Source organism: Sciurus vulgaris (genome assembly GCF_902686455.1).
Source record: "Sciurus vulgaris genome assembly, chromosome: 10".
Lineage (NCBI taxonomy): Eukaryota > Metazoa > Chordata > Mammalia > Rodentia > Sciuridae > Sciurus > Sciurus vulgaris.
Window position 1 is genome coordinate 37,253,581 of NC_136470.1, and position 72,089 is coordinate 37,325,669.

The window sequence follows — 72,089 nt, forward strand, 5'->3', positions numbered from 1 at the left end:
ATTCACATTATACAAAAATTCAATTGAATTTTCTTGCATACCAATATTCTTTTGGTATTTATTGGGAAACTTTTACTGGAGGATTTTTGAAAAAGAGAAATCATGCTATGTGTTGCTTATGATATCTTCAACTCTCAGAAGACTAATAATGCATGGCTGTGACTGACAACAAATCTCTATGTAATTCTGCTAACCCACGGAGGCAGGGGTATTTGCACGCATCAGGGAAATGTGTTCACAGCTTTTGTGTCTATATCCTTTGGTACAGAAATTGTGTGTGAGAGTAGTTGCCCTATTGTACTAGAGTCTGATGTTCTCCTCTTCAGTCAACAAGAAGTAACAGGTAGGATGCCAGTTCCTACTGCCTTTAGGCTTTCACTCAATGGAAATATAGATATGTGCCTAGTAGAATCTTAAGGAGAGGTGAAAATTGACAAATACTCTTACTCAAAGCAAATCGAAAACACAGGAAAAAAACTACAGGGAGAGGAAATATTTATCAAGGAAGATTTGTATCTAAATTAAAGAATTATCCAATTATTTAAGGTTTAGAGGATAGAGGAACATGTTTTCTGTGCAATGTTTCCTCTCTCTGAATGCAGGTATTGAAAAATTGATTGAAATATGCCTAGGAAAGACAGTTTAAAAGTTCATTCAGCTATAACAGCACACACCATCAAGTGACCTAATAATATTACACTACAAATTTTAGATATAGCCAAAATTTGACCTTAAACAAATTACATATTATTTTTAATAATCTATTTAATAGTCTATTTTTCACCCATAGAACATATGTACTGGGTATATCTCACTGGATTATGAGAATTACATAATAATTAAAACACATAAAAACCATAAGAATGACAGATTCACAGTAAGTTGTATGTGTTTCCTATCATTAGTAGTTTCATCATTATTACTAAAAATAAATAGTTGAAAAATATTCAAGACTGCTTGCCTTAACAGGGACACCAATTTTTCCTGTGAATCTTACAATAATTGTTCAGTTAATTCTCTTCCCCTAATTGCTTTATCAGGATTTGTTATCTCCTGAAAATTACTATCTCTCCACACTACTTTCCCACATTTTAGCAGATGAGCTCACTTTATAAAGCATCAGTTAAAAATAAATTATTGAGCTGGAACTTGTTCAAATTCTATCCATTCATTTTTTTTCCTCCATGACTTCTATTTTCATAATGAAGTATATCATCAAAGGTCAGTATTTCCATCTATGCTTTGGGTCTGTAACTCACATTCTTAGGCACATTAGATGGCCAATTAACCACTTTTTAATCCAATTTCTTCCTATTTTTGTCAGCTTTCTTCACTGCTGTGACTAAATTACCTGACCAGCACAGCTGCAGAGAAGAAAAGGTTTATTTAGGAGCTCAGGATTTCAGAGGTCGCCACCCATAGACAGCAGGCTCCATTCCTCTGGGCTGGAGGTGAGGCAGAAGCAAAGAGAGACTCTACTATCTAGATACAAAATATGTACCCCATAGCCACACCCCCAATGAACCACTTTCTTCAGACACACCCCACCTGCCTCCAGTTACCACTCAGTTAATCCCATCAGGGATTAATTCACTGATTATGTTAAGGCAATAACCCGATCATTTCTCCTCCAAACATTCATGCATTGTCTCACATGTGAGCTTTTGGGGGACCCCTCATACCCAAATCATAACACTTCCTTTCAATGTTTTTCACCATTTATTTTAACATTCTTTTTACAACTCTCATAAAATAGCTCCTGAATTCACTACTTCCTCAGATTTTTTGTTTTTAATAATCATTCTACTTTAAAGAACAACAGAATATGATTACTTTCCATGTTTGCATTCTCTACTCATTTGTGTAAGTTGCTGATTTATGGAACAGCATCTACCTTTCAAGGCAACATAACAATTATACTTTTCTTTAGTATAGATTCCAAGAAGGTGTACTTAAAAAAAAAAAATGTTTTGCTAAAAATTCCAGTGACTCCACAACAAAGCTTACTTCTTTATACAAACTGAGTTCTTGCTAGGTTAAATGAAAACTTTATTGCTTGAAAATTTTACCCCATATATATAGGGGTAGAATCATATTTTTCTAATGTAGCCTGTTAAGGAGAAGTGCTTCACCTTCTTTCTGTCTTCTTTTTTTTTTTTCTTACTGCATTTGAAACCAAAGGAGTGGTATCACAGAAACAAGTAAAATTAGTGACAGTATTTGTAGGCCCAGTGTAATATCAGTGTATATAAAACTTTACTTTGCAGAGTGCCATTTAGTTTTCCAGTGGATTAATTCTGCCATGAAAATGCCAAATTTACTTGATATTGATATATTTATAATTAATACCAATGGTATTCCCCCAAATAATAAGTGTTACAGACTAAATGAAACTGAGGGAAAGTTCCAGATAAGAGAAATTACAAAGAATATTTTAAATGGACACAAGTAGAATTAAAGGTCAGCATTACTACCACAATATTAGCTAAATGAGAATTTTTCAAATCTCAGATTTTTCAAACCTCAGTTATTGGTACAGTTCCCAAAACAAGAACTAAGCACAGTTTGATAGTCAAAGAGATTACACAAGCTAATGTTTAAAAAAAAAATCCATCTTTACATTTTACATCAGAAAGTCAATATTATCTACATATATTATTTGAATATACCTCATATGTTTGTTAGTGCCTTCCACACAAAAGATCTAAAAAAGGTATTGATGTCACAATAGTATAGTTATTACTGCATGATTTCAATTGCATTTATCAGTATTAGAAACAACATACCCATTGACAAAATGTAGTTGCTTAGTACAGCTTTACTGCCTAATATGTGAAATGTGTTCATATGACTGTTGATGCCAAAGAATCATTAAAAGGAGGCCAAGATTAAAGCATAAGCCCTAGAAAGTGAGGCAGAACTTAGGATAGAGTAGGTCATCACTAACCCCTGTTGACTCTTTATTACATGCAAAAAAAATGCTGTTTTACTCGTGATTCTGTAAGGAAAGCCTGTTCACAAGAAGGAGAGTGAGCAATGGTGGGAAAAGTGAAGAAATGAGTTTAGGACTTGTTTGGGGACACCTCCCTTTAGGTTTTAAAAACATTTGGTGAAACTATAGAAAAACTTCACTAACTGCCTCCACAGTAAAAATAATTACTGAATAGTTAATATAATTATAGTTGCTTTGTTAAGAGACTGAAATATGATGGACAATAAGAGACACTTGATTCCTTTCCTAATGAATCATGTGACAGGCAAGCCATGTAACAGCTAAAACACTTTACAAATCAGCAAAGCAGTTAGATAGAATTTACTTATATTTGATATAGTCACGAAGTTTATAACTATGGTTAGTTATCCCAAATGAAACTGCTAAAATGTTAGATAAACAAAAAAGATACTTTTGTAAACATCTATTCAAGTTCCTGAATGAAACTCACATGTGAATTGGGAATAAGAATTTGGTATTAAAAAACAGTGAATGCAGAAGGTAGGTTTCATCTGATTTTTGTTTATGTGTTTGTTTTTTGTTTTGTTTTGGTTTTTCTGGACCAAGAACTTCTAAATTAATAGCTGAATGCAGGGGAGCAGAGATAAGGTAAAATACTGCATAAAATTTTTATAAAGATCCCTTTTATAAAACTTAGTATTGAAAACTTAGAATCTTATACCCTCAGGGTAAGATTCAACAAGAAATAAAGTGCGTTGAGGTGGAATAGAAAGAAAGTTTAGCTACCTTAACTTTGGCAAAATAAATACAAATCTCTTTTGAAAATTTAAAATCCTTAAATGGCTCCAACTCTGAACTTTCATTCTTTTATTTTTTTTTTTTATTTTTATCACAATATACTACTTGTGTTCTCTGAAAAACAAGAGCCATCAATGTAATAATTAAATTTAAATGGTACTGGTTATTAATGACTCTAGGTAGGAGACAGAAGTAAATGCAAATCCTATCTATAGAATCTCAAATCAGGGCACACTTAAAAATGACCATTAACATCAATTAGTTCACAGGTAGGAAAACAAGTAAATGACTCATTACTAACAGAGAAGCAAAATAAATGATAAGCAGTGGATAAGGTCCTAATTAGCTTAAGAATTGGAACTTTTACCTCCTAATATTCCACTGGTTTCACACAATTTATCAGAGATATTTTCCTTCTGCTTCCTGCAAGGGAAGGTAATACATCCCAAAGTGTTTCATCTTTCTTAACAAGGACTGCCCTGAGGGAAAACTTTTTATTCTCAGAATATAAACTACTGGGGTTTTATCAGATCCTAATTGTCCTAGGGAAAGGGAAATACTGAATTCCACTCTCTTCTATCCTTCCATGTGTGAGAATGAAAATACACAATCCCAGCCCATCCCGGCTACCCTGTCCTATGTCAAGGGGAAGAAGTCAGAGAAGCACATACAAATTTCACAGTCCAGGAGCACAGGCTCATTAAAAGACTAAGACATAACCATGGAACTCTAGGTCACTTCCTGTCCTGCCACACTTACTACCAGATTACTAAGGTTCTACTTACAGCAATATCTTTTATCCAATATATCAGGCCAAGCTACCAAGGGAAAAAAATTACAAGATGTAGTAAAAGGAATAAGAACAAACTTTAAAGAGGCAAAGCAAGCAACAGACACAGGCAGTGATTTCCAATTGCCTGATTGGGAATTGGAAAAAAATGTAATATGCTAATAACTCTAATAGAGTACCTAGCATTCAAAAACAAGGATAATACCAGAGAGAAATTCCAAGAACCAAAAAGAAATGTTACAGATTTAAAAAAAAAATGAAAATGAATTATGCTTTCCATGGACTTATGACAAAGCTGTGGGGAATATGTATGAACTTGAGAATTATCATATAAAACCCTCCACAACTGAAATGTAATCACAAAAGGTTGAACAACAAAAAAAGGATAATAGCATATCCAATGACTTTGGGAGAACTACAAAAGGTGTGACAGTTATATAATGGAAACACTAGAAGAAGAAAGGAAGAAAAGAATGGCATAAATATTTGAGACGATAATTAGATTAAGAATTTGCCAAATTAAGGTGAGATACCATACCACAGATCTAGGAGGTTCACAGAACACACTCAAACACACATAGGCATATAATTTTCAAACAGAAAATTAAAGGTAGAGAAAAATCTTGAAAATAACCTGATGCAAGAGAGAGGGAAAAAACTCATCATCAACAGAGATAATGATAAAGATTATATCTGATTTATTCTTAGAAATCATGCAAGAGAAAGACGACAAAAATATTTAGCAGTTTGAAACAAAAAGAAAAAAGAAAAAAAAATCAAACTAGAATTTCGTATCATGAAAAATTACCATTCAGAATTGAATAAGAAATAGACTTAGACTAAACAAACGAACAAACAAGAAAAAGACAAGAACATTTTCTTTTACTAGACCTGCCTTGTATAACATGTTTAAAGAAGTTCTTCACTGATGTAGAAAATAATATAGATGGGAAACATGCACCATGTAATGGAAAGAATATTAGTAAAGAAATAAAAGAGGGTGAAATAAAACTTTTTTTTTTATTTTTCCTAATTTCTCATATAGCAATTAGTTTAAAATCATACTAGTGACAATATAGTCCATAATGTATTCTTATGCAAAAGTGAAATGAATTATAATGATGCAAAGGATATGAGGGAGTGGTTAGGATTGTTGTGCTATTATAAACTACTTGCCTTACAAACAGGACGGTTATTTATAAGTATATTTGTAAAAACATGGACATAGATTAGTTGTAAGTGTTTACAGTAAACTTTAGAATAATATCAATAAATTATGAAAAGAAAAAGAAATTAAGCATGTGTTAAGAAAAAGAGAGGAAAGACAATCACTGAATACTCAATCAACACCACAAAAAAACAGAAAAGCGTACAAAACAAATATAGAAATAGAGAATTAGGTCAAAAAATGGAAGATGTGAATAAATATTTGTAGATAATAATCTAATTGTGTAAATATTCAGTTTTATCATCACTTGTCTAAATGTAACAATTGAAAGATTGATAATACAATGGACCAAAAACTACACTCAACTGTATAGTGTCTATGAGAAACACATTTGAAATATGAAAACAAATATGGATTAAAAATAAATGTTTTGGGCTGGTTAATGTAGTTCAGTGGTAAACTACTCCTGGCAAAGCACCAGTTCAATCACAGCACTATAATAAAAAGTAAATGAATCAGTAAATAAAATGCTTTGAGAAAGATATGCTATCATAACACTGATTTTAAGACCAATAACTACATTAATTTCAGACAAAGCAAATTTCAGAGCTAAAAATATTATTAGAATTAAAGGTGAACATCATTCAATAATAAAGGGGTAAATTGCCAAAGAAAATATACCAATGAAGAGCATGCTAAGACCTATAAGCAGAGCCTCAAAATACTTGAGGTGAAAAATTGGTATAACTGTGAAGAGAAGTAGATTAATCCAGTGGTATGGTTGTGACTTGAACATCCTTTCTCTCAGAAATGGATAGATCCAACAAGCAAAAATCACTAAGGATTAGTCAAAAATATTAATGATCACTTAGATATACTTGACATTTATAGACTTATTTCATTCAACAATAGCAGAATTCCTACTCTTCTCAAGTTCATGAGAAACATTCATCAAAATAAAACACATTCCATGCCATAAAACATGCCCAAACAAACTTAAAGTAGAAATAATACATCTTTTCTGCAACTGTGTAGAATTAAATTAGAAATTGATAACAGAGAGATAATTGGAAAATCTTAATTCTTGAAGATTTAAAAAAGATGACCAACTAATGCAAGAGCCATATTAGAAATACTGAGAGAAATAAAAAAGAATTTTTAGCTGAATGAAAATAAAAATGCAAGTTGTGAATTATTATGGGGAGGGAACTCAGGAACTTGGGGATACTTATTGCACACACTACCATTTAGTCATATCTCTAGCCCAAGTTATCAAAATATATTTGATGCAACAAAAGATTACTTAGAGGAAAAATTAAGGTATTGAAAGCAAATATTAGAAAGTAAGAAACCTATAAAACAATTATGGAAGTATCCAACTTAGGAAACAAGTATAAGTGGAAAAAAATTAAATCCAAAATAACAGAATAAAAATCACTTAATTGAGAACAAAAATCAATAAAGGTGAAGACAGGAAATTCATAAAGAAATGAATGAAACCAAAAAGTTATTTTTTGAAAAAAAATGTGTTAAATTTTATATAGGATAATTTTTTAAAAATTGGAAAAAAGAGGAGAAAAGATAAAAACTATTAAGAGCAAAACTAAAAGAGATGGCATCACTACAGAGCTGATGAACATTAAAATGACAACAAGAGACTGCTAGTGGCAGTTCTATTTCCCCAAATTTGATAACTTGGATGAAATTAGTTAATTCATGAAAAGACACTGTGCTTGTCAGCTTTCCATCACCATAACTTATTACCTGAAATAATCAACTTATAAGAGAATAGATTTGTTTTTGTTCATAATTTTGTGTGTTACCATCCATGATCAGTTGATTCTGTGCTGTGGGCCTATGGCAAGGCAGCACAATATGACAGTAGCATGTGGCAAAACCACTTACTTTATGTCCAGGAAGTAACAAAGAGAAGGGAAGGGACAATCTTCTTTGAGGGCACACCCTAGTGACCTCAGGCCCTCCCACTAGGTTCCACATATCAAAGGTTCCATCATCTCCAAATAGGGCCAGTCTGGGAACAAAGTCTGTAACACATGTGTCTTTCAGAGACATTCAAGATCCAAACTATAGCAGATATAATCAGCCAAAACTAGCACAAGAAGAAACAGACAATCTGAATAGGGCTGTATGTACTAAATATGTTGAATAACTAAGTAATGACCTTCCATACCAGAAAGCAGCACACCCTGGTGAGTTCCTGGTGAATTGCAACACACATTTTTGGCAGAATGTCACTTATTCTTCACAGTAACTTTCAGGATATAGACACATTAGGAATACTTTCTCACACATTCTATGATGTCAACATTATTCAAATAAAAGGCCAGAAGAAGGCATTGCAAGAACTAAAAGTACAGGCTAATATCTCTCATGATATAAGTGTGACTATCATTAAAATAATTGCTAAATTAATCTAACAATATATGAAAGAAATTGTACCCCACAAACAGGTAGTGTTTGTACCAGGTAAGCAAGACTGGCTTAACTTCAGAAAAATAGTTTGAGGAATACATCACATTAACAAACTGAAGAAGACAAATATATTCTTATCAATGGATACAAAAAGATATTTAATAAAATCCAAACCCACTCATGATAAAAACTCTCAGTAATCTAGGAACACAAAAATTCCACAACTTCGTCAATATCTGCAAAACCTCTATAGACAACATCATGTTCGGAAACTGAAAGCTTTCTCACTAACATCAGAAACTTGGTGAGAAGGTTCCCTTTCATTATGAGTTTTAACCCAACATTGGAAATTTTGGATAATGCAAAATGAAAAGGAAAGAAAATGTACATAGAGTAGGAAATGAGAAAATCAACTATCTATAGTCACTATGGAAAGTGAGAAAAGTGACTTGTCTCAAATATGTAGGAAATCTGAAAATATAAACCAAGCTAAACCAAACCAAATAGAAACCACAACTCCTGAAACTAAACCAATTATAAGAGGTTGAAGAACAAATAGTTGATGAAGACAATCATTTCCCTGTGTACCAGCAAAAAGCAACTAGAATTTGAAATTAATAACATAATACTACTTACATTAGTACTCTAACATGATGTACTTTGGTATAAATCTAACAAAACATGTAAAGTCCATACGGGGAAAAGTAGAAAACTTTGAAGAAACTGAAGGACTAAATAAATGGAGAGATATTCTAAGTTCAAGGAAGAAATCACTATAAAAAACTCAGTTCATCCCAAACATTGTGTAATTTCAATGAAATATCAATCAAAATCCCAGAGAGTTGTTTTTTTTGTTGTTGTTTGTTTGTTTGTTTCTTTGTTTTTTTTTTACAGGCTGTATTTTGATTCATTGTACACATCATTTCATTTCTATGGTTGTACATGATATAGATTCATACCATTCGTGTAATTATACATGTACATAAAGTAATGATGTCTGTCTCATTCCACCATTCTTCATACTCCCCTCCCTCTCATTTCTCTCTACATAATCTAAAGTTCCTCCATTCTTCTCTCACCCCCACCCCCATTATATATCATCATCCACTTATCAGGGAATACTTTTGGCCTTTGGTTTTTTGGGATTGGTTTATTTCACTTAGCATGATATTCTCCAGTTGCATCCATTTATCTGCAAATGTCATAATATTATTCTTCATTATGACTGAATAATATTCCATTGTGTACATATACCACAGTTTCCTTATCCATTCATTTGTTGAAGGGCATCTAGGTTAGTTCCACAATCTAGCTATTGTGAAGTGAGTTGCTATAAACATTGATGTGGCTGTATTACTATAGTATGCTAATTTTAATTTCTTTCAGTATAAACTGAGTCTTTTTTATGAACATGAATAAGATTATTCTAAAGTTTATGGAGAGAGAACAAATCAAGAATGAAAAACAAAATATTAAAAAGCACCAACTTGGAAGACTTGCATTATCTAATTTCAAGATTTAATATAATGCTTTAGTAATCCTGACAGCATATTTTTCATGAAAGAGAACAAATAGGTAAAACACAATGCTAGAAACCAGAAAGACACTAACATAAAAGTACTGAACTGATCTTTGACTAAGAAGCAAAGATAATAGGATGGGGCAATAAATAGTAGTATCTTCTGGAAGTTGTGCTAGAATAACTGGATAATCCCAAGTCAAAAAAAAAAAAAAAAAAAAAAAAAAACCTGGATACTGATATATCTTTCACAAAAGTTGACTCTGAATGGAAAACAGACATAAATATAAAATCCAAAAGTATAAAATACATAGAAAATCACAAAAGAGAAAATCTCTATGACCTCAGTTTGATGATGATTTTTTTTAGATACACCATCAAATGCAAGATCCATTAAAGAACAAATTGATAAGCTGAACTTTATGGATAATTAAAAGCACTACTCTATAATAAACAATGCCACAAGAAGGAAAAAAGAAAAAACTGATCAGAAAATAATTGCAAGTTAGGTATTATGAAAGTAACTATTACCAAAATATACAAAAAAATGTTTAAACTCAACAAAAAACAAAATAAATACAGAAACTAATAAATGGGTGGAAGATCTTAAGAGACACCTTACCATGGATGACATATAGATGAAAAGTACAATATAAAAAGTTATTCCCCATCATATGTCAACACATAAATAAAAATTAAAAGATAAACTACCATTAAATACCTATTAGAATGTTAAGAATCCAAAACACGGATAAAACCAAATGCTATTGAACATGTAAGAAAACAGAAACTTTCATTCATTGCTCGTGGGAATACGAAATGGTATAACTACTTTGAAAACAGTGTGTCAGTTTCACACAAAACTAAGCATGCTATTAAAATCCTCTTTAGCTTTTGTGGTCTTCAATATTTACTCAGAGTAAAAAAATTAATGGACACAAAAAATTCCATTTGTATGCTTACTGCAGATTTATTCAGAATTACCAAAACTTGGAAACAAACATGTCTTTCAACAGGTTTATTAGTCAGGGCTAGGTAGAAGAATAGAACCAACAGGATATGTAGGGATATGTTTATGAAAGGATATCTATTAGACTGACTTACAGCATCAAACACTGGATAGACCCACAGTGACCATTGGCATAGTGGAGATTTAGAGGAACCACTAATTTCTCAGACCAAGAAACTAGAACTTCAGAACAAGAGGAACTAATATCCAGCCTTAGTCCAAGCCTGAAGGGATCATTGTTCTGAGTCCAAGTTGGAGAGTAAAGGACCAGAGTCCAATATCCTCAGGCAATGGCTGGATCAATTGTGTTAAGCTTGCATCAACCTTATTTCCTCCTTCTTCCACCATTTGTCATCCAGGCTTCTGCCTATCCAACTGTGTCATCCACACTCAGAGTAGGTCTCTCTCCAAAGTTTGCTGTCCCACATGCCAATCATCTCTGAAAGCACCATCATTGACACATCCAGAAGTCTCTATTTATTGGGAGAGGGTACTATAGATTGAATCCTGGGACTCTTTACCACTCAACTATATCCCCAGACCTTTTTATTATTTTTTTTAGTTAGTTGCTGAGGGTGGGTCTCTAAATCTCAGCCTCCTAAATCACTGGAATTATAGACTTGTACTTCCATTGCCATGCCAGGCTCAAAAGACTTTTTTGTTGTTGTTGTTAATGGGGATCGAACCCAGATGTGCTAACCACTGAGCCGCATCCTCAGTCATTTTTATTTTTTATTTTGAGACAGTGTCTTCCTAAATTGCTTAGTTCCTCACTAAACTGCTGAGGTTGGCTTTGAACTCATGATCCTCCTGCCTCAGCCTCCTCAGCCTCTGGGATTATGGGTGTGCACCAATCAGTCCAGCAGAAGACTCTTAATTCTAGATCTCTCTCAATACAGTGAAGCTGACCATCCAGATTAATCATCACGATAGCTAGGTAGATAAATAAAATGGGCTAAATCCAGACAAGACAGTATCATTCAGTAATAAAAAAAGAAATGAAATATCAATTGAGAAAAAGATGTGAAAGAAAAGTAATTGCATATTACTAAGTAAAAGAAGGCATTCTAAAAAGTGCTGTATACTGCATGATTCCAACTGTATGAGATTCTGAAAAGGTAAAATTGTGGAGTTAGCACCTAGATTTGTAGTTGACAGGGAATAGGGATGAGGGAAGAATGAAACAGTGGAGAAGAAATGTTTAAGGTGATCTCAATATGACCTATGATTCTATATTGATAGATACATGTCATTATATATTTGTCTAAAACCATGGAATGTATAACTTTAAGAATCAACCCTATTGTAGAATAAGGTCTTTGGGTGATAATGGAGGGTCAATGTAGTTTCTTCATTTATAACAAATGTAACATTCTTGTGGAGTGTGTTAACAATAGGGGAGACTATTCACATATGAGAAAGGTATGAAAAACTTCTGTAACTTCTGCTCATAATCAGAAAACTGCTCTGAAAATAAAAGTCTACTTTAAAAAAAAAAGACAAATGCATTTTAAAAATAGTAATTGATCTTACAATCATTTTATGAGTATGTAGGTGTTGCAATTAAAATTCAATAGGGTTTAAAGATTAAGAAAGTTTAGAAGTAATTTTCCAGACCTGAGCTTGGAAAGTCAGGAGAAACAAAACTTGAAAGACAATCAAAGACACGAGTGATACTATAAGATCCTACATTTCTTCGTGATTGTTTTGGAGAGAAGAACGAGAATTGACAGAGGAAAAGATCTTTTCTTTATTCTGTTCAGTGACAATAGACAGCAACCAAAAGATCTAAGAAAAACAACAAACCCCAATTATACTAAAATAGACAAAAATTATCATACAGGCATTATCATGGAGAATGCCAAAGGTATTACAAATCTAAACAAGAGACTGAAATAAAAGAGAAATTGCCTTCCAAGGTGAAACTATATATTTATAAAAATAACTACAATACCAATCAATAAAATAAAATTACAATGAGATGACTATCAAGTCTCCAAGGAGTTATATTTGTCAACTTTATATGTCAGCCAGGATAGAGTAGATCATGTTGTAGAACCTAAGTTAGAACTTCTGTCCTCATGAGTAATGTATAAATTTAATATCAAATATAATTTATAAGTGTAATATAAAATGTCATAATAGGAAAAATAAATTTTCCCATTCAAAAAAGAAATATGAAAGACATGCATAACCACATGCACAAATCTATTCTGGAATATCCTTTAACAGGTTTGGATCTCCTATCCTGAGTAATTACCAGATCCTCATTTGGGAGTAATCACTTACACAATTATTTCCCATGACTCATAGTTCAACTCCTAGAGAAGTCAGCAAACCACAGTCTTAGATTTCAAATCTGGCCTTTGACCATTTATATTTTTAAATAATTTTGTTAGAACATAGCCACAAACTTTGGCTTAAATATTGATTATAGTTCTCTCTCTCTCTCTCTCTGTCTCTCTGTGTGAGAGAGAGGAAGAGGAGGATTGAGTACTTATGATAGAGGATTTATGGTACATGAATACTGAAATATTTATCAGGTCTTTAGTAAGAAAGTTCATGAACACTTGTTCTGAAACAGTACTGTTACCTTTGCTTTAGTAATAGTTATTGGGTAATTTTCTTTCTCCACTGGATCCTACACAGCACCCAGCCCATTCTCACTTATAGGAGACTAAGATCCAAGATTTGTTAGATGACTAAGACATTCACAGGATTTGCCATTCTAGACTCAATGTATATTTAGCAGGATAAGGAAGTATTAAAATATTAGAAGAGGATTTTCACACATGGAAGGAAGTCCAATAACTATCTACAAATACATATATTTATATATGTATATATATGTATTACTTACACATATACACATACATATGTATATATACATATCTATATGTGTGTATATATTTATATATGTATGTATATATATGTATATGTGTATATATATTATATATATTTTTTTAATTTATGGAACTAATAGAAGAAATAAGACCAAAATAATATCAGAATATATAATCAAAATTGTTGACATAGAGCATAGAAATTTTAATCATATAATCAATAAACTACCTAATATACAAAATTAAAATGCTATCACAAAAAAATTATAATATATGTTGTCTTTAAAACCAAAAGGAAATTTTAAAATATTGACAATATTTTCAACCATGAAGAAAAACCAAATAACATCAACAGTAGAATCATGAAGAATATCATTTCTCATTGATTGTTATTTATTAGTAAACATATCAAACAGTAAAATAAAAATTCTATATTTAGAAATAATAAATTGCATGGCCAAGTGACTATTTTGTGAAAGATATATCAAATAAATTATCATATATCAGTTTAAGAATTTTTTAAAGTAAATTTTATTGTGTATAGTACAGGCATACAGCATAATGTTTTATAATATGTGTATCATTTTGTATGTCACCTTATATGCAATATATATATATATAATGGTAATTTATGATTATACATGTATGTGATGTGTATGCGTGTGTGTGCATGTGTGTGTGTGTATGGTTACTGAAGTGGAACACATGGACATATTCATCATCTCACAGTTACTCAGTTTTCCTACCTTTGACAAAAGTGTCTATAACCTACTCATTTAACATCGATTCTGAATATGGTATGCTAAGCTTCTAAGAATTTGAAACATCATTCCTGGCCTAACAGACAGATAGCTGTAAAGAGAATGAAGCTTTTCTCATAAAGAAACATGGATTCTACTATTTTTAAATACTGACACACTCAACTAAGATGCAAAGGAAATTCATGCTAATTTTAAGGCAGTTGTACTAATAAAGGAAACACCTATGTGCACTAAAAGGAGCAAATAATGTATTAACACAAAAGAAGTCTCTGGACCTTGAGGTGCTATAGAAGAAAGATGTAAATGGCACACTACTAAAAACAGGAATAATTTCATATTTAAAAAAAAAAAAAACCCAGAACTGGATTACAAAGCCCAAAATGCATTTCCATGAATCAGTAAGGAAAGAATCACAAGAATACATTTATTACATCTCTCTCTGCAGAGAGAGTCAAAAAATGCTTTGAGTACAGAATAGAAGGGGTTATACATTTGTGTGTGTGTAGATTTAAAAGTTTCTATGGACTAGTTATTACTAGGCATATTTTGATTGTTTTTCAATTTGATTGGTACTGTCTTAGGATACAGGCCTGCATATCTTTTGCTTGTCTATTCAATGAGAGGGAGAATGATAAATCTATATTTTTAAGTTGCCAATCTCCTAATTAAGAAAAACTGTCTCAAAAGCCTCACCCACATCAAGACCTGATGCTAATAAAGAGAACATGAATTTTAAGCTTGTTACTATTGGAGAATACTTTGGGGGAACAGGGTTAAGGATATGTTAATGCAGTAAGTAATGTGAGTACCTTGTGATTTACAAACCTTTGCATCTCCTCCTATCAAAATATGGAGTCTATTTCTTTACCATTGAAAACCAGTTTGGGTGTTTGATTTATGTTACTAATAAAACTCGTGATGCTCTGTATGATGTAAGATGAGGTCTTTAGAATTCTTACAGCTTTTGGCCTTGCCCTTTTAAAGGTCACTTTCACATGAACAAGTCTGAACATTTTGTTCAGTGGATGTGAGACCACATGGAAGAAAAGTTCTAGCCATTTCAGCCATCCCAAATAATGCCCCAAATGTCGGTCTAATTCTACCGAACACTACAAGAGACAAAGATGGATAATTTTCCTAGGAAAAGACACAAACCAAAATTTCAAGCCCAAAATATCATAAATAAATAATTGCTTTTGTTTCTAAATACTAACATCTCAGCAGCAGATATTGATGTTTTAATAGCATTGTTCATAATACGAAAGAAATTTTTAAAAGACCTAATATTCTCTGTATAAAACTCATGATCAAGAGACAATCAAAGGGAGTGGAGAATATCTCTCCTAAGGTTCAAAGATCTCCCGGGGAACCCCTTGGTATCATGCTGCCCTGTAATTAGCAAAGGAAAATTACCATAATCAAATACAGGGAGATCATCTATTGTTCCACATACTTCAGCCAAAATTTTTGCTGGGGATGAAAAGAATATATAATAAATAGGAGAAAATAATTTAAAACACTAGATGTAACCATGTGATCACCTACTACATATTTCTTTCTGCTTTTATGTATATACATAGTTTCTTCTCTTACAGCACTAATAAAAGCAAAAATAGCATACTATAAACAGTGTTTTCTATGGGTCAGGACTGTTGCAAGGTCTTTATATACTATAATCATTTGTCTTATTGATTCCATGAGTAAGGTACTAACATGTTAATTCTAACTTCTATTCTAGTACCCACATTTTACTTATTATTATCATATTATCCACATGTGATAAAACAAATTCAATCATAAAGTTTTGATCAAACAAGTAGAACCACTAGCAGCCTCTCAGGGACTTACTTCTTAATCAGTTTCTGTAATGGATAAGTTCAAATAATCACTTGAAGGGATATTTGGTACAGAGTAACTTCTCTGTTTTAAAATTTCCTTAGCAAAGTGTTATTCTAAATGAAGTCAGTAATGTTAAATGACACAAAGACTCTTAATTTTTTTTTTTTTTTAATTTGGTGGTGGTGTTGGAAATTGAACCCAGGGCCTTGTGTATGGGAGGCAAGCATTCTATCAGCTAAGCTATATCCCCAGTCCTTATTTAAACTTTATCAAGCAGACTTACCTTCTTTCAAAATGGCATAAAAGTGCTTCTATATTAATACATTAAAATTATATATAATGCGTTACTATATAACACTGCACATTAATATGCAAATGTATTATAATTTAAGAGCTATAATGTAGGAAAGAAAATATCATTTTTCTCTTTATTTTTGAATTTTACTTATTTTAATTGATATATAAAAACAAAAACTATGCCTATTAATAGTGTAACACAATGGTTGATATATATCTATTTATATATTACACAAAATTTAAAACAGATTAAAGATATTTATTTCCTCAATCATTTAACATTATTTATGGTATTAACTTTCAAAATCCTCAAACATTTAATATTTATTTATGGGAAAAGCTTTCAAAATACTTTCTTCAACCTTTTAAAAAAATGTATAATATTTTATCATTACTATAGTCACTCCACTGTAAAATAGCCCTTCAGAGCTTCTTCTAATTGTAACTTAGAACCCATTGAGAAACCGGAGAGAACTTTTTCCCCTCTCCTCTCCCATACACTCCCTAGCCTCTGGTAAACCTCCATTTGATTCTCACCTTTAGTGAGATTAAAAATTTGAGTTTCCACGTGTGACTGAGGTCATGCTGTGCTTGTCTGTATATGCCTGGCTTATTTCACTTAACATAACAATCTCCAGTTCCATCCATATCATCAAAAATGACAGACTTTCATTATTTATTTATAAGAAGATAGAATTCCACTGTGTATATGCATCACATTTTCTTTATTCATCAGTTGATAGTTTATTTTTTAAAAAATTTCTTGGTATTGTAAATACTTTGACAATAAACATCTGAATATAGATGCTTCTTAAATTGATTTTCTTAAATTAATTTTCTTTGGATGTATACCCACAGTGGGATTGCTGGGTCATATGGCAGTTCTGCTTTCATTTTTTTGAGAAACTTTCACAGTGGTCTTCCATAAGGTTGTGCTCATTTACATTCCTACCAATAGTGTGCAAGCATTTCCTTACTCCACATCTTCATCATAATTTGTCTTTTGTCTTTTTGATAAGAGGCATTCTTACTGGACAGTATCCTATTACAATTTTGATTTTCAATTCCCTGATAATTAGTGATGTTGAGAACTTTTTATGTCTGTTGGCCATTGGTATATCTTGTTTTGAGAACTGTCTGTATGTGTAATTTGCCCCTTTTTAAAATAGGCTTTGTGAATTATTTTTGAGTTTTATGAGTTCCTTTGGATGTTAGCCCATCTCAAATATGTGATTTGCACACATTTTTCCATTATCTAGATTTTTCTTTACTTTGTACTTTTTTATTTGTTATTTATAGATATACATGACAGTAGAATTAATTTTGATATAATTATTCAAGCATGGAATATATCTTATTCTAATTAGGATCCTAATTGTAACTGATGGAAAGATTCACTGTGATATATTCATAAATGTACATAAGAAAATTATGTCAGATTCACTCCGCTGTTTCCTTTTCTATTCCCCCTCCTTTCCCTTCATTCCCCTAATATACTGGACTTCTGTTCCCCAAACCTTTACTGTGGGTTAGCATCCACATATCTGAGGAAACATGCAACCATTGGTTTTCTGGGATTGGCTTATTTTACTTAGCATGATAGTCTCCATATTCATCCATTTACTGCCAAATGTCAGAAAGTCATTCTCTGATGGTTGGTTTCTGGGCAGAGGCTTGTAAATTTGACATAAGGCCATTCATTTTTTTTTTTTTTTCCAATTTTGCTTTGACTTCCTGTTCTTTTAGAATCTTCACTAAACAATCTTCCTATTGCAATGTCCCAGTCATTTTCTCTAGGCTTACTTTCACTAGTTTCATTTATAAAATCTTACATCTAAGCCTTTAACTTATTTTGAGTAGATTTTCGCAACTGGTGACTGATGGGGTCTAGTTTCAGTCTTGTGCATGTGGATATCTAATTTTCACAGCACTAATTTTATTTAATGAAGGACTGACTTTTCTCCAGTGTCTGTTCTTAGCATCTTTTTTAAAATTAATTAGCTCTAGATACATGGGTTGACTACTAGGTTACATATTGTGTTCAACTCGTATATATGTTTTTTGGAAAATACCATGCAGTTTTGACTACTACATCTTTGCATTATATTTTGACCTCTATTAATGTAATACCTACCACTTCATTTCTTTGTTGAAAATGGTTTTGGCTCTTCAAGGTTTTTATTTTTTGATTCTGTATAAATTTAAGGATGTGTTCTCTATTTCTTTGAAAAACCTTTGTTATCTTGATTGTGATTTTATTTAATCTGCAGATTATCCACTGTGTTATGACCATTTTAGCAATGTTAAATATATATGTGCATATATAGATACATATATATTGTGATTTGCTTTTCTTATGTACACATATATAGAAAAACATCAGGAAAACTATAGCAAATGATCACATAGCTGTAATTAGTATACATAACATTTTTAGTACTTATTTTACAATTCTTTTACTTTCAACAAGTATCTTGGCTTGTTTGACTTTATTTTTCATTAGATTTCTTTACATAGAAAACCATTTTGATGACACATAAACTTAAGGTTTGAACCCTTTTGAATCATTAAATATTCTACCACTTTTCTTTTGCTTTTCTAAAGCTAAATGTTTTTAACTGATATGTACTATCATAATAAGTGCACATATTTATGGGTATTGTGATATTTTGCTAAGTGTACACACTGTGTAACATTATGGGGCTGTTTGGAGTTGTAATATTGCCTAGTTAGTGACAGGACAGTATTAAAAGTACTAGCAAGGGATCTCCTGCACTCCTGAGCGACACCTCCCTTCAACTGGAGTTGAAATCCAAATGTCTCTCTTTTTTCTTCACATTTTTTATTGGTGCATTATAGTTATGCATAATGGTGAGATTTGTTGCTACGTATTATTATACACACACACAAAAATAACTACATTTTGGCCAATATCCCACCCCAGCACACTTCTCCCCCCCCTCCTCTCTTTCCTTGCCCCTCATCTCTTTCCTCTATTCTTCTGATCTTTGCTTTTCATTCAATCATCCTTTCCCTGTCTTTTCCTTTTTCTCTCTAGCTCCCACATATTACAGAAAACATATGACCCTTGACCTTGTGAGTTTGACATTTTTCACTTAACATGATGGTGGCAAGTTCCATCCATTCTACTACAAGGCATAATTTTATTTTTTTAGGATTTTGGACTAAATAAAACTCCGTTGAAAACAGACACGTAGACCAAGGGTACAGAAGAGAAGATGAATCTATAATCACTAATCCTTGACAAAGGTGCCAAAACACACACTGGAGAAAAGATAATCTCTTTGGCAAATGTTAATGGAAAAAACTGATATACACATGTAGAAGACTAGACCCTTACCTATCACTCTATACAATATCAACTCAAAATGGATGAAAGACCTAGAAATTAAACTATGCAACTCCTAAGAGAAAATATAGGTTCAGCATTCTAGCATATAGGCACAGGCAATGACTTTCTCAATAGGACCCTCAAAAGAAAAAATACAAATGGTGAAAAAATATATGAAAAATATTCAACATCATTAGCAATTAAGGAAATGCAAATCAAAACTATACTACTTCATATCTCACCAGTTAGAATGAAAATCATCAAAAATGCAAATAATAATAAGTGCTGGAAAGGATGTGGAGTTAAATGAAAAGTTTTACACTGTAGGTGGGATTGTAAATTAGGATAACAACTCTAGAAATCAGTATGGAGGTTCCTGAAAAGATTAGACATGGAACCATATTAGCTAACTATACCACTCCTTGGAATTTATCCTAACTGAAAGTTATCATACTATAGTGATACATGACTACCCATGTGCTATAGCAGCATAATTCACAATAGTCAAACTACGGAACCAGCTTAAGTGTCCATCAGTTGATAAAAAGATAAAGAAAATGTGGGATATATCCTATCATCTCTTGTTCATCAAGATCATTCGTACCAGTGAATATATATCCATTTCTTCACTTTCATGAAGAGTCATCTGTTGAAAAAATTGTGATGACTCTTGGCTAAATAAAAATGTAACTAACGTGTTAGTCAATGTTTTCCAAATTTGTCTTAGAAAGGACTACTTAGAAGGCTGGGGTTGTAGCTCAGCGGTAGAGCACTTGCCTGGCATGTGTGAGACACTGGGTTCGATCTTCAGCACCACTTAAAAATAAATGAATAAATAAATAAATAAATAAAAGAACTAATTAGCCTTTGGAGTGCAGTCTAGTGTGATCTGAGACAGGTCGAGAATCAAATGGGAATCACAGCCAGATATCAAAAGAGAAGTAGATTAGGGTCACCAAGAAGGACTCCCAGCTCTGATCAAGACAAAAGAGTACAGTCCATGTGTTTTCTACCTCCATATTTCAGAGCCATGAGCTCATGAATAATGATCAGATAGCTAAGGGAAATCCTTACCTCAAAGTACCTCATAGGCCCAAAATGTAGCACAGATTCATTGTGCAGATTCAGGACCCCACTCCATATGTCAAGAAGATATAATGAACACTTTCCATCTGGGAAAGAAACAGATGGAAAAGTTAGTATTCAAAAAGACTGAGCAGTTACCTTAAAGTAACTGTTGTATTCTACACATAATCTTTATAAATTATATGGTCCATTGGCACTCTGAATTCTAACACCTATTTACTTCTCTCACTTAGACTAGACCCTTAATTCTATGTTACAGAATTTATTCTTATTTCATTTGCTGTCTACTGTTTCCTTAACAGAGAAAACAGTTTTTGTAGAACATGAGATAGGATATATTTGCTGAATAAATAAACAACTAGGTGGCTTCATGGGTTTAAGACAACAGGCAGGAAGAATAGAAAGAAGTAGAACCCCCAAAGTCTTTAAAGAGGGAAAATATGCCACGTAGTGGGAGAGAGAAAACCACACACTCTGTCGAGGTAGGACATAATCTTGCATAAGATTTACACACTATACAATCACTTACTGCCAGGAAATATTTTTTCCACCATTGAAAAAAGAGGTATATCTGCTTTATATGATTTGCATAGGTATTGGATTGTTTTTGCTGAACATTACTGCAATTCTTTACTGAGGGGATTTATGACAGAAAATGAACTCTATTTCCTGTCAAATTAGGTACATTTTGATTGAATATTCTTTTTATTTGCTTTCCATAGACAACAATTTTAAATATTTAAAAGACCTAATTTTCTTGAAATTCCATTTTAAAACAATCTAATTTTTTCTTCTGCAATTTATGATCTGTTATTACAGGCATAGCAGGAAGAATTAAAAATACAGAAAAACATTCTTTGTTTAATTGTCTGTCACCTAGTGTCTTCTTAACATGTAATTCCAACTTATCTCTTGGCTTTCTAGTCTCCAGGCTAAACAATTACCATTCCTTAACCTTCTTTTAGGGTCATATTCTTAATCCTTTAATCATTTTTGGAACTCTCTCTTAATCCTCTGTGGTTCTCTTTTAAGTTGCAGAGCAAAAACTAAATGTGGTACCCATGAAAGGTTTTAACTGTGCTAAGATGCTGAGTATAATAGGAAATTTATCTCATGGTATCAACACATTCTTCTTCTCACCATGTGTCCAGTATTGCACTTTTTAATAACTAAGGAATAACATTGTGCACTCATGTTCATCTTGTTAGTTCATCTTGTTACCCACTGTTAATGAATAGCTCCCATTGGGATTATGAAGCAGAGAACCAAAGACATCACTTCATAGGATCAAATGTGAATCATCTTTTCACAATAAAAGAAGAATCATGCAAATTCAGTGACCTTCCTCAATAATGAAATGACCATCAATTATAGCTTACCTTGGACATATTATCTACCAGTATGGGTAGTTTAATACTCATTTTATCTTCTATCACTATATTGAAAAATCTGGGCGGCCCAACATACAGCAGAAAAAGATGGGTGGATTAATTTTAAATTAAGCAGTAATTTCCAACATATGCCAGAGGATGATTTTTTTCTTTTTGCTATTTTAAAAGACTCAGACTAAAAATGACATTTCTTGAATAACAGTATTATAATATTCTTACTACCAAAATAAGAAGTGTTTATGTAACAGTCTCATGACTTTCTCTAAAGGATTCTTACATAGGAATTCCGAAATGCTAGTCAGGGCAGTCAGGACTGCATAGAAAATTGTCTAATAAGATACACTTTTTTGTTGTTATATATTTTGAAATGTTATGTTTTTAATTAATTATAGAATAATGTGAGTTTTCAAAGAGATGCACAGAAATTTCATGTAAACTTCACCCATCCTCTCCCCAGATTAACATCTTGCATCACTACAATACAATAAAAAACCAGGGATATTGACATTGGTACAATTCATAGAACTTATTCCGAACTAATAACTTATAGAGGCTATATGAATGTAGATGAATGTAGATTTCCATGAATGTAGACCTGAGAATCAACATTTGTGTGTATTTGTATGCACATCTCTATGCAATTTTAGCAAATGGGTGGCTTTGTGCAACCCCTTCCACAATCAAGAAACCTAACTATAACATAAAAAAACTTGCCTATGCCTTTTTAAACACTTTCTTTGACTCCACCCTTTGTCTCAAATCCTTGAAAACTAAAGCTAGCTATTCCAAATCATTACTTCTGTTATTTACAAATGCTATGTAAAATGAATAATATTCATTCTTTTAATTAAGGAACTTTAAAAATATAGTATTCCAGAACATGAAAACCAACAAATTTCATTGGGGAGTTAAAAAATAGAAGCAAGCAACTCACATCTTTAAAAGTTGTTAAAGTCATTTGATAATACACTTAATATAGGTAGCTCTAGGACAATTGGTAACCAACAGAATAAAAGGTCTGATAAATAAAATTAATTATATAATTGCAGTGATCAAGAGTGTGGTACTGGTGGATAACTAGACACATATATCAGTGCAATGAGATCCATTTTCATGAACTAGAAACACAAAGGTGTGGCTGAATGGTTTTATAAAATGCTTCAAGAACAACACAAAGGAAAACTATTGTGCTTTTAAAAAATGGTGCTGGAAATCTTTGATACCAAAAATAAATGAATAAATCTCAAAATTCACCAGTACAAAAGAATTACAATTAGACTTCATAAGCAGAGAGATCCTTCTCAATATTAAAGCTTATTAAATTGTGATTTTTATCTTTGCCAAGAGCAACCACTATTATTTTTATTTATATTAAATGAAAATAAAGTTTTAAAATTATATATTTTGATGACATAACAAATGAATTGGAAGACAAGTAAACAAGAAAAACCTTAAATTCAATAAAGATAGTATACAAATGAGGGATTATTAGTATATCAAAACATGACACAAAATACTATGTTGTCATAATTTTTATGTTTATGTATTTCTCCTGCACTACAATTATCCCAGTTATATTTTTAAAGTAGTGCTATTTGTTAAGGAAAAATATGTAACATATGATGGAAGTTAGAGAGATTATAATATTCTAAAAGTATCACAGGGATTGATAAAACAGGAGGAGTTGGGCATGTGTTGTAAAGGATAGATAGAGACTTAATATTATAAAAATGGAAGAGAACGTATGGACATAAGCAAAGATAAGATTATAAAGAACAACAGTATAGGGAGCAAGAAAGGAAGGTAGAAAAGTGGTTTGGAGTAGGCATGAATGTACCGTGATTAAATGAAGATATATGTTTTGACTGATATTTTAAGATGTTTTATTAATATATATATATATATATATGGCTACAGAGTTTATTAAAAGTCTTACCAGGAGAAAAGAGACACAAATAGGTAGAAGGGTAAGTGAAAAGTTTCAGTGGAAGTGTAGGAAATGAAATGCCTTGAAGAACATGATACAGAAAAGCAAAACTTTTAAGGAGGAAGACAGTTTTCAAGGCATAACAGAGTGAATTGCCTTGGACAGTTTTCAAGGCATAACAGAGTGAATTGCCATAAGGAGGTCTTGAAAATGTACAAAATTGGAATGATGATACCATTCAATTTATGAGAAAGTGATTTCCCACCACATCATATCAATATTATCCAATGATTTACCTCTCTTCCAAAATATGAGGTCTGAAATGGAGAGCTAAATAAAATTAGAAAGATTTCAAATAAGTTTTCAGAAATAATGCAGAGAAGGTTCTTTAAACCATCACCTGATCAGGAGCAGATTCCACACAGTCAATATCATGCACACTATAGTGTGACATTGCTACATTTGAATATTGTATTCAATATTATAATATTATAATAGATCAAATTATATTTATATTCTTCATCCTATGCCTTAAATTAATTTAAGTGTGAAATTCCCACTAAAAAATCCAGAGAGAATATTAAGTTTTTCCATTATACTTGAAACTATTTTTTGATTGATCGATTGATTGATTGATTGATTGATTTTGTAGTTCTGGGCATTGAACCCAGGTCATTGTGCCTGTTAGGCAAGTATCCTACCATAGAAGTACACCTGGCCTCTTGAAACTCCTTTGTTATGGTTTGAATGTGTACCCCAGAAAACACATATTTTGGAAGCTTTGTTTCCAGTGTAATAGTGTTGGCAGATGGGTCCAAGTGGGAGATGTTAAAGTTATGAGGGTTGCACTGTTATCAATGGATTAATGCTGATAATGAAATGTTTGATGCTGTGAGCTCTCTTGGAGGGGGTCATAAATGAATTATGGGTTTGTTTGAACCATCTCAAGGCAGGGGGTTGCTTTTCTGAGAACTCTAGGTGAAATTCCACCAATTGGAGACTGCTCAGATTATGCTGCCACCCCGCCCATTGTCTCAGACAGCCCTAAGTTCAGACAGAGTAGTCCAGAAGTCAGGACATGGGTGTAACCTACTGAGTTGCAACCAAGTTGTCTTTGTCATCTTCCTTTTTTCCTTCAGAAGTCCTTCACACTGAATCCCATTGGTGTTTTACTATTTAAGTAAAGATAGCATGTTCCATTTTGTGGTTACAACCAGTCTCCATCAGAGCTGGATCATCTCACTGTGCCCTTGCTTTTCACTTATTTCTGTATCTTGTTTTTCTTTCTTAAATTTCTCATACCTTTAATATTTTAATCTGACTCACTACCCTAGTTCTGGAAACTGAGTAAACATCACATGGGTTGTAACTCGGTCTTATAAATCACCTATACTTTGATATTCTGATAGAACAACACAAAATGGAATTAGACACTTTTCAGTGAATATATCACTTAGGATTTCACAAGAAGGTGTTAATCTTGCATATTTTTAAAGATATCTTGTGGATCTCTGCTCTATGTTGGTATTCCATGGAGTCCTAGAGAACTCCATGGTGACACTGGAAGGGATTTTTTTTTTTTCAGTAATTTCTCCATATATTCAATTTGATTTCATTCAATTTCCCCTTCAGTTCATTTGGAATTCAATATAAATGATTTTCTCTGGCTAAGTTACAGGTTCCAAATGAGTTTGTTAGGGAAATTGCACTTGTATATTATTTCATTTGTACTTACCACCATAAGTAAATTATTATTTACATTTTCTGACCCTTAAAAGTACAGAAATGGCTATAAAATTATGTAATAGTAGTTGCAGTGCTGTTCATGCTGTTTTTCATTTCTCAACTATTCCCCACTGTTTCAATTCACTTTGCTTTTTGGAAAAGATAACCATACCATAGAAAAGACATACACTTAAATAAAAGGACAAATAGAACAAGCAGGTAACTTGAGAAAACTAATTAAATGACACATTTTTTCCGTTCTCACATATAATTCTATTAATTTGTCTTGGCAATAAGAATGTCATCTGTCAGATACATTGTTTTTTATTAAGCAAAGGCATTTTGTCAAGACTGAGAAAAAGGATATCAGCAATAGCCGACAAAAAGGTTACTGCAAAATCTATAACTGCATATCTTAATCTTTCTGATATTTCTTTCTATTAGATATATTCAACAATGAATCTCTATGTGTGAAAGATAATAGGTTTTTCTCTTTCAATACTTAATAACACAGATATATATCTGATAATACTCAGTAATTTTTATAATAACCAATTTAGAATCTGTTTATAAGCATTTATTTTTACATGTATTATAATCAAAATGATTTGTGTGAAATTTGTTTTATTTATAACCTTCATGTGAAGTTTCAGTAGTAATGTTATACTGGCCTTATAAAATGGGATTGGAGATACTCTAAATTCCATTCTCTAGAAGAATTTTTATTAATTGATATTATTTCTTAATTGTTTCATACAATTTAATAGCAGCACTAGGCAGAAATTTTTTTGTAGGTATGTTTTTTATATACAGATTTGAGTTCTTAAATAATTATAAGATCATTTTGATTTTCTGTAATAATTTCATCTATCAAATTTAGTTATGTATTTCATTGTATTATTTTGATGATACATCTAAAAACTAGCAAATTTGGGAGAATGGAAGTACTTTGGATTAGACAAAGGGGAATGAAGGAAAGGGAGAGGAAATGGGAATGTAAAAGACAGTAGAATAAATTGAACATAACTTTCCTACGTTCATATATGAATACACAACCACTGTAACTCCACATCATGTTCATTCTCAAGAATGGAAAGTTATACTCCAGGTATGTGTAATATGTCAAAATATATTCTACTGAAATGTGTAACTAAAAAGAACAAATACAAATTTAAAAAAAAATTAGCAAACTTTCCATTGGCTTAGTTGTTACCATTCCAATTATTTTACTTTTGTTTCATGTGTCATTGTCTCATTTAACTTTTTCTTTTTACTGAATTATATGTATACATAATAGATGAAAAATTAAATAAATTCTATCATGTAATTATAATATAATCTTCCATAAAAGATATCTTTTGTAATTCGTTAGATTAAATCTACTAGAATTACCAAGTGAGCTTATTCCTTTCAAAGATGCGGAGAATTCGTGTTTGTGCTAAACTCAGGGGAGTTGATCCATCTCATAGTTACTTTTGTCTTAAGATGTAGGCCTTTGGAATCCCAAAATCAAGTCTTGCAGGAAGGGTTTTGGGGACCAATCCCTGACAGATTATGAGCTCTAACATTTGTTAAAAGCGCTGGTCAGCATGTCAGTCATTTTAAAGTCATCAGTCATATTAGGAATATGAAAGGTAGCATATACCACCCACTACTCTGAGTTCCTCATTCTTTGAGTTATGACCCTGTAATCATTCCCTTGTTTCTAATATATTCGAAATAAGACTTTGGCATTTTTTTTTCTTTTTTCTTTTCCTCTAATTGCCAATGCAAATTTGTTCTGAAATATTCTGGGGAAACTTTGAAGACACTACTCATTGTTTGTAAATATCAAATGTGGGAGAAAAGTTTGCAACATGAAAGATAAAGAACAAACAGAAAAGAAAAAAACAGGGTAAAAATAGATAAAACATCAAACAAACTGCAAATATAAACCAGAGATGTGAGAAGTAGTTACGTCAAAGAAAAAAATTATCATAAAACATCATATTCAGAAAACATTAAAGTGTTATATTCAAAAATATAATGACACTAATGGTATAAAGTGTTGAAAGAAATGTTGATAAAATATCTCAAAAAACTGAACAAATAAAAACAGCATTAGTTTGACAAGGGAATTAAAATTTCAGAAAAAAATGTAACATATTTAAAAGACTAATTATAAAACTTCCAGTAATAGAGAACAGAAGAAGTTATGGAATATATTAGTTATAATTAATAAAAGTTTCAGAACTAATCCATAGATAGGAAAAGCTCACTGAAATGAATACTCAGACTAATGAAGAAAAAAATGGACCATGAAATGTATCATCATCCTGAAATCATGGAGAAACACCAAATGTATTCTGAGATAAAGTAAAGGGATTAAGAATGTGTCCACTTTCAATATTAAAATTGAAAGGCATGAAGAAAATACTTTTTAAAACTTTCTGAGAAAAACAGACCATAAAATTTTATTACCAAAGCATCAATTAAAGATGAAGGAAGAATAAATACTCTTTAGGCATGTCAACTTTCTCAAATTTCACTTTTAAGTAAAAATTTTTTTCTTAGGAAGTTGCCTAAGAATGTTTGAAGAAAAAAATGTTAATCAAAAAAATTTAAAAGCCTATAAAAAAGTCAGAAAATAAACAAAAATTATAGATAAGTTTCAGAAAAAGACACCAAAAGAAAAAAGAATTTCAGGAAAGAGGGTATTGAGGAGGTCCCCCAAAGGGAGCTTAAACCGTGAGGATTCTTGATGTCATTGCAGAAAGGGATTTGAAAACAGGTCAAAGTGAGGCACTGACTGATTTTTTTGAGAAAGCAAGACTTACAAAGTCTGAGAGACAGGGGAGAGTGTGGGTGTTGGAGAGGAACACTTAATTTTGGCCAGGCACATCCATATATGTAAATTCTAAAATATAGAGAGGTGATCTAAGAGGGTATTTTTAGTTCTCCTTTGTGTTCGAAACTGGACACATTAATCGTCACCTCCTTGGCATTGTTTTTAATGAAAGATCTCTATTCATTTCCCCATCAGGACATTTTCTAGTTCTGCTGTGTGAATTTAAGCAGTACTAAATTGATGTAGCACTGAAGGTTTAGTGGAGAGTATGACCTATAGATAAAAATAATCCAATCACAAAAATATAAGTCACAAAGAAATCTATTTGTTGAACAGAACCATTCCTGGACTTCTTTTTCTTTTACATTCAGATCAGGATAGCTGGTATTTATGGACCTGTGAATAAAGTCTAATAATCAATTTAATACTGTAATTTGTGATCATAGTATACAGAAGTAGTATATAGAAGTAGACCTTGGATCTGGACTTTAAATTTGCACTTTAAAATCACTGCCTCTCTTCCTTCGTCCCACATTTTCATTCTGTCTATTCTGATATCTTCCATCTCACGTCAGAAGGATGAATAAATGCATTTCTGAAATGAGCCACAGAGCAGGCTTCAACTAGGACAATAAAAGAAAGGGATTCAAGAAAATAATATCTTTAAGAAAGTAAAGTTACAACTAATAAATACCTGATGTGCCTCAACAGAATTGTAAATTATTAAATTCATAAAATGTTCATGTCAATAGCTTATTTAAATCATGGATCTTGAATCTACAAACATAAGTCATTTCCATTAAATCATTCCCCTTGCTATTTAAAACAAACAAAATATTTTGAAGATTCGATGGAAAAAAATGCACAGTTTTAGAGCTAGAAAGAGAAAGAAGAAAGAGTAGTGTCACTGAAACGAAGCCTGAGCAGAATTTCAAGATGAAAGGTAGAGTAAATACTGCTCTGTAATATCAATGTCAGAGTGTCAAGGATGTCGGAATGCTATAGACAGTGTCAAGGTGGAGGTTTCTGGGAAAGCGAAACAAAGACTGAAGGAAGAAATCTCAACACCACATGCTCAATAGGACAGAAGTCATGGGAGTTATTAAGAAAGAGGCATTGTAAATCATAAAGGAAATATTGACTTCATATTTGTGTACATGACATGTTCTACACACCAGAGATTTAATATGTCATTAAAACAGTTATGTAAAGCAATGGAATATTTCATTAGTTCATTATTGTTAGTTCCATGTGCATTCGAACTTGTAACTGGTAACCCAGTACTTGACAAGCAGTTTTCTGTGGTTTAAAATGCCATTCATTTTGCTCAGATGTATTTTAAAGGTGATTGCTCTTTAGAAAATTCAAAAATAAAAGCATCAAACAAAATTAATGAAGAGATTGGTAAATAAAGTGCTCATCCTAATTAAAGTCAGTGTGTTTAAACTATCATATAGGGACTCCTAAATAATTTAAAAAAATGTATAATTGAATCTCGCCCAAAAATTGATAAATAGCAATCATCATTTGACCTAATATCTAGTTTTCTTTTAGGCTAAGCATAAACAAAATGCATAAATGTATGAGCATAAAATATATACTAGAGTTTGGGATTTGGGAATAAATATCATGAAAATTTTATCATACTTAGAAAATGTTTCATAATTTAAGTTTTAAACTTACAGTTGTAAAAATTCATAACTTCATTTTATTTCTTTGTTTTTAACGCAACTACTCTGAAATATCTTTTCTTTTCCACAGATTTAAAAGCATTCCGTGTTAATATACTTTTATATTATTTTTGCAAAAGCATTCTGTCATAATCCATTCAGTTTGCTATAGTACAGTGCCACTGACCAGGTGGCTTATAAACAATAGAAATTTATTTCTCATAGCTCTGGACACTTAAGATCTAGGATCAAAGTGCCAGCAGGTTGTCTGGGGAGGCACTCACCTAGCTCACAGACAGTTGCTGTTTTGTACTGTATCCTCACATAGCTGGAGGCCTTCTAAGGAACTCCCTGGCTTCCACTTATGAGGGAACTAATCTTCAAGACCTACTCCATCTCCCAAAGTCCTCAAACTGTTATCATAATGGACTTTGGCTTCACACTAATTTGCGAGGGTAGGAGATGGTGGGGGTGGGTGGAGGTAAAAACATTCAAATTTATGGCTCATACTATGGTATTTTAAAATATGGTAGTCTTAGCAAACAAGATTTCTAAAATATGTGCATGAATATGAGAAAAAATATGTTTAGTTTTCTAGTTTTGGTTTTAGTTTTATTTAGAATACTAAATAAAATTAAAGAAACATTAATGAAAGTCAAGAAATTTACTTTTTAAATTAGGGTAAGACCCACAAAAAATCTTATTAGGTATCAGATTAATATAATTGTTTTTATTGAATCAATTGTAACTTCATGTCAAAACAAGAAATATAAATCTCTATATTCAACTTCCTCCAGACAAAAAAATTTTAAGACTAATCAAAGATCAACTAACGCCTTAATGTCTTAAAGCTAGAAATAAAATAAAAATTTATTTTAAATTAAGTGACCTAAAATTAGTTTCAAATGAAGGAGGAAGGGGATGAATACATTAAACATACAGTGAACAATAAACAAAATTTTGAGATATCCTGGACAAATTTTACACACACACAGAAGCATGCACATTTACCTTCTAAACCCTAATCAGAACAACCTACTAATGAGAAAGAATGATAAAATAGAGATAAACTGGAAAGCATCTGTATAGAATATTTGATCCTGAAAGGAAATCACAAATTTAAAGTAAAGGGAATGTTTTCATGTATTAATTCAATGAAGAGCATATTCAATGGCTAACTGCAGAGATTAATTTTTGAGAACCTTTTTTTTTGTTTTTCAAATAATCTAAAGGTTATCAGCAACATTTCCCAAATCCCTATGATCTTCTGCTCTTAATGCATATGCTAAAACTGCACCTTTAAGCCATCTGAAGATACAGGTATTGCCATGTGACTTGCTTTAATTGTTGAAATGTAAGAGGGGATGGTACATGTAATTTCCAGGCTAATATTTCAAAAGACAGCTCAGAGTTTGCCACTTGAATTCAGTGCTCTTTTTATGGTTTCTGAATGAGAATTAAGTATAATAGAGTTCCCAACTAACACACACCAACACAATAGGAACCTGGTTCAGTGGTAACACCTGAACTTTTAAACCAGTGAAGTTTTACTTCTGGGATTGCATAGGATGTTCTATTCTAACGAATAGAAAAGGGTACTGTTCAAGAAAGGCTTGACTCAGCAGTCAAGCCTGGCTGGCTTAAAACGGGGGCTTGCCTGGCTTAAAATACCGGGACTGACTTTTTGAGAATTGGCCTTCTGCCAGCTTTTTAGAAGTAGCTCCTGGAATGTGGTGTCTGGATAAGGGAGCGTTAGCATGCCTGAAGCCTGGAATGGCACAGTACCAGGTTTTGTTGTTGTTTGTTTGTTTATTTGTTTCAAATAGTTTATACTAACAGTGATATTTATGGTGAGCACCAACTCTGTCCCAGTCTGGAGCATGAGTAACTGATGTTATTTTCCTAAATTAGTGATTCTTCCTAATAATCCTGGACTGCTAAAACTCAGGTGCCTGTCCCTGGTTGTCACTACTTTACACACGTTGCCACACACCATTCCAGGAGAATGAAGTAAGTCCTATGTGACTTCACTGGGACATTGGGAGATTTGCTAGGCTTCCTCAAAATTTTGCCCTGTGCATCTGTTCCCTTTGTTGATTTTATCTGTACCTTTTAACTATAATAAACCATAACCATGAGTGTAAATGTCCCCGAGTGAGATAAGTAATTTTAGCGAAGCATCAAATCTGAGGGTGGTTTTGAAGCATCCCCACAGGAGTACTTATCAGTTAGCTTCTCCCATACCAAAAACCTAAAATATTTGGCTTTGGCTTAGGTGCTATACAGTGAACAACAATTAGAGTCTAAACTGAGAGCGGTGTATTTTATGCTAAATGGGTATTGCAGTTTTTGTGTAGTAAAATTTTTATTATGAAAACACATTAACTATACAAATGAATGGTTTCATTGTGACCTTTACATACATGTATTATGTGTGATCATGTTTAACCTGCCTTCTGTTCTTGTCCTCCCCTCTGCTTACTTCCTCTTGTCCCCTTCCCCTTCCCTGGTAGTTCCTCTTCTAATTTCTGGTTACCTTATTTTTTTTTTTTTTATTTCACATATGAAAGAAAATACATGACACTTGTTATTCAGTGCCTGACTTACTTCACTGAGCATGATGTCCTCTTTTCATTCATTTTCCTACAAATGGCAAGCTTGCTTTCTTCTTTATGGCTAATAATACTCCACTACGTATACATAAAATATTTTCTTTAGCCATTCAAATGCTGACAGACAACTGGGTTGATTCCTTATCTTAGCTATTGTGAACAGTTCTGCAATAAAGGTGAGTATGCATGTACCTCTTTTGTTTGTTTTGACTCTCTGTCTTCTAAACTATAGTAGGATTCTCTTTCTTGTCTCCTTGAAAACAAAACAAAACAAAACAAAAAGTTGCTATGATGCTGTGCATTAGCTGCAGCCCTGGTCTGCATTAGGGAGAAGAACATGGAAGGGTCCATGGAATACACCACATTCATGTTCCTCCAGCCTGGAACATTCAGTCACAAAAAAAAAAAAAAAAAAAAAAAAATCACATTACTGTTATCTGACATGCTGCACTCATTTTCCACCAAATATTTATGTCACTATTTTGACTATACATGTTATCACTAAACTCTTAGCAAGGGAAGCAGCCCAAATTCTTTCAAGGGGTTGAACTTAGTCCAAACCTAAGATAATAATTATTTCCACCAATTTCAGCTAAGCTTCTTCATGCCATGTTGTCTTAAGAAAACCACTATATGTCTGCTGTGCTGTGTTAAAGTATGGTCAGGGCAGCGTCAATTAACAATTTCATCCAGAAAAAGAGAAGAAAGAGAAACTCACAAGCTTCACTGTTTATTTCACTGTGAAAACCTCCCACCGTGACTGTGGGAAAATTTCCTTGCTCAGATTTTGGAAGAGGTCTCTCTTCTCCTCTGTTTCTGTAGCCTTTGCTTCTTCCAGTTGGCACATCTAAGGTGGGCAGTGATGTATATTCCCTTCCTGTGCCTGGCTACATTTGCAAGTTTTGGTGTTAGCACATTGCCACTTAAAAACGAAAAGAATTATAAACTGGGGAAAAAATCAGTAACTTTGTTCTGGGGAATCATTGAAAATTAGGGTGATAAGTACATGCAAACTCTGGTAATGAACAGTAAAAACAACAAAAGCTACCACAAAGAGAATGGTGCCTGAAGAAATCATACAAAGATCAATCAGAAAAATGGAATAAAGTTTTCAAATCCTTTTAGTATCAAAAATTAATAGAAATAGAGACAATAAAAGAGGTCCATGGCCAGACATCTGTACCAAATAATAAATAAATCAAAGAGCTGAGGATGTAGCTCAATTTTAAAGTACCCCTGTTTCATCTCTAGTAATTAAAGAAAAAGAAAAAAAAGAAAAATGAAAGAGAGAAAAACAGAAGGAAAGAAAAAAAATAAAAATCAGGGAGCATTCTCTGGTAGTCCATATCTATGAAAACTGTAATCTTGTAATTTTATAGTAACTCTTTTCTCCCTGATTCTTTAAGACCACAGCTCTTACATTTTCCATACCACTGCATTCCACCTGAACTTAATTTAATGTTGACATTCCTATGTACTATAAACAGTAAATTACCCATATCACAGTAGTAAATTACCCTTATATTTCCCAAATAACCAAGCGACCAAGTCCAAAACCCCATCTCAACAGACAGTGCCTTAGACAAAGTTTGATACAAATCACACAATCTGTCAAGGCCCTGGGAAGAAACACAGGGTATATTTTCATTGAACAGTTCACGGAGTGTTTGATGATCAGTCTTCAAAGATGTGAGCAATATGAAGTGGAACTACAAATAATTCTGTATGGCAATATTGGTACTGTTACTGCTAGGATCTGAAAGGTCAAAAGGAGAGGGTACTTACAGAAATTTAGAGACAAAAAGGTTGTGTGGATATAAACTTCTGGGAACTATAAATTTATTTAAAAGATACAGCTAGCCAATATTGACCTCAAAGCATTGAATTAGTCAGGGAAATAGATACAGTATCATATCATCTTACCTCTCTCCAATCTTCTCCTTATATTCTCTATTCATTTAACTCAACTGGGACAAAAATATTCCATTATTCAATTTTAAGTCAGTCTCTTGAGACAATAAAAAAAGTTATGGAAGAATAGAGAGTAAATCTGGGGGCCAAATAGAAAATATCCATTGTAGAAGTCAAAATGCAGGAATTCACATTGATAAAAATGAGAAATCATGTTTCTGCACCATAACTGAACAACAAGCCATCCCAAAACTTGGTTGATTAAAACCCTAACTATCCTTGTAGTTCATTTTGTTATCTGAATGTTTCTGTTTTCATAAAATTCATATGTTAAAACCTAATCCTCATTGTGTGTGTGTGTGTGTGTGTATATATATATGTATATATATGTGTATATATATATATATATATATATATATCACAGTTTCACAGTTTCTTTATCCATTCATCTGTTGAAGGGCATCTAGGCTGGTTCTACAATCCAGCCATAAAGAAGAATAATATTATGGCATTTAAAGATAAACCAATTGAATTGGAGAATATCAAGCTAAATCAAATAAACCAATCCCAGAAAACCAAAGGCTGAATATTTTCCCCCATAAGTGAATGATAATATATAATGGGGGGAGGTGAGAGAAGAATGGAGAAACTTAATATTACATACAGGGAAATAAGAGGGAGGAGGAGGAGAAGTATGAAAAACAGTGGAATGAGACAGACATCATTACCCTATGTACATGTATGATTACACTAATGGTATGAATCTACATTGTGCACAACCATAGAAATGAATAGATGTACCCAGTTTGTGTACAATGAATCAAAATGCAGTCTGTAAAAATTTTTAAAAATAATTTAAAAAATTTAAAAAAAATGATCTTCAATGTGATGGTATTAGAAAGTGGGATCTTTGTGGAAGATTGGGTCATGAATGAAAGTTGTGCTTTTAAAAAAGAGGTCCCAGAAGCCTATCTTATTCTTTCTACCATGACAGAACATAGCAAGAAGACCCCATGTATAAACTATGAAGTTTGCCCTTATTAAACTTTGAGGTTACTGAAATCTTGATTTTTAGATTTCCTAGCATCCAAAATTATGAGAAACAAATGTCTATAAGTTACCTAGTTAATGGGGTTTTGTTAGAGTACCCTGAACTTACTCAGATAACCCTGAATTCTACAAAGGAAACTAGTCAAATGAGGAAAATCATTTGAAATTTTTTATAGGGAGGGGTTATTTGTAAGTAAAATGTTATTATGTAATATTAATAATTCATTATCTTTCGCAGTCTTAGAGTGGATTGGATTAGCTAAGCAGTATTGCTTGAAGTTTCTCATGCAGTTTCAATCAGATGATGTTGATTGGAAATGGAGTTATTTGGAAACCAGGTTGTGTCCTCTGTGAATAGAAGCCAGTAGCTGAGGAAGGCTCCATGACTTCATCCTTCCGTGTGCTCTGTCCAGCATGGCAGATTCCTGGTGGCTAGACAATTTTCACTGTGGTTCAGGCTTCCCAGGGTGCATGCCCAGAGAAAAAGAAACCAGAAGAAAGCCACAGTGCTTGTGATGATGTAGATTCAGTAGTCACGTAGAAGCATTTTTCTGACATTCATTTATATTAGAAAAAGTGTCTCTAGGTACAAAGTGAGTAGATATAATTCTCATCAAATCAATGGAGGAATATCAATATCCTACTTGTGGACTTCCTGCCTTCAAACTGTGAAAATAAAGATTCATTGTCTAAACCACCTGGACTCTGGTATTGTTTTGTGACAGTCTTAGCAAACTAAGATAGTCAATGACAATGAGAAATTATAGTGCCTAGATGATGATCACTAACTCTTTCATGCCCTCTCAGAGGAACAAAAGTTCTTTGGAGAAATGAGTAATTCCAAGTCTGAACAAAAAAAGCATAAGGTAGGCAAAAAAATCTTGGAAATCTACTGTCATAATAAAATGATGATCCTGCTGTCAAAAGATGTTGTAATATAAGCATCATAAGAAAAACAAAATTAAATGAACAAAAACCTGGATACATTAAAAGAAAATGTATATTTATACCTGTTCATCTTTAATAGTTGGCAGCAAAATCCACCATAACCCTCTTTGTCCATTTAAATTATTTTTTGAGTTATTCCAGATCTGGTTTATCATTTTAGATTACTTTTAGTTTTTATTTCTTTAACTGTACATATTTATAGGGTACCAATGATGTTTGATTCGCATATGTACATATATTTACTGGGTAATTACTCAACTGTGAAACAAGTTCACTACATGATTAGTGTCCCTCTATATTCACTCACATCACCACTGTGAAACTTGGGACTAAGAGTGAACTCATGAAAATAGGAAGGTCATATAGTATCACCAATCTTTTCTGACTCAGAAATCTTATGTACTATGCCAATATTCATGAAATTGTGCACGACTTCCAAGAAGAGGAAATCTAATGTCCTATATAATAAAGTTCTTGAATGTTGGTGTATGCTAACTTCCTCTGAATACATTTTTATTCTTATGTATCATTCTATCACTGGAATGATGACTGCAAGTATGGTGGTTCCAACTATTCTTCATATGTTTGTCTCCTCAGATCTACATATTAACTCTGTTCATATTTCCTTACATGTAGATAAAAGCAAATATAGTTAGAGGTAATTAGTAATAAACATATTCTCAAAATGTTTATGATTCATTATTTCTCTCAGCACATGAATATTATTTCCCTGTAAGAGCTGTAATCTATTTTTAAAGGGAAGTCTTAAGAATAGACATTACCTCTTATGAGAAAACGATCTTAACAGATTTTCTTGACCAATAAGACACAAAGCTAGTGGCATTCTGCAGTTTTCTTTTTTACAACTTCTTCCTGAATCTCTTGGAATGCTCATTCTGTAGGACAAAACAGAACTCTACTAAATAAAATATCCAACTATCGTGAGTCTGGTGTCTTTCTTCAGGAAAACCTAGATAGCTGTGTAGAGCTGTGGCCATCCAGTTAGCCCATTCCCAGTTTCAGACCTAAAAGCAAAAACCCATTTTCAGTGTTTAACCCAGTCAAGCTTACAGTCTTCGCCTAAAATGGCAATTGATTGAGCGATTGCTGAGGAAAATTGCCCTACTGGGCCCATTCAACATACTAACTATGAGAGAGAATAATAAACTTTAGTTTTCATTCTTAAGATTTGAGGTAGCTGGTTATACATCAGTATACAACTGAAACCATCATTTGAGTGACCTATATGTAAGTCAATTGGATACAAAATAAAAGTATCTTCCACCACTGATTTATTCAATCTTTATCTAATATAGGGTCAAACACCACATCACACTAATTTGCATAACTTAAAAATATCTGGATTATCTTATATTCTTTTATATTCATTTTTAAGTACACATCTATTAAGTCTTTGGGTCTTATTTATACTATATGCTGTCTGAATATGTGTATTCAAACCTATTTAAAAGAAAAAGGCCCTCTATGTATTCTTGATCCCTGGTAAATTCTTTCCATTAGCTTCCTTGAGTCCCCTCATCAGACATTACTCCCTAGTACTTTAGCAAGTCTAATAGGGATTATCTTCTATTATTATTCTTAAGTAGCTCACCAACCCTAAGACACATTCCCTTGTGAATGTGTGAAAAATACTCTTGCTTTTTACCTTAATTTATGTCAGCATCTGCTTATTGCCATATTCCTCTATTATGGGTCCCCCATCATCTAGTCCCCATGCATTCTTTTATAGGAATACACAATTTTTAGTAAGGCGTAATGTACAAAAGTAGCTAAGTAATAATCAATTAATAGGAAGAGAAGATAAAATAATAAAGGAATTGTTATGAAGTATTTGTGGCTTCCATGACTCCATTCTTTTTCTATTATTTATCTAGCTTTCTCTGTTTATTCTTGTTCTTTTTTTTTTTGTCTGTTTATTCTTTTTTTTTATACAAAAGGGACATGTTTCCCCCTCATATATGTAATTTTATCTGTTTCATTGTATGCCCTCTCTCTCTGTTTCACAAACACACACACATACAAACCCACACACTCAAACATCTGAGATCATTCTATTACAAGAACAGTATTTAACTATGATTCAAGAAAATGTGGGCATACAAGTAGTACGAATCAGCAAAATGACTGAGTAGTAGGATGCTAATACTTGAGCTGTCTAGTATTTTAAGATTTTTGACAGACTTCAAAAATGTTGTCAAATTTTTATCCAGGGCTTTGAACTGCAAGGTTTTTAGCTTTGAGAAGGTTTTAATGGGAAGAATCAACCATCATTCACTGAAATAGATAAAACTATGAAGCTAAAGCAGAAAAGTAAAATTGATTTTTAAAGAGCATGAAGAAAAGTACTCTATCCAAGTAAGAATTTTCAGACTGAGAAAAATGCTTCAGAAATTACCAAATGCCTAAATAGACTCAGGCATTTCAGAGCAAGGATGAGGAAATGATTGAAAGCTCTAGAACTGAATGCCCCAAGGAAACATTAAACTTGCAATTCTATGCAAATACATTTTAGCTGTTCCTCTTTTAGCAGACACTGAAAAGACAGAATTTTTTTCCACCATACATTTATAAAGTAGAATATCAAGGGTGATTTTCTCCAAATTTCTCAGCAGTGAAAAAGCCTAATGATAACAGTAACAAAATAAAAGATTAATGAATAATCTTACAAAAAATAATATTTACATAATTTTGATACTATCAATACCAAAATATTCTGGCATAATGACGATTAATTCAATGAAAATATATTTAGACCATAAAATATGCTTTATATTTTTCTAGTTTCTGATAACATATACAAGTATGAAAAAGTAAAACCCTATGACTCATGGAGCTTACATAGGATGGGACAACGACATATATAAGAAGAACAGAAATGTTATGCTTCAGAAGGAGATCAGTGCAGGAAAGTAAAACAGTACAAGGCATTAAGAGAGTGACAAGTAGTTTAATCTGCTGTAGCAGGTTAAAGAAACTCCTTATCCTATCACCAAATGACTAGTAATATATTTTAATAGCCCAAGGAAAACTAGCCAATTAGTGATCGTTCTCACATCCTCAGATATGTAGTGCCCTGTTGCAGCTCTCTAGAACTAATAACTAAGTCTCATTTTGTGCAACTAAGTTTATGGTAATTTTGTTGCTAACACAGAAATATTGAAACAGACATTCTAAAAATGACAAGACTTTATCAAGACTTTAGCAATAGGGGAGAGCTTGAACTCAACTTTGCTGAAATAAAAGACAAGAGGATTTTTAACTGCTAAAGTGAATTAATGCAAGAGCACTGAAAAATGTTGGCAGAAAATTCTCAAAACAATTGGGTTATATGTGTTTGCTTATTAATATGCAGGTTCCTACTCTCCAACAGAGGTTGGGACACACTGGGAAACTATATTTCTTGCTTATGTCTTGAGAAAGGCAGTTCTGGGTAGTAGAATATTTATCTCTCAAAAGGTAGAGAAAGAATTTGCAATTTCAAGATTTCTGAGGTAAGTGCTGTCAGGTATCTATGGCGAGAAAAAAAAATCTGAAGTCGGGGTCAACAGAACTGAATGTTGACACCATCTTGGTCATTATACAGCAATAGGTTACTAATATGTTAGTTATTTGATAAAAGTATGTAACATAGTCCATCCATTTCCCATCAAGATGGCATGACTGCATTCCTGTATCTGTCCTGTCCCAAATAGTTACAACACAAAGAAAAAAAGTACTTTGTCGATATCATCTCTAGACTATTAGAGAAGAAGATCAGTTCCTTAGTCACATAAAACCTGCCCTAATATATGCCATATGGTATGGAGAGTAAGTTTCCTATAAATATGAATCTCTAACTCAGCCCTCTAGAAACCCAGGCTGATGATTTTAAAATACATCAGATTCCACAATGATTAAAATATCCATTAGACCTTTCTAGGTGAGTGTTTAAGCTATTTGTTAGCACTGCTACACTAGAGGAATTATTTTTTTAGTCCAATTATTTATGGTTTTGTTTTTCTCCAAAGTTCAATACACTCATTTTCTTAGGAGATGCTTCCTAATAAAATCTTTATTTGAATTTGTAGCTATTTTTCATGCTTATAAGGAGTCTCTAAGCATGTTATTATAGACTTAGATGATCAGTTCTTAAAATTCTGAGAACACAGCACTCGTATATGGGCCAAGGTGAGATAGCCACCTCACACGTTGCCCTTAGATATATCATATGTTAACACAAGAATATTTCTATCCCATGAAGCTGTTATAGGATGTATTATTGTATCACATACAATTCCATCCCAGGTGAACGACAAAGTTCTTTTGCTAAACTTAGTATGTATGATTTCGGTAATAAACAGCAACTGTATAACATCCATGATTGCATCTCCCAATATAGTCCTTGTTTAATTTCTACTTCTCTTAAATACTTTTCATGTAAACCCACTTTTACTGTAATAAAAGCAATAAATCAACCATTGTCTTTAATGACCTGGCAGCAACCATTTTCCCCATCACACCAAAATTTAATCTTGGATCATGGCCCTAAAGAGAACAGAAGTTCTGATGGTCAGAATTATCCCTTCCACATGATTCATTGGTAATATTTCTCTCAATTTATTTGAAAATTAATCAGAATTATAATATAATATAACCTATAAGTACAAGTTGATGATTAATGGGTTTTTTGGTTACCAGGAAATTCCGTGGTCAGGAGACACAATATCATTTTTACTCCCAGATTATCCAAGCACAGTGTTTAGGCAGACTTCAGAAACTAGTAGAATTGCACTATTTCTCCTGTGAAGGATATAGGTCTTCACAGGGGTTTTCTCTCAGCATCAGTCATTAGAATGTACCAGATCTAAAAGGAGTATGGGATAGCATTATTGTCAAGAACTAAGAGGTTCTCAAGAAAACCTGTGACTCTTATCTACACATGGGTATTCCTCTTATTTTTCAGCATCTCTGCTGTTTCTGTGTACCATCTCTTTGACCTCCCACCCCTACATATTCTGGCTTTCTCACCCTGGCTTGTCTGTGCTTCTTGTTCATAGGGCAGACACTTTGGAAACAGACTGACATTTTTCTATCAGACTCACTTGAGATGGATGCCAAAGGATTTGACTGGTTAAAAAAAAAATAATTACACAACTGTCTCTGTTGGTAGTGATAGAGTTGCAGTCAGTTAGTTCAAATTTAACTGCAGGGGTGAAGGTAAAGTCTAAAGTTCATTTGGGAATATGAACTGTCAAATTCATTTTGTTTTCCCTAAGATTGCATGAAAAATTTGATTCTTGCATTTGTATCAAAATCTTCGACTATTCATAGATATATGCCTACCAAAGTCAAAGGCGAATTTAGTAAGATGAGATAGAAAATTCCATCCACCCCATTCCTTATTCCTCTCTTCGATCTTTGGAACCATGTGTATCTTGAGTACACAATCATCTAAAACATTAATCCATATGTTTATGCATTTTTATCACATCTTTTGAATAACAAACGCTTCAGTTACCCAGTTTAATTTTAAATAAGACCAATGTTCTGAGAGTGTGGAGGAATGTAGTGTGTCTCTATACTGTTTCCTTGCCTATTTTTTATGCATTGGTAGCAGCAATGTGTATAATATGATTAGAAGAAATATATACATGCAGTCTAAAATGATAAAGAATTTTCTCTCTCAAACTTTTAATTGTATTGTCCAAAGCTGCTTCTGTTACAAGATAAGCTAAGCATAAAGTAGAATAAGTAAAAATTTCAGTTAACAACAATTTGTAGCACCCTGTGGCTATTGGCATATGTCCAGAATAATCCACTTGCTTGATATGGTGGAGCTCCTGACTGTGGGGGATTTTTTCTAATGCTATTTTCAATTGAGTCCTTGCCTCTTAAAATGCGTAAGGGTAGGGGGTTTTGTTGTTGCTGCTGCTTTTGTTTCGTTTTGTTTTCCCTAATAGCACTTTTATGGATTGCCAGGGGAATGTATGTAATATGTGTTCTCTGTCCATCAGTACATGTTATGAGTACCTGCATTTGTGTTTGTACCAAATGGGGAAGAGGCTTTTGAGGTCAGACAAAGGCACATTCCGAAAATCCCTCAACTGACAAATGATTTTTGCTTTTTTTTTTTTTTTTTTTTTTTTTTTTTTTTTTGTGTGTGTGTGTATATTGTGTGATTGTAACTTGGCTGTGTATGTATGCATTGATACACGCACATGCACACACACCTGTACACCATTGTCTACATGACCCATTTTAAAATTGCCTGTTAATTCCTACAGAAATTTTTACTATTGAGAATTCCAAAGGTTGATTTTTTTTTTTTGTCTGGTCATCTAATATCAGTTCGCGTATATTGCAAGGTCTGAAGGTATGTAAATATTCAAACAATGCCCTAAAAAGCCAAGTCTAACTCCTTTTATACTGAACTACAATGACAACAAAACCACCTCTTACTCTGACCTTCTGCCTCTAAGATTTTGCCATCTGCAGGATGCACTGCAGATAATTTCCAAGCCACCAGGAAAACCTTAATCAGGGAATCAGGAAACTGGTTTTGTTCCAGAGAGTCATATATTTTAGTTTATGCAGTGAAGGGCCAGGAAAGTCCTTGAAGTGCTCTACAGTTAGTCTGATGGGCAGTAAATTAATATCTGATCGTGAACAAAGTGGAGTGCTTTGAACTTGCCCTGCTTAGCATGCCCAGGAATATACCACTCCCATTTATGAGCCGTCTTTTCTGAACTTCTTCATCAGTATCTTTTACATCGTCCAAGACATAATCAGTAATATTGCCCCAGAATTAACTGTGGGAGAAGTTCACACCAACATCCCATAGAAAGGTAGTGAGTGACTATTTAATGGACTATTAAAAACAACTGCACAGACAGCCTTTGAATGCTGAACTCCCGTGGAGGGCACAGAATAGGCTGAGACTTCAGTTTTAGTGGGTTTTATCAGTCATTTTGTAGCACAGTTGACTACAGTTCCTAATTCTTCTTGCACCCCTTCCTCGGAGAAAGAAAATAATGCTATCCTCAATGTAGCACAACAGTATACTAGTATGGTTTAGATAGAATGCTCTATACCAAAACTCATTTTGAGTCTTGGTTGCTCAGTATGGCAGTGTCAGAAGGTAGGGCCTTTGGGAGTGAGTGATTAGGTCATGGTATTAGCCAACTTTCAATACTGTGAATGAAATACCCAACAAAAAATGAGTTAAAGAAGGAAAAGTATAATCTGGCTCATGATTTTAGAGGTTTAGTCTGGATTGGTTGAGTCCGTTAGTGTGGGTGCAAAGTGAGGCAGAACATCATGGCAAAAGGGTGTGGTGAAGGAAAGCAGTTCCCCTCATGATGTCCAGGAAACACATAAAGCAATGAGTAGGGTCAACAGGGAAAATTAACCCTTCCTGGGCTAGCTCCAGGTGACCCACATCCTCCTGCCATTTCCTTTCTTCTACAGTAACCACCCAGTTAGTCTATTCAAATTAGGATAGCTCTCATAATCCAATAATCTCAACTCGGAAAATTCCTGTATTAATACAAGAGCTTTAGGGGGACACTTCATATCCAAACCATCACATTCATGGAGGATTTTCTTTCTTGAAATCCTGGGTTACATCTCCAGAGAATGAGTTGGGTCTAAAAGGTTAGGTAACCATGAGAGTATGTCGTACAGCATGATTACTAATTTAAATATTTCCAAAGAAAACAATAATCATACACCAGATTACAATCCACAACAATTCTACAGAAGGTTTATAGGTGAAATACATTATTTGCCCCATGTAATACATAGGAAACAGTTATACTAAAAACAGTATTTATTATATTTGAAATTCAAATTTAACTGAATCCTGTGTTTCAATTCATAAATCTGGCATCTCTACTTTTGTAATCAGATGAACTACTAATTTGTATGGAAAAGAGAGTTGTCTTGTGACTTGCTGTGCCTCTTGATTCTTGCACTTCCTGTGCAGCCTACCCCATATTAAGGACAGCTGAATGAATGCAAGAAACCAACTTGTCTAATCCTGTTAGTCTATTGCCAAACTCCAGGAACCATCTGTTTTGCATACTGGTCATACAGGGTTGATAAAAAGGATTTTAGGGGATTTAAAAAGACCCCTACAACCATTCTCTTAATCACAATAGTGATCTCCCAATGCCTTCCTGGAATACTGTAATACTTAATGTTTGATATAGATGAGCAATGGATTATTAGCAGGTTAAAGAGATTTAGTGTGCAGAAAGGTTAAGGGAACTATGCCACATTTATACAAAATATCCACTCAAATGATTCACTCAGGTAGAATCTGTGTGATCACTCACAGGTCTCTCCTTCTTACTTTCCATTTTGCTACTGAAAGTTTACTTTAATTCTCTCTACCAAACATCTCCATATGCTCCAATGCTCCATATGCTTTGCCTTCAGGCCTCCTATAGTGTGCTGTTTCCACCAGAAGGGTTGCTATATATTGAAATTCTGTATCCAGAAATTCTGAAATGTGTCACGCACCACCACCCGCCCCGGACATGTCATCCAGTTCCTCTTTATGTGTTGAAGGAAGCCAACCCTGGAGTTGGACAAGCAAATTTAGGATTTTTATTTCATTTGGGACTTCTATTTCATTTTTAAAGTTTTAAAAGTTTGGAATTCCTTTAAGCTAGGTTAAAAAGAGAATATTTGGTATGGCAATTTAAGAACTGAATGGAACAAATCTCTTTACCTCCAAACTCCACCACCCCGTATTGTTAATGAGCTATGAAATCCTTAGTGGGAATGTAGCCAAATTTCTTTGTTTGTATGCCATTATTTAAAAACCATCAAAACAACTCTACCCACTTGTGCTAGTTTTCCCCTAAAATTTTCTTCTCTATTTTTTTTTATCCTGCCTATTGTGCTACCTCTTGCATAGCTGGCATTTTATTCATGTCTTGAACTTCTTGAATGAAAACTAAATCAGCTATTGCTTCCTAAATATTCACTTGATCTCAATAATTAGCTTAAATAAGGCATGGAAGATTGGCGAGTTCATTTTTGTTCCTACTACACATCTGATAGTTCTTGTCAATGACATTAAATTAAAGGTTTCCTCTCATGGCACCATAAAGCTAGTTTGTGGGCAGTTAACGCTTTTAGAGTAGGTCTGTCAAAAGTCTTTCTTCACTCTCTGGAAGTATCTGCTCAATTTGTTTACTCAGGAAAAAATAATTTTTCCAAAAAAGCACTTTTTGAATATAGAAGTTCTCCATACATCTCATGGTTAATTTTAAGAATCTATGTACCTGTGCTAATAATGATTTACTAGGTTTGTGCTATAAGAAACTTGGTTTTTAAACAGGGTATTATTGATATTTTATGGTCATCAGGCCATGGCTTTCATTCTTGTGTACTTTTTAGATTAATCAATGTTCTTAACTGAGTTAATTTTCTTGATTAATGTACAAGATGCCCAGGTGGCTATGGAAGCAGCAGGTTCTTCCAGTGACTGGGTCTTCTGAGTCTATTTTTTAAAAATTAGAATAAGAAGAAAAGTTACATCCAGTTTTAACCTTAACTGATAAGAAAAGGTACAAAATTGAAATTTTTGCTTATTTTCCTTCAGTTTTGTTGTATATTCCCTGACTATCCATTTGGACAATTCCCATAAGTCTCATATCTCTAACTCTATCCAACAGTCCTCCACAGCCTACCTCAAGATGTTCACACTTCATGACAAGAAGGGAAAATGTCACCATTACATGAAATTCTTGAAATGCTTCTTCATCTCTTCCTGGTTCTTGACTGACAGAAACTTAGATATTGAGGAAACATGAGTGTGGAAAAGAACTGTTCATACTGTGAAAAATCTATGTTAACAAAGGACAAGTTTATCAGAGATCTTTCCTAATATCCTAACTCACTAAGATTTCAAAATCCTGATATAATCATGAGATACCAGAAAGTCATTGAGAAGTTTGTCACCTCATAAAGTAACTTCTATCATCTTCACTTGCTGCATTCTTTGTACTCTGGTATTTGTGGCTCTCAAGGAATAAATATGAGCCTTAACTTCCCCAAAGGCAGGTTTCTAATCATAAAAGATTTCCATATTTTTCTCCAAAAATAATATAGACTGTGCTGGCACTTAATCCAGCAATCCAGGAGATGGAGGCAGGAGGATCACAAATTTGGAACCTAGTTCAGCAACTTAATAAGATCCTGTTTTAAAACTAAAAATGCAAAAGGCTGGGGTGTAGCTCAGTGTAGATTTATCTCCCATCATGTATGATGCCTTCAGTTCAATCTGCAGTAACACACATACACCAAAGGTAAATAGTGACACTTTCTAGTATGCCATGGCCCACCTCTTACATAAATTCTGTTTAATTTTTCATCAACAATTTAAATAAATTGAGTAAATTCTGGTAAAAAAGAACTCCATATTGTCTTGTTACTACAAACATCATCAGATCAAATTAAGTATGTAAACAGTAAGGCTGAACCTGATCATTTTTCCCTTTCTGGGATCTCAAATGTAGGCAAGATGACATACATACAGGCTGTGCATTCAGTTTCTAATCATTCTTATAACAAGAGGCATTAAAAATTGAAAGAAAACTCCACGTATGTTTACTTATGTAGCAAATACTTATATGTCATTTGTTATGTGCCAGTGTTGTAAAGCACATTAACAAATGATGTTTCTTTTAATTCAGTGCCAGAAAAGAGTCTTATGATGCCTGTTGTTATTATTGTTGTTATTGTCATTTGATAGATGAGGAAACAAAGATACAGAGAGATTACTAACTTGTCCAAGGTAAGTAGAAGAGAGCGAATTAAACGCAGGCATCTGGCTTCAGGGTTTGTTCTTAGTCACTATGCTGAGCTATCTGCTTTTAAGGAAATACTTATAAGGTTATTAATTCAAACGTGAGTTTATTGGAATCTTTCAAGAAAGAACATCATGTCACATTAAGTGGACTAGCGATCTAGAGTTTTGGAATCTATCCTGAAGTCATATGAATGAAGTTTGCTAAGCCTGTCCATTATTCTGTTTTAGCTTTCTGATTCAGTTAATATAGAAAATGCCCATTAATGTATAAAATTTGATAACACTCACTTGCCAAAATGTAAGCCTCAAGATAATAGGAGTAAGATATTAAGGTACAATAAATAAAACTATGCCTTCTCAAAAGTGTGCTACAATAAGAAGACACTAAGAAGAGGTGGAACCCTGGAGGAGAGAAGCATGCTGGCTTAGGAAGAAGCGCTCTATATATAACAAACAAGGAAACAACACACACACACACACATAATCAGAGAGACAGATATGGAGATCAATGGATTGAAAAAGAGAGATCTTTCTTCTGATTGAGTTCATTCATTCTTTCATTTACTCATTAAAAAAGTATTTATTGAGCATCTATTATGCTATTATGAACCATTATAGTTTTATGCATTGAGCACTTAAGTGAGTTTTAAAATGTGGATATAGTTATAATATATCTGAATGTAAATGTAAAGATATTTACATATTTTCTTTATTGTTAATACAGATGTATTGCTAATATCTACAATAAAAACAATTGTTCAGCAAACTTATTGTTTTATGTTTTTTAAGTAAATTTTAAGATCCACTTTTTGTATGTAAAGGTCAATGTATAAAGACATTGAAAAGTTGTATAAAGTAGTCAAATTTATCAAATACCTATTATATGCCTGCCATTATTCAAATATTTTATTAGTCTTGGGATTGTAAAAGTACACTATGGTGTGTAGTGTACAGGATAAAATTTTCCCAGAATTCAGAGTTAACAAATGATATTACCTAAATCACTGACAATTGCATATTAACCATCAAGCAATTAATATTTTCCTTCATTTATTTAATTGTACATATTGAGAAGCTAGTTTTTGGGTAAAGAAGTAGAGCTGACACTTGAGAATAGAATTGAAACCACTAGGGAAAGACTGAAGTAAGTCTGGAGAGGAAGGTAAAGAGCAGATTACATATGGCCTTGTAGTTCCTGTTAAAAGATCTTCCTTTATCCTAAGAACAACAGAAAGCCATTAAGTGTGGGGGGAATATTATTATCAAATGTACTAGTTCTAATAAGAAGACTGGTTGTACTCTGGAAACCAATTAGAGATGGGAGAATTGGATGAGGATAGAATGCCTATCCTCATGGACAAAATGGTTCAAAACTATACAAGTTTCATTTCAAATTAGTGACCAAAGATCTCAAGTAGACTTTTTTTTGAGGTTATATTATTTTATTTATTTATTTTTAAATTTTTACTCATTGTACACAAATGGATCTTCAAGCAATCAACAGGTATATATGAAAAATATTCAACATCTCTGGTAATAAGAGAAATGCATTTCAAACTACCCTAAGATTTCATCTCACCCCAATTAGAATGGCTATTATCAAGAATACAAGCAACAATAGGTGTTGGCGAGGATGTGGGGAAAAAGGTACACTCATACATTGCTGGTGGGGATGCAAATTGGTGCAGCCACTCTGGGAAGCAGTATGGAGATTTCTTAAAAAACTTGGGGGGGGGGGGGGATCCAAGATGGCAGACTAGAGGGTGACTGCATCTCCAGTTGTTCCAGAACCCAGGATTCAAGAAGGGGAGGCATTGAGAGACTCGGACTAAAATAGAGCCTCAGGGTGAGTCTCCCCCGCCCGGTGAAGCGGTGAAGTGGTGCCCGGCGGCAGGCCCGGATTTGGGTGGCTTATTAGAGTAAGGCAGAGCAGCTACAGTCCTCCCCAGGTGGCCCTGCACACTCCGGCGGTGAGCTCCTCCCACAGGGCCAAATTCTCCAGCATGTCGGAGCAGGCCCCGCAGTGAGAGCCTTTCTGCACAGAACCAAGCTTCAGTTCCCTGAACCAGGGCGGCGAGTTCCTGCCTGCAGGTTGCTTCAGGGACCAGGACAGGGCAGCCAGGGAATTCCCCAAGCAGCCCACAGCTCGGCCCCCTCCAGTGGAAAGCGCCTTTCCAGGCTAGCTTCTCCGAGCAGACCCCCCAGTGAGATCCTTTCCACACAGAACCAGCTCCAAGTCCTGGAACCAGTAGAGGACTAGGGGCAGATTTCCTTGGAAGCACTGCATTATCAAGTTACTCCAAGATTTCAGGCTACTGAAAGAAGGAAGGTGATACACTGGAAATCTACAGGGACAATATAAGCCAATAGAAGAATTCTGCAATATCACAAAGTCCCACTGACATCTGACCAATATGAGAAAACAAGGGAAGAAAATATCCCAAACAAACCTAGATACTATATCAATAAAACCCAATGTCAGAAAGGGAGTTCAAATGTACATAATTAAAACAATCAGGGAAGCAAACGAGGAGATGAAAGAGCAAATGCAGGCATTAAATGATCGCACCAATCAACAGTTAAAGGAGCAAATACGGGAAGCAAGAGATCATTTCAATAAAGAGTTAGATATGTTGAAAAAAACAAACAAACAGAAATCCTTGAAATGAAGGAAACAATAAGCCAAGTTAAAAACTCCATAGAAAGCATAACCAATAGGATAGACATAACCTGGAAGACAGAACCTCAGCTATTGAAGACAAAATATTTAATCTTGAAAACAATGTTGGCCAAACAGAAAAGATGGTAAGAAATCATGAACAGAATCTACAAGAATTATGGGATATCATGAAAAGGCCAAATTTAAAAAATATTGGGATTGAGGAAGGCTTAGAGAAACAAACCAAAGGAATGAACAATCTATTCAATGAAATAATATCAGAAAATTTCCCAAATCTGAAGAATAAAATGGAAAACCAAGTACAAGAGGCTTATAGGACGCCAAATGTACAAAATAACAACAGACCCACACCAAAGCACATTATAATGAAAATACCTAATATACAAAATAAAGACAGAATTTTAAAGGAAAAGAATCAAATTACATTCAGGGGGAAATCAATAAGAATATCAGCAGATTTTTCAATCCAGACCCTAAAAGATAGAAGGGCCTGGAACAACATTTACCAAGCACTGAAAGAAAATGGATGCCAACCAAGAATCTTATACCCAGCAAAACTTACTTTCAGATTTGACGATGAAATAAGATCCTGCCATGATAAACAAAAGCTAAAGGAATTTACAAAAAGAAAGCCAGCATTGCAGAACATTCTCAGCAAAATATTCCATGAGGAAGAGATGAAAAACAACCATGCAAATCAGCAACGGGAGGAACTAGCCTAAAGGAATAGCCAAATAAAGGAGAAACAAAATCATGTTAAAAAACAAAAATGAGTCAAATGACTGGGAATACAAATCATATCACAATAATAACCCTGAATGTTAATGGCCTGAACTCATCAATCAAAAGACATAGACTGACAGATTGGATTTAAAAAAAAAATCGAACAATATGCTTCCTGCAAGAAACTCATCTTGTAGAAAGAGATACCCACAGACTAAAATGAAAGAATGGGAAAAACATACCATGCACATAGAAACAACAAAAAAGCTGGAGTATCCAACCTCATTTCAGATAATGTGGACTTCAAGCCAAAGCTAGTCAGAAGGGATAAAGAAGGACATTACATACTGCTTAAGGGAAGCATAAATCAGCAAGACATAACAATCATAAACATCTATGCCCCGAACATTGGCTCATCCATGTGCGTCAGACAAATCCTTCTCAATTCCAGAAATCAAATAGACCACAACACAATAATACTAGGCGATTTTAACACACCTCTCTCACGGCTGGATAGATGGTCCAAACAAAAATTGAATAAAGAAACCATAGATCTCAATAACATCATCAACAATTTAGTCTTAACTGACTTATATAGAATATACCAACCAACAAAGAAAGAATACATCTTCTTCGCAGCAGCACATGGATCCTTCTCTAAAATAGACCATGTTTTATGCCACAAAACTACTGTTAGCAAATACAAGAAGATAGTGATACTACTTTGTACTCTATTAGATCCTAATGGATTGAAATTAGAAATAAATGACAGAATAAAAAACAAAAACTTCTCCAATACCTGAAGATTAAATAATACACTATTATATGATGAATGGATAACAGAAGACATCAGGAGGGAAATAAAAAAATTCTTAGAAGTAAACGAGTTTAAACTGTTTAGAGGGAAAAGAAGGGTGGGGAGGGGAAGGGAAAAAATAATAGAATTAATCAAACAACATTATCATATGTAAATTTATGATTATACAAATGATATGCCTTTAACCCACGTACAAACAGACAAACAACATGTATCCCATTTGTTTACAATATATAAAAAAAGAAAAAAAAAAAAGAAAACACATACATAAATGTTAAAAAAAAAAAAAAAGAAGTAAATGAGAACAAAGACACATCATATCAAAATCTCTGGGACACTATGAAAGCAGTACTGAGAGGAAGATTTATTTCATGGGGTGCATTCAACAAAAGAAGTAGAAATCAACAAATAAACGACTTAACACTACAGCTCAAAGCCCTAGAAAAAGAAGAGCAGACCAACACCAAAAGTAGTAGAAAACCGGAAATAGTGAAAATCAGAGCCGAAATCAACGAAATTGAAACAAAAGAAACAATCTGAAAAATTAACAAAATAAATAGTTGGTTCTTTGAAAAAATAAACAAAATTGATAAACCCTTAGCCACGCTAAACAAAGAGAAAAAGGGAGAAAAATCAAATTACTAAAATTCGGAATGAACAAGGAAATATCACAACAGACACGAGTGAAATACAAAACATAATTAGAAGCTATTTTGAAAATCTATATTCCAACAAAACAGAAAACCTCGAAGACATCAACAAGTTTCTAGAGTCATATGAATTACCTAAACTGAATGAGGAAGACATACACAACTTAAATAAATCAATTTCAAGCAATGAAATAGAAGAGGTCATCAAAAGCCTACCAACAAAGAAAAGTCCGGGGCCAGATGGGTTCTCAGCTGAGTTCTACAAAACCATTAAAGAAGAGCTCATTCCAATCCTTCTCAAAGTATTCCATAAAATAGAAGAGGAGGGAACCCTCCAAAATTCATTCTATGAAGCCAATATCACCCTGATACCTAAACCAGACAGAGACACATCGAGGAAAGAAAATTTCAGACCAATATCCTTAATGAACATCGACGCAAAAATTCTCAACAAAATTTTAGCAAATCGCATACAAAAATATATTAAAAAGATAGTGCACCACGATCAAGTGGGTTTTATCCCAGGGATGCAAGGTTGGTTCCACATCCGGAAATCAATAAATGTCATTCACCATATCAACAGACTAGAAGTTAAGAATCACATGATTATTTCAATAGATGCAGAAAAAGCATTCGATAAAATACAGCATCCCTTCATGCTCAAAACACTAGAAAAAATTGGGGTAGTGGGATCATTCCTTAACATTGTGAAGGCCATCTATGCTAAGCCCATGGCCAATATCATTCTAAATGGTGAAAAACTGAAAGCATTCCACCTAAAAACTGGAACAAGGCAGGGATGCCCTCTTTCACCACTTCTATTCAACATTGTTCTTGAGAATCTAGCCAGAGCAATTAGACAAACCAAAGAAATTAAAGGGATACGAATTGGAACAGAGGAACTCAAACTATCCCTGTTCGCTGATGACATGATTATATATTTAGAGGAACCTGGAAATTCCACCAGAAAACTCTTAGAACTCATAAGTGAATTCAGTAAAGTAGCAGGTTACAAGATCAATGCTCATAAATCCAATGCATTTTTATACATAAGTGATGAATCTTCAGAAAGAGAAATTAGGAAAACTACCCCATTCACAATGGCCTTGAAAAAAATAAAATACTTGGGAATCAATCTCACAAAAGAAGTGAAAGTACTCTACAATGAGAACTATACAACACTAAAGAAAGAAATTAAAGAACACCTTAGAAGATGGAAAGATCTCCCACGTTCTTGGATAGGAAGAATTAATATTGTCAAAATGGCCATACTACCAAAAGTGCTATACAAATTCAATGCAATTCCAATTAAAGTCTCAATGATGTACCTTACAGAAATAGAGCAAGCAATTATGAAATTCATCTAGAAGAATAAGAAACCCAGAATAGCCTAAGCAATCCTCAGTAGAAAGAGCGAAGCAGGGGATATCACAATACCAGATCTTCAACTCTACTACAAAGCAATAGTAACAAAAACAGCATGGTATTGGTACCAAAATAGACAGGTAGATCAATGGTACAGAATAGAGGACACGGACACAAACACAAATAAGTACAATTTTCTCATACTAGACAAAGGTGCCAAAAATATGCAATGGAGAAAAGATAGCCTCTTCAACAAATGGTTCTGGAAAAACTGGAAAACCATATGCAACAGAATGAAACTAAATCCCTATCTCTCACCCTGCACAAAACTCAACTCAAAATGGATCAAGGACCTCAGAATCAGACGAGAGACCCTGCATCTTACAGAAGAAAAAGTAGGTCCAAACCTTCAACTTGTTGGCTTAGGATCAGACTTCCTTAACAGGACTCCCATAGCACAAGAAATAAAAGCTAGAATCAACCACTGGGATAGATTCAAACTAAAAAACTTTCTCTCAGCAAAGGAAACTATCAGCAATGTGAAGAACGAGCCTACAGAGTGGGAGAATATCTTTGCCACTCATACTTCAGATAGAGCGCTAATTTCCAGTATCTATAAAGATCTCAAAAAACTCTACACCAAGAAGTCAAATAATCCAATCAACAAATGTGCTAAGGAAATGAACAGACACAATCAACAGATATATGAAAAAATGTTCAACATCTCTAGTAATAAGAGAAATGCAAATCAAAACTACCCTAAGATTTCATCTCACCCCAATTAGAATGGCGATTATCAAGAACACAAGCAACAATAGATGGTGGCGAGGATGTGGGGAAAAAGGTACACTCATACATTGCTGGTGGGGTTGCAAAGTTGTGCAGCCACTCTGGAAAGCAGTATGGAGATTCCTCAGAAAGCTTGGAATGGAACCACCATTTGACCCAGCTATCACACTCCTTGGCCTATACCCAAAGGACTTAAAATCAGCATACTACAGAGATACAGCCACATCAATGTTCATAGCTGCTCAATTCACTATAGCCAGATTGTGGAACCAACCTAGATGCCCTTCAGTTGATGAATGGATAAAGAAACTGTGGCATATATATACAATGGAATATTACTCTGCCATGAAGAATGATAAAATTATGGCATTTGCAGACAAATGGATGAAATTGGAGGATATCATGCTAAGTGAGATAAGCCGATCTCAAAAAACTAAAGGACGAACGATCTCGCTGATAAGCGGATGAGGACATATAAGGAGGTGTAGGAGGGGTTAGTGTTAGGGTTAGGGTTAGGTTTAGGGTTAGGGATAAGGAGGGTGGTAAGAATGGAGGAAGGAAGGACTGTATAGAGGGAAAAGAGCGGTGGGATGGGTGGGGGGGAAGAGGAAAAAATAACAGAATGAATCAAACAACATTGCCCTATGTAAATTTATGATTTTTAATTAAAAAAAAAAATCTTGGAACAGAACCACCATTTGAACCTGGTATCCCACTCCTCAGTTTACACCCAAAGGACTTAAAATCATCCTACTACAGTGATGCAGCCACATCAATGTTCATAGCAGCTCAATTCACAATAGCTAGATTGTGGAACCAACCTAGATACCCTTCAATAGATGAATGGATCAAGTACACTTTTGAGGCTACTTCATTTTCCACCCTCCTCAGTGTTCTAGAATAGTGTGTGTGATGTTCTTTTTCCTCTCACTCCTGCAACCTGTCCTCTGCTAACTGAACTCTCAGCTATTGGCCTTACTTGTTGTTTCATATTCTAGCAGAATAAAAGTTGCTGAAACCTCCTTGTGACACAACATTAGTATCATCTATTTCTCTCTTTAAAGTTTAAGTTTGTGCTTTGAAAACAGTTACTCAAATTGTACACTAGACTCCAATTGAGAAGTTGGTGTTGCCTATTCAAAGACTTTTGATCAGCACGCATCTTCTCTCTGTCCTATAGCATCACTATTTTCTACCATATTGTATCATTCCTGTTAGCAATAACCAAATTATTTCTTTCATCTTGAAAAGTTCTCTTGAAGTCTTTTTTTTTACAATAGTTTAACTCCTTAAAGAAGTCATTGATTATTGCTTTCTAATATTTGTCGTTTCATTCATTGTTTATTTTACCTTAATATTGAAGAAATTATCCTAGTGCTTTATTTATTAAACTTTTGATTGTAGAAATGTTCAAACACGTATTCAATAGAATGATATTATTAATCCACACACATCACCCAGTTATATTGATAATTAAATCATGACATTGTTTCTCATATACCCTCACTCTCTTTCTTCAAAAATAAGTATTTGAAAGCAATTCCCATATATAACTACCCATAAAGATTCCAGGATATTTCTCTAAAAACAGATAACATTTTTAAATATATTGTGCGATTTCATTAGAAGTTTTAAAAATATTTCTCTAATAATTAAATAGCCAAGAAATGTTCAAAAATCCTATCTGTTGACTGAATTGCTTTCCAATAAATGAAATACTTTGTGATTGATGGTAAGTTTATGTTTGGTTTTGATCTGTAGGTTCTGCCTTCATATTATTTTCTTTTCCTTTCTACTTGTTTCAAAAACTGTGTGTCATTTTTACCACAATCTAGATTTTTACATGTGAAAAACCATGGTATCATTTAATACATTTTAGATTCATGTTTGACTTTTTAAACTATGTTTCAGATGGTGCTATGGAATATCTACCTCATGTTCATAATCTATGACAATTTTTTGCGATATCAGCAAACTGATGATCACTGCTTGATTTTATTAATTCATTAGTCATTTTTTTCTTTTAATTTCACCCAAATTATGTTTTTGATCCTCAGCTACAAAGAAACTGCTCTTACTAGTTACTAAAGATCTCTGTTATTAGACATAATGGTAAATTTTCTGTTCATAACTTATTTTGATCTATAAGCAATATTTGCCCAAGTCGATCAGTACTTAACCTAAATCACTGTCTGCACTTGCCTCCCAGAAAACCACACACACACATACACACACACACACACACACACACCACTTTATTTCCTCCTATCATACAGGCCATTCGTTCTGTTTTCCTGTCTGGATTCTTTTCTTTCTACACATTATTGATGATGTCTTAGTCATTGGGTATTCCTTCTTTGTGTGTGTGTGTCTGTATATATAGTCTAAATTTTAGATTTCCAACATGTATATTTTTCCTGAACTTCTTCATACTTAACCCATTTAGTTAGATGAATAATAGGCATTTATTACTTACCATGTTCAAAGTTCATAATAAGTAAAAAAATTTAGGTTACATGAAGTACTTCTAAATATCAATAAAAAGACAAATGATAAGCAAAATATCCATACACACACACACACACACACACACACAGACACACACACACATCCAATAAACATAGGAAAAGATGTTCAATATCACTAATCAACAAGAATTAAAATTATCAATGAGATTCTATTACATGTCACTAGAATGATCGATAATAACAAGCTCTGGCAAAGACTTTGAGCACTGGAGCTCTCTTCCAGAACTGATAGGATGCTATAGTTGTAAAATGTTGCAATTATTTTGGAGAAGGATGTCCTCAAAAAGAACACTTAACATTGGATCTTACTGTTTTATTCTTATTATTTATGCAAAAAAATTGAAAGTACATGTCCACAAGATGATTTAGATTTGAATATTCATAGTAACTTTACATGTAAAAGCTCAAAACTAGAAATAACCTAAAATTCTATCAATTGACAGGATAAACAAATTGTAGTTTATCAGTAAATAGTGTATCATTCAGTAATAACAAAAAAAGAACAAAACGTTGATAAATGCAATAACATGGCTTTATCCCAAACATTGTGCAGTACAAACAATACCATATCTCAAAATGACATAATGTAAAATCCCATTGTTAATATGAAATTATGTAACAGGAAAAACTTATTTCAGAATGCACATGAATGTCCACCAACATTTGTCTTTGGTAGGGGATTGTCTAGAAAAAGGCGTGACAGAAATTTTGCAGGTAATATTTTAAAATTTTATTCTATATTTTAAAATATTCCAAAATTTTATTTTATTGGTACATTTATATTTATACATATTTATAAAGCTCATTGTGCAGCACATTTAAAATGGCTTTGCTTTCTTGTATGAAAATTATGTCTCAATGAAGGTGATTGTGTATGTGTTTGTGTTTACTAATATTCAAACTCTATTTCAATACCATCTTCACTGTTATTTTTTCATTCCAAGCAACCATTTTCTTTAATCCAGTTATTGTTTTAGCTCTCACACTATTCTTCCTCCTCTCAAATTTGTCCCCCTAAAGTTAAATTTCAATGAAACATCTTTAGTGAATGTTGCAGAATGCACCTGAAATCATTTCACCTTTCTTTGCATAGTACTCTCCTTTTACTCAGTCTCTCTTGCACACCCTTATCTCTAGTGTTAATTCTTAGTTTTTCTTCTTCTCACTTCCCTTCAGGAGCACAGAATTCTTTGTTCTTTCTTCATAATGCCCTGGCATATTCTGCCCTCAGGACATTGTCTTCTCTCTGCTCAGAGCACTTCCATCAGAAGTCCACATGGCTACTTCTGTAGACTCATCTGTTTTCTCAAACTGCTGTGTTTCATAGATTCTTCTAAACAAACTCATCTAGAATGCCAAACTCCTACAGCATCATAACCACCCAGCACCCTTATAGTCAGTTTCTATATCTTCATGGAACATATCAACTTCCACACAGTTATTATTTATGTATTTTCTGTGTAGCTTTTTTTTTTAATTTTTATTTTATTGTGGTAAAGACATTTAACACAACATCTATCCCTTTAAAATTTCTAAGTATAAAATTTGTTATTGCTGACGTAGGTAATGTATGATAAATATTTAGAGTTAACTTACTTAACTGACATACATTAGTATCTCCCCATTTTCTCTTTTGTCTGTTACCTGGAAACACCTTTCCACTCTTTAATTCTGCTAATTTGATCATTTTCGATATCTAATTTAAATGCAATCATGCAGTACTTGTTTTCCTGTGACTGAATTATTACCCTCAGTTCTCAAAGTTTCATCTACATGGTTACATATTGTGAAAATTTCCTCCTTTTTACACATTGAATAATACTTCATCCTTACTTTATCCATTTATTTCTCAATGTCCATTTAGGTTATTTCCTTATCTTAACTATTGGGGTAGCACTGGAATTTGCAAACTTCTATAACTTCACAACCATGCATAACATTGAAACAAATAAAAATATTTCTCCCTAAAATTGAGGATTATGGAGATGAAGGTCGTTGAAAAGCAAGATATTTCTGTCTTATCCTCAGGTCTGTCTGACAGGAAGCCAGAAACTGACAGATGAAAAAAGATTTTTCTCCTTTCCTCCCCATTTTTCACCTTAATTCCCCCTTGCTGGAGACAACTGATTAGCCCAGAGTTGGTATCAGCAGACACCAGTAGAATCTAGGAGTAGACTATCATTCCATGATTTTTTCATCATTTGAAATTTCAAATTTCTTGCTCCTTTGTCTTATCACTCTAAGATTTTTTGCCTTTTATTAAAATACTATTTTACAAGGACTCCTAAACCACTAAGTGAAAGCTTCTTTCCTAAGAGAGTGATTTGTCCTGCATGATGCCTTTGCATACGTGGTAAACTTGCTTGTATCTTTCTCTTGCTACATCTGTCTTTTGTTAACAGGAATCTATTCCAGCTAAGAACTAAACTGGTTGAGAAAACAGGTTATATATTTCTCTCCCCTTTCCCTATCTAGCACATAAAGTGAATCACAGGATATTTTAAATAATGAAGAGTATATATTGGACTGTATGTTCAGATGAATAAAATAGGACACAAAACTTTTGAAATGGTGTAAATTTTGAAATCAGAAATTTGAGTATACAAGTAGGTAATAAATTTATATTTATAGAGAGAATCCATTCTCTTAACCAAGCAGACCAAGTAATTAGACAAGTAAAAATTCAGAAACCCAATTTCATCCAAATCTCCAACATCCACAATTATTTTTTCTACAACAGTATTGCTAGAGAGATGGTTTACATAATCTTTCCCTGTGTTGGTAACTTACATTTTTCTGTAGGGATCTCAAGAATTGTTCTCTTAGGTTTTAAGTTAACAACTAAAACAAGTTCTGTGTTGATGGTAATTGTTTTAATATTTCCCCCTATGTATGTTGTACCCCTTTAGTTTTAAAGTTTCATTCTTTTTTTCTTTTTGAAGATTTTTTCATTTTGAACACTTTCTATCCCTTTTTAAAATTATTATAAATTGACCATGACAATTATCTTTACGTTCGATGGTCTTATTTATTCAGAACTCTTGCCTCATCTTTAAATGTCTTACTCCTTGCCTGCATTCTAGAACTCAGTATAATTATTTCAATCTATCCCTCCATGATGTAGTTCTGTTTTTCAACTATTTGTGGCTCTGGCTCTTTTTTCCTTATATTATATAGGCATTGTTCACGTTTCTGAATTGCTTTTCTCAAATATTCAATCAGACTTTTCACTAGTCCTGTTTATATTCTGTCTGTTTGATCTGGATTTGGGGCTTCTGTTTTATTGTCTCTATATTTTTATTGTTTGTTGTTTAGTTATCCATGTTTTCTGTTGTCCTGTGATAAGTTTATTCAATAGGGTTATTTCCTGAGGCTGAGTTCTTCTTCTATATGTTGCTTTCTCATTGTTTTACAAGGGCCTACCTTTAATTACTAATAATGTTTATACTTTCTTCATTCTTAATTTTTGTTAATACCTTTTTCCACATCCATCAGATTACTTTAAAATTTAAGCTAAAATTTGAAGGATGAATCTTGTTTTTGCCCACTTTTCTGAAATACAAAAGTTGAGAGAATGGGAAGAAATAGTACTGAGCTTCACTCACAGTATGGGTTCTCGGCTTATGAATTTCCTGGATCCTATTAGTTGTCAACTGCAATATATCTCAAATAGTAAAAGCTTTATGACTTTAGGGGCTTTTATTATTCTTTCTACATCTACTTAACTCACCCATTGTTTTTGTCTTTCTAAGTTGAAAGGTATACGGTTTAGATATGAGACATACTCCAAAATCTCATGTGTGAGACAATGCAAGAAATTTCAAAGGGAAAATAAGATTAAGTTCTGAGAGCCTTGACTTAATCAGCACATTAATCCCCTGCTTGACATTAGCTGGGTGATAAGTGAAGGTAGGTAGGGTGTGGCTGCAGGAGGTAGGTCATTGAGGTCATGCCTTTGGGGCATGTTTTGTCCCTTTGAATGGTGTAGACACACTCTCTCTCTGCTTTTGGTACCATGTTCCCAGTTGCTTTCCTCTGCTATGCTTCTACCATGACATTATGCCTCCCTCTACCCCAGAGCAACGGAGTTGGCCATCTGTGGACTAAGACCTCTGAAAACAAGAGCCTCAAATAGACTTTTCCTTCTCTAATTGTTCTTGTCAGGTTTTTTGATCACAGTGATTAAAAAGAAGAAACTAAAACCAACGTCACTGTTGAGGAAATTCAATACTTTTCTAACTTTCTATGCTTTGCATTGAGAAACTGAGATGTCATAGGGAATCTCATTCAACTCATTTTGAACTCACAGTTGGCTCTTTTAATGTTCACGATATAAGTTTTCACACAATTTCTCTTGAGTTTTGCCAATAAAATTGATATTCCTTCCCTTCATTTTTTTTTTTTTTGATCCTTGGTTAATTGTGAGGTGTTTTCTCTAACATTTGAAAATTATCTCTCTATTATAACCTCTCTTATGCTTTTTTTTAAATTACAAATTTTAATAAAAGCAGTATTTGTTTACATCTGTACTGGATATTACTAATGAAAAGGAAAGTACAGTGTTAAACATAAAGTCTTGCACAAAATTAATGATAATTATATGTATCGTAAGCATTGTTGAAGATTGTATATATACATTATAATATGATATATGATAATTACATTATTATATATAATTTTAAGCATGTATATACATAAAAATCACTATTGTTTTTATTTTTTAATAAGGTATTGACTCATCACATATACAAATATTATTAGATTCTACAGAGAGATGGTATTTTTCCATATGTATTAAAATTTCACTTTAAGTGTTTTCTTGAAATGAGAAGATACATATATTTTTAAGTTGTATATAAAACCTTCACATGTTTTGGAATTGGTATGAAGAAACTCTTGCCTTCCAATTAAAAGTATTCTTTTTTTAATTTGGAAATTGTATTCTAATGAAGCAGATGGAAAAGCTGTAGGTAAGCTTCAACTGCCATTAATTATGTATATCTGTTGGATTTCAACAGCTGGCATCATTATAAATGTTATTAGCCTTATTAGGCATATGAATAGCAGTTTATTACAAGATGCTTTATAGTCTTTAATTGGTACATAACAGTCTTAAGAAATGGATGTAGGTGGCTATATCAATTTCCAAGTTGTGAAAGCAAAACTGGCAAAAGTTGTCTCTTCAAACAATGCTATTTATATTTTAGATTTAAACAAACTCAAATGCTTAAATGAGTACTTATAACCATATCCTTTGATTTGCTTGAAATCAAAATTTATTTAAGTAGTATAATAATTTTTGGTCACCATGTCATTTTTCATACTTCTGAAGTAAGATAGCTCACCTCCATTCAATGCATTTTAAGTAAAAGTATTTAATAGGTAGGATTTTATTCTTCTTTGTCTTCTATCTCATAGAAAAATTGCTGTAGTTTTCTACAAGAATGTAATTTATATAATTTTTACAATTTATGTTTTCATTAACTATATAAAAATGGGACAAAGGCAAAAGATTATATACCGTAAAGTATCAAAGCATAACTTTCAAAATATTTTTTTATTTGAAATGTAAAAATTCATCCATGGATCTGATTGCATTTAAGAATATTAAATGAAGTTTGGCATTCAGATCAAACTATGTGTATTAATCAGTCAGTTGGCCAAAACTGATGGGACATTATTTAGACATTAGGAGTTCTTGTCTCAAAATCCTGTAGTTGGGATATGGCTTGGATTGTACAGGTGATGACTTTTGCTCTCTTTAAAATTGTGAAGATTCACAAACATAATTTTCTTTATAGAGCTTCACACACATTGACCATGAGAATATGTATGATTAATAAAAAGATGATTTTTGTTTTCTTATAGTGATAAAATATGTTAACTTTAAACTGTGACTTCATACATTATCTCATTTAACTAGTTAAAATTAGTGCTTTAGACATTTAATTAAGGTGTTCATTAGCTGGCTTTGCTAATCGGATCTATTCTCTACTTTTCTATATTTAATATCTCTATTTTATTTATCTTTTCATGATTACAACTCTGGAAAATGCATATTTCCAACAAAGACAAGTATAATTAAAGAAGGTATTGTGAACAAAAATTATACAAAGAAAAAGAACTCTACAGTTCTTAATAAAAACAAAAACACATATGCTATGTATATGTTATGGGAAAGGTCACTGAGGTGAATTTTAAACTATCATATGAAATTATTAACTTCAGGTAGGTCAACTAAAATAAAAAATACATTATGGCACATGATGCTTATATTGCCCCAGGAAAAGCTCTGTAGACTAATCATCACCACTGGTATTTATTAAATAGCCACTTAAAATGCCACTATTCAAAATTACACAAAACAGGTTTCAGGAGTGATACCTAACACTGGTGCCCTAAGGGCATAATATTTGAGCCAAATAAAACTCTATTAATAGATTCCTTGTATGGATTTAAATATTCATTTTTCACTGGGACCAAAAGCTTAAGTGCACTGTGCATGATAATGAAGAACAATATGTGACCTTCTCGGTTATTTTCCATTTTCACTGTGCAAATAGGCACTAGTTCCAACATAAACAAATATTTAAACAATCAAAAACAAATAAGAATGGGGTTTTTATTTCAAAAAATTATATTTATAAATTAAAGAAACTCATTTAGTACTGAGGACAAAGTTCAATCAATGCTAGAGTCTGTGCCTACCACAATCCCCAGTGCCACCAGAAAAATAAAGAAAAAAGGGAAAAGTTGCCTAAAACATGATTAATTTAAACTGGGTGCAGTGGTGCATGCCTATAATCCCAGTGGCTTAGGAGGCTGAGGCAGGAGGATCATGAGTTCAAAATGAGCCTCAGCAAAAGTAAGGTGCTAGGCAACTCAGTGAAAGTCTCTAAATAAAATACATATGAGGGCTGGGAATGTGGCTCAGTGGTCAGATGCTCCTGAGTTCAATCCCCAGTAACCTCTCAAAAAAAAATAAAACATTATAGTCACAGGGCTGAGGATATGGCTCAGTGGGAGAGCACATACTTAGTCCACATGAGGCCCTGGGTTCAGTTCTCAGCACCAAAAATTAAATTAAAATAGGCACAGTCATTTTAATAATGTAATAATTAAAATGAAGATTTCAATTATGAGTATATTCACAAAAAATCCCTTTAAAGAGGGACTTTATGACATAGACCTATTATCAGGTTTATAATTCTTTAAATTATGTGAAATTTTTCAAGAACATATTTTTTACATGGAATGCCTGAAACAAATTATACCCTCTTTAACAGAAATAAAGATAATTATTAATGTAATTGTCTTTGCTAAGATAGATTTCCAGTATCAAATAGTTACATACCAGTTATTATTATTATGGATCCCAACAATGAATTAGAATAGCAGTGGTGCCTCCCTAACTTTGATGCTTATTAAAATTATCTGGGAGCCATTTAAACATCTGTGATCAAGTTGCATTGCATGCTTACTAAATCAAAATTTCTGAGGTTGAAAGAGAGGGGATACTTTTGTCTACTTTTTAAAAATTCTTCATACTCCCAATATATTGACAAATTAGGAATCAGTATTATAGAATAGTATTTGTCAAACATATAAGGCAGTTTCTGTTTTTAGAGGTCTGCAGCAGATTCCCAGCATCTGTATCTCTAACAAGCTCCCAAGTGATACAGTTGTTATAAGTCCTTGAACTTCACCTTGAAAAAGTAGATCTTAGAGGACCTTTCTCAATGCAACATCACTCAAATACTATTTGGAAAACCTAACACAGTCTGCTTACTGGAGAGAGCAGAAGCTATGTGAAATTGCGATTTCTTTCTTTGAAGACTAACAATTTGTTAGAAATCTATTAATATTAATTGTATTAAGCTTTAAAATTTATTGAAATAAGCTTAAATTACTTTTGATGCAAGTATTTAGAAATACCTATTGAAATAGGCAGACATTGTTTTTCGTAGACAGTTCTTTAAGTAAATCTGTTTCAATTACCTAGAAGATGCTTCAGTAGTATTTCAGATTGAGGACATAAGCAATGTGAGGGTGTTCTTTAATCTACAGATGTTTAAAATAATTTTATCAACATTTCTAGAAAGTTAAATCTATTTTCTAATATTTTATTTTATTCTTATTGATCAAAAATATAAGGGACAACCTATTTTGTCCCTTGCTGGTAACATTAACAGCAAGAAAATATTAAATTATAAACAACAATAATTTTTATAATAATATATTATAAAGTCATTATCTAAAAAATTCAAAATCTAAATATTATAACCTCTTAGTAATCTATAGACAGCTAAATGTATTCTATTATATTTCAACTTGATCATTCAAAGAAAAATTTAAAGGAAATACAATCAAAATATACCCTATGCCTCTAATTGTGTACTTTTTAACTATATGGTGAGAAAAATTAATTTGCTCCTTCAAATTTACTTTGCTTCTGCCACTTATATTCAGTGGTAAAATCTCATTTACTTTCTCTTAATTGCATTTTATTAATCAAAGCAATACATTTATGCAGCCATTTCTTTGCTAGTTAATTTCCTATCTGATAAATACAAGTGCCTTTTTCAAATGATCCTATGTAAAACATTAGGTGAAATGATAATTGAACTTATTTTGATTTTGAATATTTGCATCCTTTATCAGAAAACAATATATTATAGTTTTCTAAAAGAATTTCTTAACTGTGCCACTTTCTAAAGTCAACAACACTGTGTTCTTCCATTTAAGTATTCTATGATTTTTCAACTTATGGATCCCCTATCCCTACTACCATCACACAGTAATGAGAAAAGTCAAATCTATCCTTGTTTGGTAGGGAAGAGAGTGTTTAATTAAGGAAGAACAAGTTTTATTGAATTTTTAATCAGGATGGAACAGCAATAGAGTCTTCTTTAAAATTTATGAGCCAAGGGGAAGTGGGAAATATATCAAATTAATGTGTATTAAAATCACCTATTGAAAGCTTACCTCAGGTAACATTCCCTGGAATTGTAAAACTCAGGTACTCATCAATGCGTTAAACTAACTCACACTTGTGTGCAGTGGTTGAGGTGATTTAATTATTGTCATATTGAAAAGACACATGCTATTCTGGGTACATAATGACTTCTTGGGAAACAAAGCCAATTAGACAGTCACTCCTATTACTGCTCCAGCACTATGCATTGCTAACAAGGTCCACAGGTCATGTCACCAAGAAACCAAAGTAGAAGCATCCTTTTCTTTCTCCAATTTGAAAAGAAATGGTAAAAGTCATCTACGACAATTCTGTTCAATAGTATTGTGTCATTATGGTTCTTACATTTTTTTTTTCCTAAAACTATTTTCACAAACTTTATTTTAGTTCTGAACAAAATTTATCTTAGCAATTTGAGAACTGTAGATGAAAAATCAAAGTACATGTCTAGAATATTTAATATGTGCAAACTAAAAATTCATACAGTAAGCATTTTAGTCACTGATAACATTAGCAGCAAGAAAATATTAAATTATAAATAACAATAAAATTGTAAGGAAATTCTAAATTTAAAAATAAGATGTAAATTTATGATTCTCACATCATTTATTGTATCATTTGAAATAATTTTATGTATGTATTATTCAGCTTTTCATCACTATAAAGAAAATACCTGATATAAAGTACTTAAAGTTGGAAAGATGGTTTGGGGCCCATAGTCAGTTCATGTTTGGCTGGCTCCATTACTAAGGGCCTATGGTGAGGCAGAACATGGAAGCAAGGAGCATGGCAGAGAAAAGCTGTTCACCCCATGGAAGTCAGGAAGCAGAAAAGGAGATCAGAAGTGGCTGGGGACAAGGTATAGTACCTAAGGGAATGGAAGGACTCACACCCTTCAAGGAGGTTCCACCTCCTACAGTTTCCACCACCTTCCAATAATGCCATTTAACTGTTAAAATGAAACAAATCAAAGCCCTCATGATCCACTCACTTCCCTAAAGCCTCACCCCTGAACACTGCTGCAGTTGGAGACTAAAACTTCAACACATGAGTATGGGGAGATTCTCATATTCAAACCATAACAATATAAATAGGGAAGTTGAAGAATAGTATAGTTATTTCCTTTGCATCCTTCACTCAGCATCTTCAAATATAAACAACCATTGTATACAATGATCAACACCAAGAAATTAAATTTGCATTAAATAGTTAAAAGTTTTATTTAGATTCTACCAGTTTTTCTGCTAATATTATTTTTCTGCTTCATGATAAATTCAGGATCCAAATTGCATTTAGCTGTTATATTTTTCATATTCTCCTACAAACTATGAAAACTCCTCAGCCTTTCCTTGTCTTTCAAGACCCTGACACGTTTTGAGAAGGTTGGTAAGATATTTATAGAAGGCCCCTCAGATTGGGTTTATCCTAAGTTTTTTTCATTGGTATATCAAGTGTATTAATTTTTTTTGCAGGAATGATGTACAAGAATTTCCTTTTCTCTGTAAATTTTGTCAAGAATATACAATGTTGATATGTGTGATTACTGGAGACGCTGACATCAATCACTTGATTGAAGTTGTACTTCTGGTCTTTCCTGTAAACACTATTTTTGCTTTGTGATTAATAAATATCTTGAAGGAGATCCTTTTCAACTGTAAAAATATTTGTTTTTAGGGCTGGGGAGGTAGCTCAGTGATAAATCGTTTGCCTAGCATGTATGAAGCCCTGGGCTCAATCCCCAGTACTATAATAAACAAACAAACAAACAAATATGAATGCTTATGTATGTGCATATGTATATATGTATTTGTTTCATTTTTAAGTTATTATTTAAAGCATTGTATTTATTCAAAGTATCTCGTTTCCTTTTGACATAATTATGCATATAAAGAATTTAATTTCAATCCCCATTCCTCCTCCATTTTTGTCCCCTCCATTATATTTGCTTCTTTTCAAGTTTTGCTCACATATTTTAGTGTTCATTATAGGCCTTCCATCTTCAATTTTTACTGTGTTGGTCTATCAATGATTTTTTTAATACTCTCCACTGAATGTTTTCTGTAAGGGGGAGCTGGGCCACTTTCCCCAACAATTGATTCCTTCTTTAAAAATATATGTATTCAAATAAATAAACAAATAAATAAATTCTATAACTCCATAAAATAATAATGATGTTTCAGATTTAGGTTTTGGAGTTCTTTCAAAATCCCTTCTAAACTCTTCCCATATGCATGCATACCTCTTTCTCTGTTTCAATATCTCTGTTTCTATGTATGAATCTATGTATGTATGTAATTAATTATCTCAGCATTTCTCTACTTCCTGGTACTCTAAGATGCTTGAGGCTTTACTTGATTTTCCCTATGTCAACTCTAGAATCAATTCATTCTCAAAGGAGCTTTTTTTTTTCAAAAGAATAGAATTTAGAGAAAAAAGTAAGTACATAATTGTTTTGATTGCTACAAGGCATTTTTTCTAGGTTTTCTCATTAGACTAAACTAGAAAATATAATTATGTATCATAGTTATGCATGTTACATACATGGAAACATGTATTTATGTACTTCCACCAATTATGTTTGGATATGAGGTGCTGCCTCAAAATCTCATGTGAAACAATGCAGGAATTCAGAGGTGAAATGACCAGATTATGAGAGCTGAAACTGAATCAGTGGAATAATGCATTTGATGGATTAATAATTTGAATGAACTAAGTGAGGCATGGCAAGAGGAAGTGGGTCCCTGGGGTCATAACTTGAGGATTATATATTTTATTCTTGGTTCCTCCCACTCACTCCTTCTCAGCTGCTATGCGTTGAGCAGTTTTTCCTTTCCATTGTCTTCTGCCATGAACTTCTGCCTGACCCTTGGACCCAAAGCAATGGAGCCAGTCATCCAAGAACTGAATCTCTGAAAGTGTTGAGCCCAAAATAAACTTTTCCTATTCTAAGCTGTTTTTGTCAGATACTTTGGTCACAATGATGAAAAACAGACTGACATACCTCATTATCTGTGCGTATGGTAATTGATTCTTCCTATGTGGTGTTTCCTTACATTTAATTACAGAATCCATCTTTCTACTAATCCATCTACTGATGTGATTGGATCCCTATATACATGTTTTTCCATTTTCCAGAATGCTACATAAATTAAATTATACAATATATCGTGTATTGGCTGTTTGTGTTCTCTTAAAATTTATTTATTAACAGTCTACCCTTAATATGATGGTATTTGGAAATGAGGCTTTAGAGATAATTAAGATTAGATTAATCCATAAAGGTGGTGCTCTTATGAATGGGGTTAGTCTATTCTAAAATGATTCATGAGAGAGTTTCTCTCCTTCTGTTCTCCACCAAGTGAGGATATAATTAGAAATTGGAAGCAAGCAAACTGGAAGAATGATTTTGCCAGGAGTCAGCTATACTGACGCCCCGATCTTGGATTTCCAACCTCCACAACTGTGAAAAAATAAGTTTCACTTATTTGTAAGTCACCAAGTTTTGGATGGTTTGTTACAGTAGCTCAAAGTGATTGAGATTCAAATGTGGCTCTACCCCATTTTCTTTCTTACTTATGAAGTCTAGTATTTAAGCTGTTTTACATACTCATCATCCCTAAATATTACTAGTTATTTATTTTTTAACCAATTTAAAATGTATGCAGTGCTATCCAATTGTCATTTTAATTTATAGTTTTCTAATGATTATTGACATTGTACATCCTTTTGTATTTATATTTTGGCCTATCTTGAAATTGAATTGTTTATGTTGTTATAGTATTTTGTTGAGAGCTGTTTATTGGGTTATTGTTTGGGTTTAATACTCTTGCCACAAATATTATTTCTAAGTGTTTTCTTCTAGTCTGTGGCTTCTATTCATTTTCTTATAAAAGATGTTTACATAGCAAAATGTTTTAATTAAATCAACTTAAATTTACCATTTAAAAAATTTTGATCATGCTTCTGACATTGTATTCAGATAATTCTTACAGAAACTTATGGCACAATGATTTTTCCCAGTGTCTCTATTAGAAGTTCAATTGTTTTAGTCTTGACTCTAAATTCTTAATCCATTTAGAGTGTATCTGGTACAAAGTATGAAATACATGAGTTTAATTTTTGCTCATTGATATTCAATTGTCCTAACACCATTTATTTAAAAATATGATAAGATCTTAACTGAAATGTCTCTGAACCTATGCAAGAATCAACGCGCTCATATGGAGTCAGCAATCACTTGGAAATGTTGGGGGGGAACGGGACCAAGTAGTGTCCCATTGCCTGTTTACTTTCATGTGAGAGCAGGCACAAGTACAAGCAGTCCACAAGAACTTCAGGTCTAACCTAGAAATAAAGAGAAAGTCCCCATGAGATGGGTGGAAGAAATCTTGGTAGAAACACATCCATAAAAGAATAATAGTTTCATCAGGGGAAACAACTGAAGAAGCTGAAATTTGTAGAATGCCTAGAAAAAAAGGTGGATGTAGACAAAGCAAATTTGGAGATTATGAAGCATCCAATGTCAAAATGACTTAAGAAAAAACTGAATTGAAAAATTATATTGTGAACAAGTTTATATACATGCAATTGTAAGTGAAGACTCCAGATTCTAAACTCATGCAAATAAATCCACAGTTTTGATTTTCAAAAATTCTAGAAAATTAATGAAGAAGTATGAACTCCACTGTTACAAAATAAAACCTGGGTGCTGTGTATATCTTTCCTTAAATTCAAGGAACAGTTCATAAAATGGATACAGTGCACAAGAAATTTGGTATCTATTAAAAAACATGCAAAACAAAGCCAAATATAACAGAAAGAGGGAAGAAAAAAGAATGCAAAAGAGGAAAACAGAGATCTGGAAATTAAAGAAAACCAAAATCAGGATCACCCGCCTCTTGAATGTCTTAACATGTTAGCAGATAGGATAGTCACTCTCGATCTTCCCTTCACAGAACCAAGAGTGGTTGAGTCCTTCCCTTCCTCCTGAAAAGGGAAAACACAGAGCATCTGCTATGGGTTAGATATCAAAGACTCATGTATTGAAACCTTGGTCCTCAACACAGCAATGTTAAAGTGTGGGACTTCGGGGACGTGATTGGATCATTAGGGTTCTGACCACTTAAGGGGATTAATCCATTAACAACTGCTCAGAAAACTGAAAGGTGTTGAAAACTGTAGGTGGAGGGGTATGCTTGGAAAAACTGGGATCTTACCCTGGAAGGATATTTCTTATCCCAGACTCTTTATCTCTCTTGGGCTTCCTGACTGCTAGGAAGTCAGCATTTTCCTCCATCCTTCTGCCTTGATCTTATGCCTTGCCTCAGGCCCAAAGCTGGCCTGATGTGGCAAAACGTGGACTGAAATCTCTGAAACTAAGAGGCATAATAAATCTTATCAACCTAAAATTGTTTTTCTCGGATATTTGACATAAAAGCAGTTAACTCTCCAGTGAGACAAAATAATATTCATCAATATCTTTGTCTCAAGTCATGTTATCTCATCACCAAAGAAACTTTCCCACTTAATGTTAAGTTCTCCTGAAAATAAAAAAAAAAAAAAAACCTGGGTATCCACTTTAGCAAGTTCTTTAAGAGGAAAGTACTTCTTGTCACCTCCAGCAATACCCCTACCAAAACTCTTCATTTCCAAACACCAAGCAATCAATCCACATGAGAGAAGGTCATGTCCATCTTGTCAATGAGAATTTCATATAAAATGACAAGATTTAAAGGCACTGAGGGAAGAAGATTCTCTTCACAGTACCCAAATCTAGAAAAGGAGAGTTATCTAAATTGGAGAAAGATAAAGTGGCAACAGAGCAACAGGTTC